General features: G+C 42.6%; 1 protein-coding gene across 2 annotated transcripts; it reads right to left on the minus strand.

The window, feature by feature from the left end:
• Window positions 1-34,153: 34,153 nt before the first annotated feature.
• On the minus strand, window positions 34,154-46,276 carry INSIG2 (insulin induced gene 2). 2 transcript variants are annotated; one of them, XM_058809214.1, is made up of 6 exons: window positions 46,240-46,276; window positions 41,840-42,177; window positions 40,092-40,216; window positions 37,857-38,023; window positions 37,340-37,439; window positions 34,154-36,914 (listed from the first exon to the last, which is right to left on the minus strand). In XM_058809214.1, the coding sequence occupies exons 2-6, from the start codon at window positions 42,081-42,083 to the stop codon at window positions 36,873-36,875; spliced, it is 678 nt and encodes a 225-aa protein (XP_058665197.1). In that variant the 5' UTR covers window positions 42,084-42,177; window positions 46,240-46,276; the 3' UTR covers window positions 34,154-36,872. The 2 variants fall into 2 exon arrangements, with proteins under 2 accessions (XP_058665197.1, XP_058665196.1); XM_058809213.1 differs by lacking the exon at window positions 46,240-46,276 and adding an exon at window positions 45,648-45,848.
• Between the last annotated feature and the right edge of the window lie 23,785 nt (window positions 46,277-70,061).

The following is a 70,061-nucleotide window of genomic DNA, read 5'->3' on the forward strand; positions in this document are numbered from 1 at the left end:
TTGCTTTTGTTGTGTTGAAAAACCTATTACTTAGTTGTTAAGTCTCTGCATTTTCTACTTCCCTGAACAACAGGCTATTTAACTCCACTGAAGTTAATGGCTTTGCACTGCGGTGAAGGTAACCTAGCACCTACAAAGTCATTAAAAGCTTAACCAAAGATTGACCAAAACCTGGACTGATTCTCACTTAGGACTCTGGGCTCCTACTGAAATTGTTAATAAATTATGTATGTCTTAATACTGTCTGCTGACAACAGACCCCAGGATATAATATATAATATTGATTGTAATGCAATCTCTCCTTGTCAAAACAGCAGTTGATAGTATTTCTAAATATGATTCTAAGATTTAAGGCAAAATAACCCACAACACCATAAACAGTTTAATAATAAATTTTCAAGATATATTATAAAAAAAATACAAACCCCCCCTTGATTCTAAAATTAAGAATGCAAAGAGAAAGAAAATGTTGTATATCCATCACCCCAGCCAACTGTGACACTTAAGCTAAGAGTACAATTCTGCTGGAGAGATTTTCTTCACTCTCACATCACTTACAGGGAACTCTGATAACAGGAGGTTGATGTTTGACCAATGTCTATTTAGCCAGCAGTTTTCTACTCATTTCAACATACAGGTCCAAACAGACTAACCCCCAGGAGACACCACACCTGTAGGCTTCCCCCATGGCATGTAGGATATCAGCTCAGTAACAAAAAACCACCCACTGGCTTTTGGAGTAATTCCTCCTTCCTTCACCTCCTTTCTTCCTCACAAAGCATGGATGGATACCTGTACCAGTTTGCCCATGCCAGCAGCTGCTTTCCCCTCATCTGCTTAGCCAGTCTGGCCAAGACAAGTTTTGAGTGTCCTGAATGTGAACCAGGTTATTTTCCTAAGCCCAGGGAACTGAACAGACAATAGATGTTCACATCCTAAAGCATTTTACTTCCTTTTTTGACAGATGTGGCCATAAAGAGTGATCAGAGTTGCAGATGTTACCACTCCTGCCTGTTCCTCAACAGGGCATTTGCACAACACAAACAGGGCACATCCTTCTGACACTTTCAGAAAATGGATTTGCTTAGGCAAAGGTAGCAAACCTACACCAACCTTCCTGGACACCATCCTGTGATTTCCTCATAGAGATGGTCCCCAGAGTTTAATTCCTATTGTTTTTGATGAGTGTGCAAAGGCTGTGTGAAGAACTATGGGTTTGGTTTAGAAATCTAAAGACTTTAAAAAAAACAACTCCAAAGTCTCAATAAAATTTTGTGGGCCAGACTGCTTCCTTTCTGCTGGGCTTAGTGCAGTGGTAAGGCTGTCACTGATGGCTCCCTAACACATCCCCATGGGCTGCTCCAGCTTTCACCAGATGGCAGTGGTGCCTCAGGGACTATCCATCAGATGATGTTAACAGCAGGCTCTCCTCCCCTCTCCTGGCACACCCACCAAATGGGAGACTTTGGGAAAAAAACCTTCTCTATCCTGTTCAATACTCCCCCATTTCTTACAGCATTTGCAGCAGGATGTTATAGAAAATCTCTAAATCCATAGGAGTACCTGAACAATGAGAACAACACTAAAAACAGGTGGTTGTGGCAGTTCCTGTAGCTACATCTACAGACTTCTGTGAAATGCAATAGATTCTTTCTGTTACTAAACTTGAAAAGACATATTTTATAAGCATAAGAACAGTCAGATGGAATCAGAGTTTATAGATTTGGTTGTCCCTCATATACAAGCCCTGTATTTGAGCTAAGTCATCTAACTTTTCCATTTTTCAGTCTGAATGATGAGCACTGTAACCCTCTTTTAATAATTTCTGATGGATTTTAATTCACTTGTCATCTGCAAAGTGCTCATGGTGACGGATATAATGGAAATATCTATGTGAATGTTTGTATAGGTGTACAGTTCTGAAGCATAGGCAATATTTATATTCATAACTGTGGAAACACACTGAAGTTTCCAGCAAAATATTTCCATCCACTTCTCCTCCCAGCCTTTCCATAGCTCTGTCACACTCTGCACTTATTCATAAACTCTTATTTATTTTGGTTACAATGATTAGCCTGTCATTTCTCCTATATAGAAAAGCCATTTTCCTGGTTTGGTTCTCACTTTTCTCCATTGGCTAGAGTTTGGGACAGATTTGTTTAGAGCTACTGGACAGACTTTTCAGGATATGTGGGGAAACCCTAGAGGAAACTACCAGTAAGTGTATGGATTCTGCCAGAAGTGAGAGTCCAGCTGGGAGGTGCAGCTCAGCTCAGTTGTCACAGAGAAGGATGGCTTGGGAAATGGTACCCAACAAAAATACAGAGGGACACACATTTTCCTAAGGAAGTTGCCTCTTATTATCTAGTGGACCAGGAGATCAGGCAGGTGTCATAGAAACCTGATCTGATCAAAGAGTAATGATCTATACATGAATATCTATGTATATACACGTGTATATAACAGTACACATGCAGGCTTTATGTGCCCCCAGCAGAAACACACATGTGATTTGCCCAAGAGTCTTCTTTGAACTACAGCCCTGGTGAATGATGAGGTGTCTCCATGCTTGCATAAAACAATTGTACTGTTGTGAGAAATGATGGCTCTACTGGCATTTCTGGTTCTCTGAGTGGCAGAAGGTGGGCAGAGAATTGCTTGTGGCATGTGGGCTGAAACCTGGCAGAACCTGAACCCTCCTGAGATGTGAGAAACAATGTATTATCTTCTGTGACATGAAATATGTTCTGAGGCACAGAAGTCTTGTCTATTACAGGGAGGCACAAAGAGAAAGGGACTGCCCTGTAGTGGCTGTGTTTTTATGAATTTATATTCTTGCAATGCTGAGTTTGGAGCTGCAGCTCCATCCTCACCTCACCCCAACCCTGCAGCTGTGCAGATGTACAAGCTGCACTGCCCGAGCAAGGAAGAGACACATTTTTAATAAGTTGTTCTGACATTTCTACGCGATGGCATTTGTATTTATTACAGCAGACCATCACTGTGCACATTGCAAATCAATACAGCGAATGTGAAGGCGTTCGTAGCACTCAGAGCCCTGTCCATTACTGCACTATCCAGTTGTTTACAGTGCAGTAATGAGGCACTTGTAGGCCTCACTCAAATATGGCTTTCATTCCCCAGCATGATCAAATGCCAACACGCTGTACAATGCTTCCTTTGTGGATCAGGTAGAGACTGATTTAGCCTTGGATAACACTGCAGCAGTCAACAGGGCTGTAGTTCACTCACATCATCAGGTAAAGATAAAATAAGCCAAAATCTCAGAACCATGCAATTTCCAGAATTGGGGAACTTTTGGCTCTGATCCTTTTCTATCAGGAAGAAGAACTTAAAGAGGGGAAAGGGAACACAAGGAGAGGGGGGTGTGTGGAGACAGGAAAAATATACCATTCCAGCCATGCATTGGCAGCTTCCATATGACAACTCATGAGCACAGCTCAAAAAACCCATTTCACAGCTTCTTTGGCTGAAACAAAGCCTGAGCAAATGTCTGTATTTAATTTTCTAGTATTACAGACTGAGTCTGCACCAGACAAACTGCAGAGACACTCACTGATTCTCTTTGCCTTGTCCCTTGTCCCTTCACATGTCCTAGGTGTTGGCTGTTGAGTGTTCATTTAGTGAATATTCTGGAAATATGTACTTCAACTCTATTGAAACACTTAAATATTAAATTGAGAATGGAATAATAATAATTGTTATTATTACTATTATTATTGGTGGTGGTGGTGGTTTTACATCACAAACATTAACCCTGTGAAAAGGTTTGTTGACTACAAGCAGAATAATTTCATTCCATGTTTCCAGGATGGAGGAGACGCATTCTGAATATGACTTTTTGCTCTTTTCTCACCAGCAAGACAAAGGGTCTGTAAGCAGCTAGGAGGTTTGAGCAGCTACAATCTGGTGTTGCAGTGGGAAACTCAAAGCCCAAGGACCCGGTTTGCTTGCAGATCTGAGAGATTTCAGAGATGCCATGAGGAACACTGACTTACTTAAAACAGGGCTTTGTCCTTTTCTCAAGCGTCTTCAATGACCATATTAAAAGTAAAAACTGAAACTCCTGGTAGGGAAAAAGAATAAATAAAGTACAGGTATTTTGGTGTCTCTCATTTGGTCCCCAAAGGCTCATTTCCTTCTGGCAGTTACAAATTTCTTCAAAATCTCCCACCTGTACTTTCTGTCTTCAAATCTCAGATTTGTTCCTCTTTATTGTTTTTCAATTTTGTTTTTTAGTCTCTCTTTTCCTGCCAAGGATTTCCCTTTCCACATCTCCCTTAGCTCATTTCTGTCACACCCAGCTGCTCCAATGGCCTTTTCCCACTGGACATCTCTCTACTCCCAGCCCTTCTTTATCTCCCTGCAGCAGCAGGTTGATCATCCTGCTGTTCCTGACCCAAACCCTGTTTGCCAGCACCCAGCTCTGGTGCAGGGCCAGTTCAGCTGGAGCAGCCCAGGCAGGCTGCACCTTTAGCTGCTCACAGATGTGGCTCAGGAACCCAGATTGATCTGCCCAAGTGCAGAACAGGAATGGCTACACCTGGGTCAGGGCTCTGGTGTTTGAAGAGGAGCAGCAGCTGGAATTGTGGAATATTGTAAATATTGCTGTCTTGCAGAGCACAGAGGGTGAATATTCACCTGACCACCAACACACTGAGCAGGAGCTACAGCAGCAAGGTTAGAGTGTCAGTACAGCTTTTCCCAATGAATTACATGACTGCCCCCATGTCAGCTCCTTGTCCAAAAACAAAATATTCCTCATAAGCCAATAACTAGGCTGGATGCCTTGCCAAATTGTTATAGGATACTTAAAAGGAATTGTTGCTTTATCTGAAATTACCCTGTTTACTTGCCTTAACACTTTTCAGGATTTATTTGCTGATCTGCAAATTATAGTAAATCATTTAATTTAGCCAATTAAACAAGATGTGGGTTTGGAATCCCTTACATTTTTTAGACAAGAACAATCCATAAAATTTACATTTTATTCAGCAGCTCCTAATGAGCTGATTGTAATTGGTGTCTCAAGCGAAACTTATTTCTGCCACTGCAAAAGCTGATTTCTGAGTGTGACGAGTTGGTGCATCCGATGGGATGCAGCAAATCCTCCAGCTGCTGAGTTCCCCTGCTCCATCCACCCTGACCTGGCATGGTCAGGAGGAGCAGTAGTGCTGTAGAGCTGTTACAAAGATCCACTCTTCTCTAGTGTGTACAAATAACAAACTCCCTTGCTACTGCTCCAAAAATATTTAACAGTAGTGGCTCCAGGGATGATTCACATTATTGAAATGTAATTAGTCCTACAAGAAGTGTAGGAACATTTACTAGTCTATTATATTAGCATAAAGAATAATTACAGTGCAGGCACTTTTTTTTAAACACAGTTTTAGAAGCACATGTTTCACACTGTCAGCACAGGGAAAGGCAGGGAGACTTGGTAAGCCCACGGACAAGTGTTTATTTGAGTCATGAGAAGAAGAAAATATCCAAGGTCTATAAGTAACCTGAAAAGGGGGACAAATGTACTGTGGCGACTCAACAAAGTGCTTATTCTAATCCTTATAAATATGCACCACATGTATCTTTTATAACTGTTATGTTTTGCAGTATTTAGGCAATGGCTGGTGTTGGAGGCTTTGTCAGCTATGCTTCAGTGCCTTCATAAAAGCACCTTCCGTTTAAAGAAAGAGGATTTCATAGTAATGGGCAAAATTGTAAGTGCTGTCAATGGGTACATTTCATCTCATTGATTTACACAGTGTGGGATGATTGCCTGACCTGAATCACATATGCTGGAGATGTGAAGCTGCATTCGGTGCAAAACAACTGGAGCTCACAAAAAGGATGAACAGGCAAAATCTGTGAATGCCTCATGTGGGGACCGTCTGTGAAACACAGGGTTACACTGAGGTGATCTCAACACTGCAACAGTGAGGGGAAACTAGCAAATGATGAGTCTCCAGCAGCCATCTGAAATCTGTCTGGGGCCAAAATACACCTACTGAATTGGTGAGTGCTCAGTTTTGGTGCACAATGTTGTTGAAAAGGGGCCTTGGGCTGGGACACCCACTAACTGAGCTAAGCAGAGGGCATTTCAAGATGGAATATGCAGATTGGGATGGTTGGCACTGTTACTAAAATACTACTAAAACCTGGGTTCGCTGAGGCTTGTTCTTGCTCTGGTCTGTAAGGTGGGGGAAGCCTTGGGTGGGTTATAGCCTGAACTTTGTGAGAGAAGCTGTTGGTGCAGCAAGGTGGCTGTTTGGCACAGAGTGATAAGTTGGGTGTGTCACACACCCTACCTGGACTTTGTTATGGTCTTAATGACAAGAGATAACACCCTGGCAAACTCCACCTACTCTGTGCCAGCAGCAGTAAATCAAAACACAGAGGTTTGGTTTGCTTTGCACTTCACAGCAGAGATCAGATGAGAACACCATCTTTTCTCTTCCAATCAAACACCAACCTTCTCTTCCCCCCTTTTGGGGACTCATATTAGTCCCCAAAAGTTATGTTTCTGTATCTCTCATAGATGAAATAAAGGTATAGTTTGGATATTATAAAAACAGTTTAATTTTTATGTTTTCTCTCTCAAACAGGGATTCAGTCTGTGAACTCAGGTGGAGTAAATGCTCACCTCTTGCCCCAAACTACAACAGTAGGGCATGCACAGAGTGAGATTTTTTATCACCTGTAATAGCTTAAAATTTCAGTTTAGAGATGGGCAGATTATTTGAAGTGTGCACTTCACAACAAACTTTCCTCAAATCAAAAGCATCACAACAATGGAACTCAAAATCCTTTCAGCACAACTAAAACCTTTGTGTAGAAGAGACTTGAAAAGTTTCCTGGATTTAAAATATAGGCTATAAGCCCAGGCAGGCAAAAGGTTAACTCAGAGCACAGCAGAACAGGACAAAGGAGCCTGAGCAAGGTCAGAGGAAGGTAAAACCTCTATGCAGCACAGCAGAGAACCATGCTGAGTTTGAGTCCCAGAGGCAATACAGATGCACCAGTGCACATGTTAATAAGCTTCATCTCAGCAAAAACTATTAGCATGGGCACAGCCTTCTGCTGCACCAATTATTCAGCTTTGAGTGCTAGTTTAGTTTCTTCAAGGTGCTCCACTGCAAACAGCAGCCATGCCCTCTGCTCCCCTGCCCTACACAGCTCCTTTGCAAGCAAATAAATCTGTGGTGTGTAGAATAATAATAAAAAAAAAGGGATGTAGCTTATGTAGCTTAGTTGTGGCTGGGCCGTGCTTCCAGAGTTTCCTTTGAGGAGTTCAGAGCTGTAACATTTTTGGCTGTTTGAGAAGGTCCCCTTGACACACTGAGGAGGATTTGGCATGGATTGGAAATGTTTGCACCTTGAAGCACAGAGCCCAGGCTGGCTGGAGCAGGGGGCTGGCAGCCAGCAGAGACTGCTCACCTTTATCTCACCCTGTCATACATGGTCTGCCCTGGCTGACATTGGGTTTCCTCTGTGTGCTGAGTGTCGTAGAGCCAGGGCCTGCCAGGAGAGGACATCTCTGGCATATCTGGCAGCAGCTCTGTGGCTGTCACTGGTCACTGCCTCAGGAATGAGTTTACCTGGAGGCTGAGGCAGCTGCTTGGGCTCAAACACATCTGGGCTTGCTTTGGGTTGCATCTGCCCCAAAAAACAGTTCTGCTGAACCGGCCATTTCAGTGTGCCTCTCATGTTTCTGGCCTCTCTGTCACATCTTTGATGGTGTCAGCCCAGGGATTTGTTTAAAAATCCTGGAAGTCCCCACAGAGAGGGATGAATTCCAATGGAGAGGGAGCCCCTTGGCCAAGCATGGTGGCTTGGGGTTTGACTGACCCTTTCCAAACCCAAACCGCTCCACTGCTCCATGGAAGTCACTGGGAAGCCAAGAGAAGCAGCTGGGGAAGAAGATGAGTTCTGAAGCCAAAGAAAATAAAGCTTTAATCATAATTATAAAGTTATTTTATGATAGCACAAGAAATCATCAGGAACTTTCTAGTGTCTTTCTCTTCAGACGTTTTCTAACTGAGGAAACTTCAGCTGAGTTTTCTCTGAAATATAAGGCTTGCTTGGGGGACAATTATCTCCCCTTGATGTGTTTTTTATGCCTGTGTGATTGATATATATACCAGCCTTAACTTCTTAACAGGGGTTTTGGCACAGTTCAGGGAGTAATTCTCCCAGCCCCACTCAACTTACATTTAAATGTAATAGCCACTACTAAGGGTTTTTTCTTGCACAAAGGGCCAGATGCAGAAGCAGGTCTTAGATGTCTGAAATTAGATTTTGGTGCTGAAACTTAGATCCTCTTGAAAGTTTTGCAAAGCCTCTGAAGTTTGTGTACTGAGAGGTGTGGGAGCAGCAAGAACAGCAAATTGTTGCTGCATGGAAAGACTGGAGGGCTTAAGGAGCAGGTAAGTACAGCAGTGACATTTCATCAAAAGGTGCTGTGAGCTCATCCTGTCGCTGCCACTACCCATTTCATCGTGCCATAAACAGAAGAGCCTCTGGGCTTCAGAAGGGAAAACAAGCCCAGCTAGCCCTAGAAGGGCACACTGTGGGGTTAGGATCAGCATATAGACTGAACATAAAAAAAGAGATCCAGCTTTTGCTTTTGTGAGGCACTATGACACCCAGCCTGCATCCTTGCCTAGATCTCTATCTGTGACCAAGCCTCACAGGCCTGGACCATTTCCATTACTTGGCATCAGTTGTGCTGCTCTCCTTACCTTCCTTTGTCATTCTGGGTCCATCTGTTTCCTCCAAATAGAATACTCTGTGACAATTTCCTGATTATGTTGTTTGGACTCATATTTTTTAATCCAACTGACTATGAGCTTCCTACCAGTGCTGGCATTTCTCTCCTGCAGGCCAAGCATCGTCACACATTTTTCATTACCTAATAAACTTGATCAGCACCACTTCAGAATCTTAAAAATTGTTGAATCTAATCCTTTCCTGCTTCCTACCACAGTCTGGTGACTCATCATGGCTGGGAGCAGAGTCAGGCTGAAGACCTGTGTGGTGCCACAAGTGAATCCCACACCTGTGCCACAATGTAATCCAGTCTGACTTGGTAAGAGAGTGGAGAAGCCTCACCTCCTCTGGCTGGGCTGGAGGTCATGGAGTCAAAAACTGCTCCTTGAAGAAACTTTGGTCTGGAAGAACAACATGGAAACTGCTAGATGTTGAAAGGAGAAGTGAGGAGACAAGAAAAAAATAATAGGAGAAAATAAAGCTAATCTAATAACTAGAGTACTAATAACCAGGGTACAGCATTCAGGGACTGGGTGACAATTTCTACTATCAGCTACACACTTTATGATGTCCTCAGGGAAGGCATTTTGGGCATTTCATGAACCTCAGTTTCCCTTCTCTAAATGAATAATACCACTTTCTTACCCCTCAAGCAAATTGCAGGAATAAATACTCCCAAGTTTGTCAGGACCATGAGTATGTGTTGATGCACACCAGCAAATATGCCCGGGTTTCCCTTGTTTGAAAAGCCCATGTGCTGTGAATGTCACACAGGCACTGGGTTTGTGGAGCCCAGCTGGGCCTGGGGGGCCCATGCAGACACTGGCAGTGTGTCTGGGGGAGCTGGTGCCGTGACAGGGGAGATTTACACCTCGGCTGCCTCCACAGTAACGTCCTTGTGCACACAAGTCCTCACTGTACCTGCAATGTTCGCTGCGGGGATGTGCTATTAATTCACATCCCAGCCTTGTGTGCAATAATTTTTCCATGGAGACAAGCCCTGAGACAGACATGAGAATGGAAATGTAAGGCAGGGCAAAAATTCAGGCCAGCTGGAGCAACTGCATGGTGGGAAAGGAGGGTTGTGTACCACTTTTCCACTACCACAGGACTAACAAAGACTCCTGTGCTCCCTTCAGTATTCCCTGCTCCCTGTGCCTGGATATGTTGAGAAATCAAATCTTCTAAGAGAAACTTTCATGAGTCAGTGTAGACTACGCAGAAAAAGATGGAAGGATTAGGTTTGTCCTGGTTTTTTAACGCAGACCAAGCTGAAATTCATGCAGAATTGAGCGGTTTGTGCTCACGGACTTGCACAGCAGCGCAAGATTGGAGGGAGAGAAATGAGAGCCTGTGAGGAGGAGATGCAGAGAGCCAAAGCAGGCCAGGAGAAATGAGTACTGGGCAAAAAGAGAAAGTGGGCATGCTTGTTGTGAGTGAGTGTGCAGCTGTGCAGAGGGGCATGTGTGAGACAGAAAGCAGATGAGGGACCGGCCAGTGGCAAGTGTGAAGATGAGCACCCAGTAGTGACAATGATGTTTGGGGCAATCAATGCTTGATGCATGGAGGATGGGATAGATGTCATTATTCTACAAAACTGTACACAAGCAAAAACAAAGCCATCTTTTTAAAATGAAAATGAAAGAGAAATGACAGGGGAAAAGCAAAATATTTGTGAGATGATTTAAACAAAGAGAAGTAAATCCAAAGAATATATTTTTTCCCAACCAATATGATGTACGGTATAGTTTACAGGAGAAGAAAGAAAAAAATCAATCTGTGGCAATATCTGATGTGCCTCTGTGTAATAAACTGCTCTGCAATTATATGAACAAGGTGGTGGTGGTGACGAGAGGTAGGGGATTTTTGTGTCTCCAAATGTGCTGGGTTTGTATCATCCTGTCACCAGTTGTTCAATATTGTGATACTGGACAATCTCCAGTGTTTTTCCCAGTAGGTCAGTGAACTTATTTTCTTATCAAGCCTTAAGGCAGGTGCAGACATGAGGAAGGCATTTGCCTTTGTTTTTCTCCTTCAGCCCAGCCCAGCAGCTCCTTAGTATGCGTGGCCAGTGATTCAACCACACAAGTTTCCTCCTCCCAGTATTTTCTTTATAAGGATTGCAGTGAAAAGCACAATGGGGAGAAGTTTCATCTCTCCCTGCAAATACGAATGAGAGAAGTGTCTAATACCTGTTATAAAAGATGGCATTTTAATTACCACCTGTACTGAAGCAGGCACACACACACATCTGCATCTACACACAGAAACACACACTCACACACACCCTCCACTGCACCTCTCCCCCCTCCCCAGGATGAGGAAGGTCTCCTTCCTCCTCCAATCCCTTCTTTGCCTTGATGCAACCCGGGGAACACGGGCCGATTGGAAAGGTCTCTTTCCTTGATAACAACAATTCAATGCACCTTGACATTTTAATAGCCTGCCGTCCTAGTGAACACAATCGAGCTGAGCAGTGAAGCAAAAATCATTAGGTAAGCAAGATAATCTAAACGAAAAATCAGCCTCAACTGGTTCCCACATCTGGGGCACATCTGGGCAGAGCCTACCCTTTCCTGCCTGCTTCTGAACAGGAATCCTCTCACGGGAAGGCTTGTCAGGGGAAAGAGGGGCGTCCACGGATTTATTGCCAGGGGAAATCCATCCCCTCCTGCCCCCCATCCCTCCCACCTGCAGTCCCCTTCCCTGTGCTCAGCCCCCACCTTTCCACAGGAGTGAGATGCTGACTTTGCAAGCCACTCGCTTTATGAATATGACCCTCAAAGGGAAGAAACCCTCTCACAAGCCCAGAACTATGTTATCATCGTTATTAAGGAGCTTAAAAAGGAGCTGGGAAGAGGAGACACCGGTGGAATTGCAGCCTGATTGTGATTGATGTGTTCCTATTAGCTCCTCACTGTTATCTCTCTGGATGGCAAGAACAGCCAGTGGCTTGTAACACAACAGATTACCTGAGTTTTCAGCCCTAGACGGATGTTTAAATAAAATATAGTCCCTTTTAGCGAGAAGCTCATTTTCTCTCCGAGGCTCCCAGACTATTTCATGTCAGCTGTGATTCGCTGTGACTCTCCTCAGTAAACATGTCTTATCATTAATAATTCTTTACAAGCACAATTTCATGGAGTCTTTTTGTATGCGTGCGTGGGGGAGGAGGGGGCGTGCATGCGCAAATGTTGGCCTCAGCCTCATCTCGATACACTTTGGGTACCCAAGGTGCTTCTCTTCAGAATTTCACCTGCCTTGCCAAAAATGATTGATTACCCCTAGCAGACTGGGTGTCCAGCTATACCCAACAAATGACTTTGGCCCCTAACAACAGGCCTTGGCCAGATAGAAATCAATATTTCACCATTAAAATCTATCAAAGAAGAGTTAAGGCACCATCTGTCCCTGCCGCCTTTCCATGGTGTGTGAACATTAAATCCGACACTTGTAGTACATGAGTAATCAATATATAGTAGTTCACAGATCATTTGTGGTCCCCTTTTAGCAGTGATGGATGCTTGGAATAGTTGTGATTCATTTTGTCACACCATTAAACAAGATTCTGTCCAGTTCCTTCCTGATTTCATTTAGAGGATCATTCTTCACAGTTCATAAGAGAGAAACGGTTTTACCAATCTGCTTCTATTTCAATAAGTCACTTTATAGAGATTTTGTGTCCTGCAGACTGTAAAAATTCTGGAGAGATAGTACAAACATACCTCTAAAACTATTCACTGCATGACATATGCATAAAGTGTGAAAAACTGAATGTAAATATGTTTACCTCTTTATCTACAAATATTGGTTTTAACCCTTCCTTTGCCACAGGGGACTTGAGGCAGAAGTGCTTGGAAACACAGCCTTGCCTAGGGCAGATACAGCCAAGTTTGGGAATGGGCTGTAATTAAAAGCATGAATAAAACAACTGCAAACTCAGTGATAGAGCTCTATTCCTGAAACTGAAATGGTGAGTTCTCAGTAAAATAAACACCTTTCTTAATTGCTTCTGCTGATATGCACCCAGCTTTTTCTGAATTTTTCATTTTATACTGACAATAAAGGTATAATTGCAAAGCATGTTTAAGTGGTTCCAAATAAATGGCCTTCTTTTTTTTTTTTTTTTTAACTTTTCTTATAATTGTATTATTATACAGATTTCCTCCTTTTTGGAGGAGGGGAGAAAATTCCATATTAATGTTCCGTAGATTATGAATCTCGTAAAAGACCTGCTCTCTCACTCTCCAAATCGCTCAATCACATCCTCAGATGATGCTGTAATTGGGCACCATGATGGGGCTTCACAGATTTAAACAGTTCAGGAATTGGCCCTGTCTGGACTTCCCCTGGCTGCAGTAAGAGATCCAAATAATGTAAGCAGCAGGCTTGGATGCAGAGATAAAATCAGAGGGAGCCCTGAGGATCTGTCAGAAGACACCTTCTAAAACCTGCATTGTGCTGCAATTTTCCTAATTAAAGGACATAAATAGCAGTGATTCATGCAACTATCAGTGCTAGCCTGCCCTCCATGGAGTGCTTGATGCAGTAATTTTTAATCAGGTTGGTCATTTATAACCCCTCATTTTTAGGAATCCCATTTGGTTGCTGGAGTGTGCTGACTCACTAAACACAGGGCCGAGGAGGAGGAGGAAGGCAAAAGCCTGTCCTCAACTGGACCAGGTCCCACCAAAGCTTTCCTGGCAGTAGGCCAGACCCCACAAACACTTAGTGAGTGTTCCTGGAGGGAGAACATATTTGTTAGAGTGCAAACCACCTCAAAGTGTGGCTGTGTCCCAACAGTGTCGAGTGGCTCTGGGCAGATGGGAAGGGACAGGAGGAGAAGGGAAGAGCCCTGTTCTCTTCAAGGAGATGACCAGGAGAGGGAAACAGGGCAGGCTGATGGGTTCATGCTCATATGAGTAAAGGAACCAGTATAATAGTGATAAAATGGTACAGATGATTTGTGTTAGTAAGGCTGAGGCACTGGAGCAGAAATCCACAGTGAAGATGGACAGTGCAGGAGGGGCCAGGCCTGGCTTTGTCACAGCTCCTGGGTGGACTCAGATACAGAAACTGGCTCCAGGCAGAAAAACTGCCCTGGCTACACATGGGCTGGTGTTCCAGGAAAGCTGCCCATGGTTCCACACACATCACAGCAAGGGTGAGAATGGGGAGCTGTGCCCAGGAGCCTGGCTCTGACACACAGGCCTTGGCTGCAGCTGTACCTTTAACTTCTTCCTTCACCACTTGCTAATTCCATAAACAGAGCTGTGCTCCTGGGAGATAAAAAATGCAAAGCATCATTGTTAAAAACAAGCCAGTTAAAAAAAAATAGGGCCAGAACTTCAGCACAAATCAAATCTGCACCTAGATTTCAGTGAAGATGTTGTGCTTTGCACACATGGAAAGCCCTGTCCTGTAGGCTTAGGATTACTGTATTTCAGAGAAAAAATGCCAAAATAATTACTGACTTTTTTCCAGAAAAAAAACCCACCAGGAACCACTGAATGGAAGCAGTTCCCAAATTCAGCCCTCCACCTGACACCCTGGAGCTGGAACTTGCTGAAGGTACTGAGGTCCTCCTGTTACCGCTGAGAAACTCCTCAGGTTCAGTGCAGAAACCAAAGAAAGAAAAGAGATTAACAAAAAGAAATCTAGTAAGAAATCTGAGTTATTACCAGTAAAGACATTGCATGGAGAAAAGAATAAAAAATGAAAACATGCATCATCTTTACTCTTCAAATATTTTGCAGAGCACCCCTCTTTGGCTGAACCTCTAATACATGTAAACAGATACAGGTATTGATTTTTTGCTAATAAACTGCATAGCTGTGATTCCCTTATTATAAATCTTTTCCTAAGCACAAAAGTGAGCCAAGGGAGGGGGAAGGGGTTGTAGGGTAACAAGACTAATCAGGACTTCACCATCAAAGTAAATACATCCAATTAACGGCTATTAAAGAAGAATTTTATGGCACTGTGCACAGTGAAGGCCATTACATCCAGTGGAATTAATCTTAATTATTTGTACCTGTGTACATACATGCAAAGGAAAGCAACTCACATTAATCTACATTAAACTTAATACACAGTTGGTGTATTATCTCCTGAGTCAAAATTGACTGCTGGTTTCTGCATATGTATCTGTGGTGCTATCTTCAGTACATATGGGATGTCTAAGGGCAGAATTTACTCCATATAGAAGAACCCAGCAGTTGAAATCTTTTTTTGTGATTTTTAAAAAGAAAAGAAAAAAAACTCAAAAAACCAAACCAAAACCAAACCAAACCCAAACCCCCAAACCTGATATAGGCAGATATTATAATGTCAGAAGCCTTTCTTAAAAAAAAGAAAATAAAAAAGAGACACACATAAAAAAAAAAAAAAAAAAAAAAAAGCCCAGAAGAGGCTGTACAGATTTATTATCCAGCTTAAGGGGAAACCGAACAAATATAAATCTGTGGCTTTCTGAGGTTTAAATAATGGCAATTACTACCCCCAAAATATTGCATTTCATGCACTGTGGACAACGTTGTTAAAACCACCCACGATATTTCGTACTGTGGAGATTTTTTTCCAGGTTTTTACAGAAGCTGACAGTAAATTATGTTGGTTGTTTGTTCACTGGGTTTGCATTATTTGATAGGGCTGGCTGTGGAGGTCTGTGCTGCAGTAACAATAATGAATGGTGTACTTTTTCCTTTAAATCCCTGTCTAATGAATATAGACATAGGCAAACAGCTACTTAGGATTCCAAAATATAACTAACCACAAAGCAGAGCTCCAGCTGGTCTTTCCTCCTAGTGCATTGTTCAAGGGCATTTTCCTTATCAAGATATGGCTTTTGAATCCTAAGAAGGAAAAAGAGAAGTTGATATCCACTGTGCCTAGCAAAAGCACTTGAGACGTGCTGGTGATCGAGCACTGAACTGCTTAATAGTCTTATAAGTGTTTATACTTAACATGGGCTTTATTCAGTTCACAATATGCAGAATCCTGACTGTGCAGAAGTCAGCAGGTCCCAGTTTGATGCTGTGTCTCTGGTCAGGATGCCCAGAGCAGATGTTACCTACTTTAGCTAACACAGATCAGTGCCCTGTCCTGTGTGAAAGCATAAGCACTGCATTTTAGTTATGTTTTTATATTTGTTATTGACTTTCAATAGCTATCAGGAGATTAAAATCTCATTGAGCCACTCTACAAAATATTTCTCTTAGGGCTAATCATGGCCAGCAGCAAGTTAAAGTCTTTCCATGCCAGCATTTGCAGCTGTGTCAAAATATGGATCAAGGTCCTATTATGCACTTCAGTTGCTATTAACAAGCATTTTGGGTTAACAATTGTAACTGTGAACCTCTGGTAGTAAAACTGGCAGATTCATGAAGATTTAAAGAAAAGGGTTGATAATGTCTCATGTTATTTTCACTCCTTCAGCAATGTTTAGTCTGCTCTTGAATGTTTTAGGAGCTGTTACATTTCACTCTATACTATTTAAAAATTGATGCATATTTCTCAGCTATTTAACCATTATGGCTGATTTCTGCTGCCCAGGCTGCTCCTGCGGCTTGCTGCAAGTTACACCTGCACAGGATGCTCTTGAACTGCTGTGCAGTCTGGCTTTTTAGTATGAAATCAAATTCTTATGTCAATCTTCGTTTTCACACTGTCAGGGAATATCAAAAGGGGTGGTGTCACTGCATTTGCTTTAATTCAGATGCTTACTGAAGTCTGAAGTGACCATCCTCTCCTCTGCTTGTACAGCAAACCTGAGGCTTTTCCCCCAAGCCCACATCACTGTCCTGTCTTTGCACATTAGCCATAAATCCAGAGATTATGTTGCCTTTGGGTTTCTCCATCAGGATGACAATATAAGCACCACAAACCAGAAAGTCTCCCAGCCCAGGGGCATCCAAGCAGCAAGGAAACTAAATAGAGAAGCTCCTGCAAAGGTGGGGAGTACAGAAGATTAATGGGGATGAAAGGAAACTAACTTAGGAAAAAAAAAATGGGAGAGTCACCTGCCAAAGACTGATGTGTTCAGAATGACCTCAGTGACTCTTTTTGAGAGGATATTTGAAGATACACAATTTCCCACTGCAAAATGGTAAGATCAGAGCCCTGATGCTCTTCAGAGAAATTCTGCACTGGGATAAGTTTGCAAGTTAAGACAATGCAGGTGGTAGTGAACACTTAAGAAAGCCAATGAGCTCCATGATGAAATGAAGGCTGAAGGCAAAAGTACAAATACCATCATTAGCCACATCCCTGAGATCTGCAAAGAACAACAGCAATGTCTTTGCATGCAAAAAGTTGTTAGCAAGCCTCAAAACCACCAAATAAGTGGCTGTGGATGGAGAAAAGATTTGTATACAAAACTGTGTCTTTGTGAGCAAAAAAAAACCAAGACAAAACCCACAAATGGATGTTTCTGAAAATATCTCAATCCTGAAAGATTAGCCTCAGCAGAAGTGTCACTGCAGAAATCATCTGCATATTGAAGAGGTTGCCTAGCAAGGGTTTTTTTCCCCCTCATTATTATTTTCTACTTAGATTGCTAAGAAAAGATCTCTCAGGAGAAATAACGGTAGGATCTTAAAAATAGTTCTGAACCTGCCATTAAAAATTCAACACAGATATTGTCGAAGCCAATTCAGGGTGTTTTGAAGTCATCACATTAAATATGCTGAGATTCTCTGCTGAGCTTGGTTTTAAATCTAGCACCCACTAAAGTATTTCCCTGAATTAGATGGCAAAGAGCAATTGGTGCTTGGGGAGCAGCTGGTGGGTTTGAGGGTACCTGGGCATCAGGGCACAGGGAGCAGGCTGCTTCCTCCTAATGGAATAAAGCAAGATGAGGAATTGCTCTGAAACCAGGTGAGGAGATCCACAGGAGTTACCATGAGGACAAGGAATTGCACCCTAACTAAAAGAGCTGATACACATCAAGTACCAGCAATGAAAATGAAAAGGAAGTGAACCAAAATGATGTTTTCTATGCTTCTCCCCTGTGCTGTTATATGTATTTCTGTTCCTACAGAAAAGCTACTCTTGTTTGATCCCAGAGTCATCACACTCATGAAGAGTAGGATGCAGCACTCTTCTATGGTGCAGGTGTTTATATTTATATTATTTACCAAAACAGATATTATTTGGATACGTTTAGTGAGTATGAATGTAGCAAGCAGAAACCTATGTTAAATTAGGAATGTCTACACTTGGAGGAAAGTGAGTAAAATATTGGCATTGGTTAAGAATTTTCATAATTCATCTTAATGTGGAGAATGCGAGGGGAAGTGGGTTAAACCTCAGCCCAAGTGAATCTAGTGGAAAACTACTGGACTCTTTAAAATACCCAGCAGAAGCCATAATTTTAGGTGGATGGGAAACACTGTGAGAATTTATTGTGTCCTAAATTCTCCACCACTACAGCCTCGGAGCACATCTCAAGGAATATGAGTCATTGTTTCTCTTGACCTTCCTCTGGGGACAGCAGAGAATGCACCACAAAATGCTTTCTTTTGCCACCAGCTGTATTTTGGGGTGCAGGGGCTGAAGAGGAGGGCAAAGTGGAGATGTCTGCACTGGGAGGGCAGGGAATCCTGCCCTTGGTGTCTGCCCATTCCCAGAGGATTCCTTGTCAGGCTGGTGCTGTGAGCACCCATCCTTGCAAAGGGAGAGCCAGAGGGATGCCTGGGAATGAATTCCAGCGTGCTGGAGGCCTGGGGTGGGCAGCAGTGCCTGTCCCCAGCCCTGAGTGCACCCTGGTCTCAAGGCACTGCACACTTTAAAGCCTCAGACCTGTTCAAGAGCGTCAGTGAGTGCATAAAACCCTCTGTGGTCCCACACAATAATTCAGCTTCCATCAGTGCTGCTCATCTTGCCAGTGCAACAATACCAGCCAACGCATGCCAAAGCAATAAAATAGCTGTTTCCATGAGCAGCCCCATGTAATTCGAGCTCTTCAGTTCTTTCCAGTTATTTACAAGCATTGTATGTCACAAACAGACCTCCTCTTTTGTACCGTTCTTTAGGAAAGCTGTGTATTATATTGGCATAATAGTCTTCTTCAGGGAGAGCATTTTGTTTTAATAAAATGTGTGCCACCATATTTAATCAATCAGATTGATTGACACCAGCACTAGCTGCGTCTCCCAGCAGATGCTGCTGCTACCTCATTCTTATTCCAGTTTCATTTCTCAATCAAATCCATGTGTAAAAAACATAATGTGCTGCCAACATAATGTAATAAAACTTCAACTGAAATGCACGCCACCACGACTGAAACTGATAAGTCAAAGTATGGGGAAAGTTAACTTTAGCAAAATCATTTTTGACATGAAAATATTAAAGTTTTACAGTTCAGATATGCCTTGGCTAACCCTAACATAAATGCAAAAGTTTCTTGGGTGTTTAAAAAAAACCAAAACTATAGAAAGAAATTCTTCTGGAAGTTATTGAGCTTTTAGCTGGCTCCCAGCATTTTCTAACGTTCAGAGTTTGTTGGTGTCATTGCAGTTTGATTTAGGCTGCCCAGGTGAGATGAATGATCACTTTTACCTGGCCAGCTCAGGTGCCTGTGCTAGGTGAGCACGGGGCAGTGGTGATGCAGGGCTCTGTGCCAGAGGTTTGGAAGGCAAAGGATTCCCACAGCTCAGTGGAAACCCTGCCTGGCAGATGTCACTCACAGCATGAAAATACTCCAAACTCTTTCAAAGTTCAATAATCTGCACACTCCACATTACCCACAGGGCATGTTTGGGTCACAGAGCACATTTCTGGGAATTTGCCTTTCCTGGGCCTACAGGAGCTGCATTCAGACCGCTGGAGTTGAGACCCCTCTCAATATAGCTGGTGCCTCACACACCTGAGGAGGCTGCACCTCAGATCCTGAGGTGAAGCTTCAGAGCAAGCCAGATGGGAATTAAAGCCAAGCATCTGATTGCTTGGCACATTTTATACTGTGTGCATGATGTTCTCATGTGTAATTACTGAAGGAGGTATAAAAAGAGCTCCAGAACTGTTTTCTAAGGCCCCAAAATAAATGACTTCTCCTTCACTTATTTTATATTTCTCCCAGTGATTATATGATAGGAAACACATGCCACCAATTTACATCCTTCTGTTATAAAGGAGAACAGAGGTTTTAATCTGAAAAGATCCCTGATGGTTCAGAACACCTTTTTTCCTTCACCACTAATTTTCAAATTAAAAAGTTTCATTAGCTGCAGTCCTGCTGGACAGTGCTTTGAGCTCACACAAAGAAGGAAAGATTGGGAAATTTTAGGCTGCGAGGAACTTGCCACAGCTGAAAGTTTTTCAGCCTCTTCTTTCAGCAAAATGCCCAAGTGGTAATTATGTAATTAAAAATTACACCTGAAGAAATGGCAAGGCTGACATATTATCAACCTGTCCATTTTAATCTCCAGTGAAATCCAGCAATGTTGGAGTCCCTGTCCCACCACTACCATTCCCCTCCTCCTGTGCCTTCCCAGAGAGGAGCTTCCCAGGGATTCCTGCCTGCCAAAAACAGCAAAGACACAGGGGCAGCCTGACACTGATTCCAAAAAAAAGACAAGGAAATGATTCAGCATTTGGAAAAACCTGCTTCACAGTGCAAAGATCAGCCTACGTAATTCAGTGTAATGAAAATTCAGCAATAGTTTTGTTATCACCTACACATAGTATCAGGAGAGGTAATTCTGACAGCAGAGGGCTCTTTAAGCCAACAGGCTGAGGTACAGAAGGATCTGGTAGCTGCAAGCTCAAGCCAAACACATTTGGACTGAAAATAAGCTGAAATTTATTAGTGATGAAAAAACCTCATCCCTAGGACTTCCTTGCTTTAGAAATGAGTTGGATTCCACAGCAGCTGGAACTGTGGATTGTTTGATTGTAAATATCATTTTCATTTAAATTAGATGTATTTTTTTAGAGAAATAAACTTGTTTAAAATTGCAATTTTATTATGACAAGCTATAGTAAAACCTATGCCTATTGTTATCTTGGAAAAATTCAGATACATAAAATAACACACTGCATCAATGAGATAAAAGTGGCTCCCTGGTCATTGCTTTTTAACATGTACTCTGAGGAAGAAACCTGAACTCCTTGAAAGAGCCCAGGCTGCAAAACCTTGCCACAAAAACATGCAAGACACCACCTGCATTTTTTTTTTAAAGTTTAAAAGTCCTCAAAAGTTCATTGTTTGCCCATTTCAGGATTGAGACCCCACTGGAAGGTGTCAGACAGATGTCTTTTTGTTCCCGCAAGAAACACCTGCCCTCTCCTTTTGATGGAGCGTCCTGAAGGGATATTCCCTGTGGACAGATCACAACTTGCTGCCTCTGAGAGCTCAAGCACTGGCTCTGCAGCATTGAAGTGTCCAATGTTGAAAATCTCATCCCTGTTCATCAGATCCAGGTAGATATTTCCACCAGTTTTGTTAAAAACAAGCAAAACTGCCCATTTTTTGAACAAAGCACACTGGAGCAGGTGATGCATTGCATATTTGAGGAAAGGCAGAGCCAGAAAAGCCAGAGCAGAGTTTTCTTGGAGATGGTACAGTGAAAACACTCCCATGTGGAAAAAAAGGAGCTACCTCTCCAAGAGGTTTTCCTCAGCACTGAAAGGAGTGCTGTGCCTCCATATCACAGAGCACAGTGGCTGGGACAGGGTTTTTCATGGCATCTCACATGTGCCTCAAGCAGAATCTGGCTCAGTGTGGCTTCAGCAGACAGAACTGATGGCCAGGTTCCAGGAAAAAGGGCTCTATCAAAACATAGATGAGAAAGAAAACAGGAGCATGATTTTCAAACTTAAAATATTTTGATTGCATTTCATCCACATCTGTACTAAGATTCTTTCTGGCACAGCCCTAGCAATGTCCTTCCAGGTTATAACATTCCATGTTATTACAGATAGTGCCAATGGAGTCCAAGTACATCCAGACCCATTACTGCCATTTTCTGATTAGCAAAACAGCCACTTGTCTCAGAATCTGGGCATGTTGTTTCTCTTAGGAGTGGTAATTTGCACATAAAGCCTTTCCCCTCTGTTCCTGAATTACCTCTCCCAGAAGCTCTTGGAAGGAGGCACAGTTTGACAATGTGTATATGGAGGAATTGAAGCCCAGAGGTGAAGATCAGCAGAAACATCAGTGAAACATCTCCAGTGCCAGGTGGGACTCTCTGGGCAGCTGAGCCATCGGTGTGGGGCTGGCAGGAGGGAGGATGGCCCCTGTGAGCATCCACAGCTCCCTGCAGGGCAGGGCTGGCCCATGGAGGCAGAGAGTCACAGAGGCTGGATCCCCTCCAGGGTGACTGAAACCTGCCCAAGCTCCCCTCCAGCAGGACAAGGATTCACACAGCACGAGGCTGCTCTGCTGCAGCCTCCCAGAGCAGGAGCTGGACATGGGCCCTGCTCACAGCTCAGAGCCCCAAATTGCCTCTGGAATTGACAGACCCTGCACAGAGAGAGGGAGAGTCCCTTTGCAGGAGGGACAGACGGTGCTTGTCTGAGCTGACACCCCACAGGCTCTGCCACCTTCCCACAAGGATGTCTGTTTGACTAATACCTTTTCATGAATGTCTCTGTGACCTTTTCTGGTTTTTGTTTAACACACAGCTCAAGCCTGTCAAAGGCCTGATCACTGAGGTGTATTTTTGTGTGTACCTTTGGCTCTGGACACTCGAGCCCAGCCATTTCAACCTTCTACCACAGCTACCTGTTGCTTCCTGATCTTTCTGTGTGCATATTTTTAATTAAGTTTCCCTTCTCCCTCACTCCCCCACCATAAATTCTTGCTATAAGTTAGTGGAACAGTGTTCCTCCCTTCCATGAACATTTCAGCCCTGAAGCAGAGTGTGCTACCAGTAAGTCACGTTTTCTTGTGGAAGTGAGGAGATGTACAGAGGGACCGAGGATCTGTGCTCTGGATGCTGCCATCAAGGTGGGGAGGACACATTTTCCTGCCATTTAGGTGGGGAGGATACGTTTTCCTGCCTTCTGCTCCCTCTGGCTGCATTATCTGCCATTCCCTAACACAAGGCCAGGAGTGCTGATTCTTTCTCCCCAAGAGCCTGAGAGCTGTGATTTGACTCTGGATGACAGAAAGGAAAAAAAATGAGGCACAGAGGAGGGTGCTGAGGGCAGAGGAAATGGTGCCACTGCTCCGCTCCCCTTGGCCAGCCAGCATCACCTCCCCTGGCAGCTGCAGCACTCCCAGCACACGCTGCTCCCACTGCAATGCTCTGCTACAGGGCTCCTGCCTTCTATTGGGTTTGGCCACCTTCCAGAATTCCCCTCAGGAATGCAACTGGAAGGAGGGAAACAGCAGTTTTTAACACTTCATATTTCAGCCCGAATGGAGTGAAGCTTCAGCAGAGCAAAAACACAGAGGCTGAGCACCTCTGTAACCCGAGGGCTGCCAAGGTCCCAATGCCAGTGCTGTGAAGGGAAAACACAAAGGACAGTTGTGTGAGGGGATGTGTTGCAAAGCCTGGAAAAAATATTTCATTGCACACCCTCCTCTGGTACATGCCAGAGAAATAAAAAAAAAATCTGGGCATTAATGTTTTGGAGAGTTTTGAAAGTTTATACTAATACAAATACCCTCAAATTTTGGAAACTTTTTAATTCCTATTCAGGATCTGTGGTCTGACTCCATTTCTAATCCATTTGTTACTGCATAGACATTAAAAGTCCTGTGCTGTCCCATGTGGGGCTCCCTCCCTGGCACAGTGGGATTTGCAGCAGCATTGCAGTGCTTTCCACCCATGCTGCTCACCCGGAATTTGGCTGTGGGGTTTTTTACAGCCCTTCCCACCAAACGAGGCAGGGGACAGCTGCCAGCTGTGCTGGTGGCTTTTGTGATGAGCAAACTGAATGCTCTGACTTTGGCTGGAAATGTGTAATTCATTGCACTTAAAAAAATGAACATATCAGACGTGAGGCTCGTGTTAAGTGCCTCGCTGCTTGGCTCGGGTTTCTCCTCCTCTGTGTGAAGAAGCTGCAGGACTATGGAAAGCTGGGACAGCAGCTGTGCTGCAGTCATCCTGTTGGAAATTTGCTGGATTTGAGGGTACTTTTACAAAGACTTTGGCAAGGTACGGAGAGGAAGAAACTTCAGGATATGTGGCCAACCCTGGGAATGTCCCACTGAGGAGAAACTCTTCAGATTTAGGTGTTGATGTTGAAATAGGTTGATGTCATGCCAATTTACTCTTTCCCAAATAACTCAAAGAACAGCTGAGTAGTACCAGGAGAGGTCAGGGAACAGGACGTAAGACAGGAGTATCCTCCTCCCTGCCCATGGGCAGATGTGCAGCCATCTCATCCTGAAGATTTTTCACAAAAATCTTTGTTTTCTTTCATTCAAGGCATCTGTCCTGATGTTTTTCTTGTTTCATCAGTTGTTATGGCTCATCATTCTACACTGGTAACCTGTTTGGGACTTACACATCCGGAAGAATGCAACAGTAACAGAGCCACGATTTGGGTAAAATTATCTGTGCTAGGATGGCCTAAACCAGGAGTTTTCCCATCTAGCATGGAAGAATGTTTTGTAGCAAGTATGAGAACTTCCCTGCCATGACATTACAATCTCTAGAATAACCCAAGTGATTTGATTTCTTTGCTCCACAAAAGAAACCATATGGACTGGGACTTGATGAGAGCATTCAAAGGACTGATGTTATCACAAAATTTGAATAACAGCTCCTGGAGAAAGTGAGGCAGAAGGATCAATGCTTAATCAAATCCAGGCTTTCATTTGCTTGGACTAACAGCTAAGGAAACTGGTTTAATTTCTTCTGTGAGAAAAGTGAGATAAATGATGTATGTGTCTCGGGTAAAATATTTGATCACTTACCTTCTTAGTCATCACTGGTCTTTAATCGCACATTATGTAACATTACACCCAGTACAGATTACATCAGGGGGAAAAATCACAACCATGCAGCCTGCAGAAACTAGAAAGTAATTTGTCTCCAGGAGGAAGGATGCTCTTTTCTGCACACTCTGTGTACAGCACCATTTATCATCTGGGAACAGAACAGCGCTCAGCTGTAGTCACATCAGCCCAGCCCTCCCCTTTGAGGCGCCTGTCCCAACAGCAGCCAGACCCTACAACTTTCCCAGGGCAAAGGCCCCTAAAGCAATGCCAAATCACTCAGCCCAAACAGGTTTATAAGACCTTTTAAACTCTCAGGCTCTGCTGTAGTGAGTACAGCCTTTTCCAAGCCACCTCTGTGACAATGCCATATTCAGAGATCCGCTGCACTTGCAGATTGAAGACAGATCTATTTGGTAATGACAAAAAAAAAGGCCTCCCAAAGCCAAACCCTCTAAACAACTTATTTCCTACTGAAGAAACTTCTCTGAGCCTATGAAACCTAACTACTCTTTGGCATGTCTTCCCAAACACAGCATGCAAAAGTAGTAATATTTTATGTTTCAATTACAGGACATTGTGGGCTGCTGCCATCTGCTATGGAAGGGACATTCTGCTCCCTGAACATCCTGGTTGTAATTTTCACAATATTTGAGTTTCTGAGAGATACCAGGAGCTCCAAAATCGTGTGGATACCCATTAGCACTAACAGCACTTAAAAAATGGGAGAGGTGACTTGAGGGTGGCAGCGGATTTTGGCGCCTCAGAATTTTTCCCCAGGCAGTGGAAAATATTCCAGCATGCACTAAACATGTAAGAAACTTTCCCCAAAGCACATGGCAAAGTGAAACATGAAGGACTGCCTCATTCTATAACATCATCTCCCTTTTCCGGAGTTACAGTTGGGTTCAATTTTCTATTATTGCAGATCTTTGGGGTGGGACTTGTTTGAAGGGCTCAGCCTTGGCCCAAAACCTCTCCCACTGGAAAACAATGAGCCCCTCGACCCCCTCGCTGCTTTAATGGCAGGAGAGCACAGCCAGCACGGAGCGCTTGGGGAAATTCCTCTCCTCCACCCGCTCCCTCACAATGGGTCAGACGTTTCATCCCTGTGTGAAGCCTGAACAAACGGGCATTGCACAAGGAACCGCGGCCGCCGTGCCAAGGGCAGCCTCCGAGGCACAGCCCCTCTGCGTTAACCATTGCAGCTCCTGGGGCAGGATCCATCCTGGATGTCCCTCCTGGGGAGCCCCTGTCCCCCAGCTGCCTGCCTGAGTGATGCCTGGGAAGCTCTGCAAGTGGAGGCTGGCAGGGCCAGGCTGGCCATGACGTGGTTCATGCTTCCACATCCTCACACAGATAACAAGGATGGGGATTGCTGATCTTGAGGGCTATTTGCTGTAGGGTCACTTTTGGTTCCCTGGTGGCAAATTTTGATGCAGGTTCATATTTTTGAAAATTGACCCATTTCATTTATTAATGAAAGAATAACGTGCCCATAAATCATTATGTAGGACCTTCAGAAGGAGAAGAATAATTTATTGTTGAAGTGTCTGACCAAACCAAACCACTCAAAGACAAACCAAACCTGGGGACATCTACCTGCCATGCCACACCCTGGCATTTCTTGACAAACCCTGTCTGACTGCCAGCTCAGGCAGCAAAAACAACCTGTGCTGAAAGACCTGCAAAGTTCACCCACATTTTTATTCTTGGGACTATGGATTATGGTACAGTAAGGAATTATGGATGGAGATATACTGTGCATGAGAGCTTTTTCACCCATGGACTGCCTTGCAGGAGAAGGTGGCATGAGGACCAAATATGGGCTCAACAACCTTGAGCCTGTGCCTTACCTGGGCTATTTCTGGTGTGGTTCATCAGTGCTTTTGCCCAAAATCTCAGGATGTGTGTGGCCAAAAGGAATGGTTAGCTTTTTCTTCTGCATTAGGTAAAAAGGCACAATAAATGGTTCCTCTCAGTTTACATTATTTGAAGAGCTGTCTCATCATCTGCAATGCCAAGAGAGCTGAGCATTGCTATGACCCTTCTGTTGATGGCATAAAGCCCTTTCTCAGGCAGCCCTGTGCACAGTGCGCTCATTTGAGGGGTAAATAAAGAAGACATCACGGCTGGATGTGCGTTCTCTGCTAGCAATCAATGCACAGCATACACTTTTGATGAGGTTAGATAACAAGCATCACATGGAGAGAGGAGTACCATGCACATACAACCTTCTGAATATATGTCAGCAATAAAATGATAACTACAAAGGCAAGCAGTAGCTGTCCACTGTAGGATGTCTCATCTAGCTCAAGTTCAGCTCTGCAATACAAGCCCAGCTCTGTGTAGTTTGATAAAAAGCCGCCCTAAAACAACAACAAACCCTCTACACACTGCTCTGAAGGATTAGCACAAGGATATATCTTTGTTCACTGAGCCTTTTTTAATCTTGAAAAAGGAATTTCTTACATCAAAAATAGAGGATTCTTTCATGTCACTGTCAGCTCCGTAGCCCACCTAAACACTGCATTATTACCACTGACAGAAAGACAGGTGTTAACAGCTGGAGAGAAAACAAATGTAGAGTGCTGTGGCAAAATTTGAGGAGAAACAGATGTGTGAGCAATGCTGCCTTTGATATTTATTTTAATAGTGCTTCTCAAACGTGTTCAATATTTATGCAGCCATAGGCTCAGCTTTCAGCGGCACACGAGAGCCTGCATTATTCGCCTCTGCCACCACCTCTTCTTTTCTTTTCCTCCCTTCCAACAGTCATAAAAAGCAGCATCCACAAATCTCCCAGGAAAAGCCAGCCTATTCCTCCTCCCCTCCCCCAGTATGAAATGGATAGAGTTTTTTAGCAGTGGGAGTTCAGTGTGATTAGTATGCTAATACGGGAGAGAGAAAAGGAAATGGAGATGAGAGATACGCTCCTTTAGCGAAGAAAAGCAGGAACAACTGAAAGGAGGATCTCTGCTAATCAATTAACCTACAATGGACCTAATGCCATAAGAAGCTATTGTGCATAAAGGGACAGAATTCTCGGTGACAGATGGCATTTGGGCTCGTGATATTACAGGGCTGCTGCTCCAGAGCTTGTTTACCTCCCATACAGGGGTAAGCAATAAAGCAATAAAATTGCTTATTTATTTTAAAGAGAGAAGTTGAAATGCTTATTTACCAAATCAATCAAGATTTAGTAAGGCAGAACAGCCACAATCCTCATGGCCCTAAAATGCTGGATACTTCACTGATTTCAAATAGCAATTATCTATTGCAGCTTCTTGAACCCGCTCTGACTGCAAAGAGACATTTAATTTGCAAATTTTGATGAAAATTGTCATTTTTTTAATTGCCTATTTCACCGATTTGAATTTTAAAACAAACGATTAACTAGAAGCTCATTTTTACTTGCCTAGGGCAAGCCCAGAAAAATATTTGTCAAGACCCAAGCCTGTCTGCTTAGCATTTGAGTTGAGAAATGCACAACTGCCTTCAAGTCAACATTAGCTGTGACAGAAGCAAGACTATTATTTAACAGTAGCTGAAAATGTCAAAAACAAGCGGCATTTGGCATTTTGACAAGATGGCGTTGAAAAGAAACTTTTTTTTTTTCCTCAACACTCAGATAACCATAAATCAAAAGTGTACAATTACCACTTGGCTCAGAGTACTGCTTTGGTGGGTTTCTCTGAACCAGTGGGGAGAAGGAGAACAGGTCTCCATCTTCTACTTGCAGCCACCTTCAAGGTCCCACCACAGCCCAGACCCTCCAGACTTCAAAAAATCCATGTTCTGCTCCCAGGAACAGGTGTGGCTTCATCCAACAACTCATGTCAGACCTCAGGCACATCAGCAGGATGAAGACATCCCAAAAGCTAAGGATATATGTTAATGCTCCAAGGTATATGTTTTAGGTGTTAAGTGTCTGCCAGAATAAATTCAGATTTTTTTTTAAGTAGGTGTTGTGCCTGGGCATTAATCAGCTTTTTTTTACATTAGAAATTGTAACAAAGGGTCACTTGAATTAATTAAAAACAGTATTGTGTTGAAGAGAAGCCTGATACTGAAGAAGTGCAGGAAAATTAATATCTAAAGCACTTTGTTCTCACAGTGAGATTAAGTTGGAAGTTACTGTTTTAATCAACGCCAAGATGTGACAGTGTTCATGGTAAACAGTATTGTGAACATCTGAGGGAAACAATGACATGGTGATAAGATACTGCCTTCAAGAGCTTTAGATACCAGAATGAACAGGCCTTAATAACTTAAGAGTTGCCAAAGTGATGAAGATATGTTCATTGCATGCAGCAGACACTGCCCCCCGTTCACCTGGGCTCAAGTACAACAGTTTTTCTAGCAAGGTTTCCCACCCATGAAGTTCCTTTAACATCAGTCAGCATTAGGTAGGGTATCAAATCCCATAAAGATTTATCTTTACAAATGTGTCAGTTGCCTGCTTCTGTCCTTCCTCAGTGAAATCTCATCATGCACTTCAGAGCAGCTGTGCAGGAGAGACATCAGGAGTTTGTTGCACAGACCCTTTCCTAGGTCCCATCCCTTAATCTGCCCTGTACCAGCTCCATGACCAACCTCACCACGTCCCTCTGGGTTTCACTAGTTACGGTGACCTTGGGAATCACAAACTTTCTGAATCTCACAGTTTACCAAAGCAAAACTATTCCATGAAAAGCTGATTCAGGTGATGCCAGAAACCACATACTGTCTCCATAGCTTTAAAACTTCCCTGAATTTGGGGGGTTCTGGTAGCAACCTGGGTCCCTTTCCCTTGCAGAGCACCTCTGGTGTCCTGTTTCTAAGGCTAGTGGTGGGCAGGAGAAGGCAACACCACAGACAACAGGCTGACCCTTTGCACTGACCTTGCATTGATGGGGGAACCACTCCAGCTTCAAGAATCTTATTTTATTGCCTGGGAACAAATTCAGAGACCACATTTGTCAAGCCACAGGCTGTGAGAGCAACACAGCCATCCTCATTTACCTGTGACCTGATCCAGAGTGGTGAAACCTAGTGGGTTTCACATCCCAAAACTCACTGCAAATCCAGGGACTTGGGGTGCAAAAAAGCACCTTGAATGGGTGGGTCTGAAAAGACAACTCTACCTCACACCTTCAAGTTTACTCCCACCAAGGCATAGTTGAATGCAGAAGCAACCTGTCACACCTCTCTTTGTTTTTTGGTACTTAAAGGTGATTCTCCTTTGTAAACTTACATTTAAAAACAATCAAAAAGCCCGTGTGTGTACTGTACAAATACCACTGGTATTTGTCTTTGAGCTGGGCATTCTGACCTGACATTGAAACTGAATTCCCTTTTGTATCCAGCCAGCTTTATCAGTGACCCCCCATCTTGCTGCTCTTTGCTGTCCCAAAGTTCATCCCCTGGACCAGTGCAATGATCAAAGTCTGCAGAACTAACCTGAAAAAACCCACATTTCCAGGAACAGGTGCATACCTTCCTTTCCACCAGCTTCATTACTTCTTAACACTGCATCTCTACTCTTACTACCTACATAATACTGTATGTCTAATGCTTCTTATACCACGTATCCCCACAGTGGACACATCACCTCATTGATTCACATCCTTAAACCATCAGTCTTCAGGATCTTCCAATTCATCTTCTTCAAGCCACTGCTCCAGCACCATTTTTTGCTTGATACACTGATTTGAGGAAACTTGGTTGGTAAGAGGAGTCTGAAACCACACAAAGCAGTATTATTTCTCTCTCCTCAGTTTAATCAGAGCAGGCACAGGTCCAACACAAAGCCTAGCTGAATTCCCTACAAACAAAATACTGGACAATAAAAAAAAAAGAAGTAGGATTGTGGCAAGCATCTATGACAACAAGCTCATCAGCGGCCAAGATTTTGTATTTGCATCATTATTAATCTGCTCTGCCAGATCTGATTCTCCTGAAGAGCTGATATCCCATATAAAAAGCACACACTGCAAATCACAGAGGATGATGACAGTTTTCATCAGTGCTGAAAGAGAGGAGGGAAAGGCAGGATCTGTGGTGTGCTGCTCTTACGTGTTGCACAATGTAGGAATTTTTCTGACCTGTATCAGATGAGAAAAGAAGTAAGGTCTAAACAATTTCATCCCCTTCCAACAGAGTGGGCCAAATTCCCAACCAGCATGAAATGTTGCATATGCAGTGAAATTCATGGAGTTATGCCAGTCTGGCTGAGAACATGGCTTTGCATGTCAGTTCATTCAGCAGTGATTGCACTTGATGTGCAGCTCAGAACAAGCATTTGTTTTTAAACAGAAACAGTGGAGTCTTTCAGTGCTATCCCAGCCTATACATAGTCCTGGCTCCAAGTGCAGGATTAACTGTCCTTAGCTCAGGCTGCTATGTCTTTGTGCAAAGGAAGAATAAGGAGGAGGAAGAAAGCACTTTCTTCTCTCTTTGGCACACTGATGGCATGTCTCAGCATTGAAGACAAGAAATGATGCTCTGCAGAGCAGGGCAATTTTGCTCTTTGCTGGAATCTGTAATTAACACATGCACTTGATGTCCTTACAGGGACTGGGCATCCTTTCACCCCACCTGAACACTGTGGAGTCAGCCCACACTTTACCTCAACATTACCAACCAGTGTCCTGGGCCAGACCAGCAGCTTCGCACAGAGTTCAAATGGAATGTGTCAATCTAAGCAGGAAGTTGCTAAAGCCTTATTCCCAGGAAAATTCTCTGGTGGCACAGCTAGGCTTACCCCAGGCATCCCTAGTCACTGAGGAAACAACTGGCACAGCTGGGATAGAGAAAAACAGACGAGCCAAAGCGTGTTCTGGTGATCACTGCCAATGAGGTGATGCCTTTGGAGAGCAGCTGGGACCAGAACAAGTCAATACAAATGCATCTGTAAGACTCCCCTTACCCTTGTTTTGAAACCCAGAGTACAATCAAAATGATCACTTACTGTCCTTTTCCTTCTTGCAACATCATGGAAAATGCTGGAGGCTCTCCTTGCACATTTTCTATATGGTAAATTAAGGTGCAACCCTGTTCCTCACAGCTTTCCTTTTAGTGCAAACATTCTTCCCCAATAATTCCATGAAACACATCTTTCTTTAAGGTTTGATTACCAAAACCATTGGCATTAAATATCTAAATTGGCATTGAATATCTAAATTTAATTTGGCATTAAATATCTAAGTGTTGGTTACAAGATGTACACTGAACTAATCAGAGAACAGAAACAGCCAAACCACATAATGAATTCAGACAGTTACATATTTATAAATACAGATTTTTCCTTCAATAAATATTTTGCCATATTTGTTTTAAAGGCACAATTTCAGGATTTCTACCAAAAAAGTCACAGAAAGCAGATTGTATGGCTACTCTTGTGGACCTTGCCACTGCAAATGTTCTGCAATGTGTACACATATCCCTGCAAAATTACAGTACAGCAGGTCACCTCCTGCAGGGATGTTTGACAAAGACAAGGCAGAACTGCTACCTGTGGAGAAAGTGAATCCTATGAACCTCAGTCTGGAAATGCTGCAGGTTTTGTACCTGACACAGACGTACAGGGCACACCGGACACAGACCTCTCAACCAGCTTGGCCTGAAGAAAATTAGTAGCTGCCCTTTTGCTTTACATTCTATATATTGCCTCCTATCTGCAACAGTGCTGGGCAGGCTAAAACTGTGGATGTGCAACAGAAGCTACTGAACTTCTGTGCTTCAGAACCAAACAAGAAAGGAAAACCTCAAGAAAATGCCAAACTACATTTCAACCTGTATTTCAGCTCTGATCAGATCAAGAAATAACCCCTACTTCTTCCCCAGCACGGCTTTTAAACATTCAAAGCACAAACTCCCAGTATGCTGCCTGAAAAGTCCAGGCATAAAGTTTATCCTTTAATTTGAGGCTTTGTCATTTGACTGGGGAGGAGGTAATCAGGACAAGGCTCTGGACCATGCTGCTCAAAACATGACAACAGACACACCAAAATTCCAAGCTGGCTGCCTGAAGCAATTAAAGGAGTGTTTACTACTCCATGACAGTTAACATGTTGGACTGACCTTTCATTTACTGTTTAGTGCTGAACATTAAGCTGCAAAATTACTCATGCTTTGCATTTAGTACTGGCATCAGAACTAACAGCATTAGATGGCTATTCCCAGGGCGAGGCACGCGTTCCTCTGCCCAGCTGTGCACCTACTTTCAGCAACACTGATCTGATACCCAACAGCACTTCCACAGGTCCTGTTCGCCCACTGCCATCAGGAATTATCAGTAACAGTGCTCCAAAATGTAAAAAGCATATGCAAAATGTCCAGGGTGATGCAGCTGGTGCAATTAGGTTCCTTGCTTACATACCAGGAAAGAAAAAAAGGGAGGACTGGTGTATGCCCACAGGTCCCCACAGCAGCTCCCAGCCAGATGGCAGCAGGGAAGTGCAGAAACTATGGAGGAAAAGTTTCTTTGTTTACTCTCCTCCTAGCTGCTTACAGCAGGCCTGTCGTAATGAGAGGCACAGGATACATTTTTCAAGTGTCTGACAGGTCAGCAGTTGGAATATTCCCTCAAAAACCAAGTAACTTTCCATTCAACACCCTAGGCTAGAAGGACCTGGAATTTCCACTCTTCGAGGCTACAGATGGAAGAGAGAGGCAGTTTCCAGCAAAACACGTTTACTCATATGCTTCTGGCTAATCTTAGTGCTTACTATCCAAAATTATGTTTATTTCCACCCCTGGCTGTAATCTGCCTGATCAGACACATGGCATGCCCAGGATACTACATTTTGACAGCAGAGTTAGGAATTTTGGGCCACAGGTTGCCAACGCAAAGGATTTTTCCACTCACCCCCTACATGCCTTCCAGCTTTCAGCTGTGGTGCTGCCCTGCTGTGGGATTGCATCCCAAACCCTCGTGTACCTCTCTTCTCACCCTTTTCTCACCCCTGCCTGGATGCTTTTCCATTACATTTCCAAACCTCTTTTTAACAGAATTTTTTGACACAGTGATGGGCACGATGAATGGAGTCTGTGAATACCAGAGTAACATTCAGTTCATATCCAGACCAGAACATTAATAAATACAAATACATTATGAATTTCCCTGCAATTTGTGTTTTGGGGTTTTTTCATATCCATATTAGCTATCTATATCTAATACATTTATATCTAAATCTCTATTTTCCGTATTGTGAGTGAAGTTATCTTATTCCCACTGCAGATTCAAAAGAGTAGATTTTCCAAGGCTGCTCAGCATGGTAATTAAGATAGAATCACGGCTGATTTGATCTTCCCTGCTTCTTTTTCACTATTTTTATACAGATATGCAGCCGATATGCCAGCTAAATGGTCAGAATTATTATGAGATTGCTGATAGAAGGCAACTCAGTGTATTTTAAATATCAATACAACTTCTTAAAGAAAGAGGAAACCTATCAATCAAGGTTGCAATTGTGTTTAATGCACATTTTGCTTTTAACAGCAATTTGCCAGTTTAAACAGCATAGACCTTACAGGAGTTAATTAGTGAAGAGGTTAGAGTGCTTTTAAAGTTGTATCTAAATTATACCTTATTAATTCTTTATTTAACAATATTTTTCAGACAGTCTAATGTTATAACTACACGCTATACAGTAGCAGCATGTCCACACCACTGAAGTTAAGGCTGTGTCACCATTGTCACCATGAACCTTTCTCAGGGTTTGAACTCATCAGCCATCAAATCACAGCAGTTTGAAACAACAGGACACCCACAATGTGATCCTGTACTGATGTTAGTCAAGTAAGAATAAAAACAGTAAGACACATATAATAAAGGACTCCACCCAAATTTATTTTGGATGATTGCTGCCTTTGCACAACATGCTCAAAATTTCCAAAATGAAATTTAAAAGTCAGCGGACAGCACAGTCTAACCAGGTTTAGCTGAATCCGAGCGCAAAGTGGGTGCCACAGATGCTCAACAACCACTTCTCACATACTGCACATTTCAACACACACAGGCTGCTTCTGTGTAAGTATCAGGCTAGCAGGTAACAGCAGTTCTACCACCAAGGGAATAACAAAACCAACTCATCTTCAGTTGTACACACTTGTTGGTCATGATGAAACTACACTGTTTACCAAGTAAGCACACAGGCTACTGAGGTACTGTGTTATTCCCTACAGTTAGCATAAGAAACATCTGAACCACTCATGCCCTGGTTACTCAATAGGGACTTCTCACACTGTCCACCAAGCTGAAGCCATTTGTTGAAGTAAAGAAGGTGGATGAGGTGAAATACTGTAAGAGAGAGACCCAACAGCTTCTTCAGCAAATTGCCAGAGCCTGCCTAAAGAAACTCACCCTTCATTCCTGCCCAGCTTCTTAGTTTTGTCAATAAAATGCTTCTTATTACCTTTTGGTTTGATTAAGAGAAAACCTCAGTTCAGGGATCTACCCAGACATGTTCTGCCTCTGCTTAAAGCAAAGTGCCTCTGCAGGTGCTTTCCTGAAACAGTGAGCTGCAGGTGATGACACTTTCTGGAGCTGCAGAACCAAGCTCTTCATACATCACTTGCGTATTTATTATTTTTACAATTTCCCATTCAAGAAATTTTTCTTTTGTTACAATGCTTTTGGAAGTGCTCATTCCACACTTTTCAGACTTGGAGGTAAGCAGGTAAGACTGAAAAGTTGCCTAGTTACAGCTTCGTGTACAACACATTCACACATTTATTAATAAAAACTTGTCTAAACATCTACTTGTTCTTTGGACCAACTTCAGCCTCCCCAGGTGACTGTAACATGTCTTATAAACCTTTCATGGAAGACTTATAAAATAGTACTTAAAGACAAAAAAGGAAAACAAATACATTTAAATATCATCAACAAAGACAGAATGGGAAAACAGAGCGGCGACATCCCATGCCAAACTCACTGCAGGCACAGGTTAGTGGTGTCCTCTTGAAATCTGCTTTCTGCCTTCTTGCACTTCTTCCAGCTCATGGTCTTAAAAGCCAGCTGCAAAGCCAAGAGAGAATTCCATGTATGCCCCCAGATATGGGTCACACACTGAAATCCTTCTTAAGAAGGGAAGTGCTCAGCACACAGCCCATTTCAGCTCACTGTGCACAGGCTGGCTGTGCACAGGCACCTGTCAAACAGGCTAACAGCATTTCCCTGCCTCACACAACTGCTGCAAGAACAAATGCATTTATGGTTGCCTGGACACAGCAACGAGGGCTTCATCAGTACCTAAAATACAGCACTGCTGATCCCTGCCAACGGAGCAGGGGGTGGGCAAGGACCACCAAAAGTGACATTGGTAATGGAGGGGCTTATGACACTTTATGGTAGTGGCTGATTTATTTCAGAATTGAATTTTGCAATAAAAACTCCCTAAGCTGTTTTCCTATCAACACAAATCAGCTTAAAGGATTGTACAAGAATGACCTGAACTGTATCCTGTTTTGCACACAAGCAGTTTCAGAATCTGTCCATGGTTCACATAAATTCAAAAACAAACATGGATGCTGGGTGTACCAGGGGAAAAATAGTGAATAGTTTCCAGACTCAGTTTCCATTTCTGTGATGCTGGGCACACACCACAGACAAATGAAATGCTATGGTAATAACCCATGAAACCTGCAGTGAGCATCCTCAACAGTAATGTGGGTCACAAGAATTATATACTGTGTTAATAGGCATAAATGAGTTACTTATTGCATCAAAGTCCACCTGTAATCCATAAATTTCACAGAGATAGTATGAGCTATCATGGAAAGAGATCTTCATTGCTAAATGTGAACCCTCTCTGTCTTTTACTAGCTGTTAAGAGCAAATTCCTCAAAACTTTCAAGATAAAGTTAATCAAGAAGTTTCAGCTACAGAAACATAGTGCAAAGGTTCAGTTTGGCACTGCAACATTACAGACAGACAGGAATTTATGGTAAACTGTTTAGATTTGGAAAAAAGAATCCTATAATTGAACCAATATTGTCAAATGTATTGCATACTATTGTAACTTCACAGTAATCAAAATCAGACATCAAGGTTTCTATAGAAGCAGCAATCACAGATTGCAGTAAAGTATACCACTCAAGGGAAAAAAATTGCATTTTGGCAATTTCATAGTCAAGTGTTCCTTATGCTCCTCCAACAGTCATTTGTCAGACATTTTCCTGTTTAAAAGGTGCATTTTATTTCTTCTCAGTCCTCGTGAGACTTCTCTGCGATAACTTTGCATTCATACTGAAAAACAGAAATTGACAAAATAATATTAATTTACATAACTAGTGAAAAAGACTTAAGACATTTTTCTACAAAATGGGTGATAAAATAGCTCTTGTTAAACTCCACTCAGATAAGTTTGATCTCCTTAAGTTCTGTGCACATACTGGTGACTGCCATTTCTGTCCCCTGAGCAGGTCAGACTTTGGGGATGGCCTGATTTCTCCCCAGACACAAATGTAACAGAGTGTACAAAGCAAAGCATGGCTGTATTCTGATTTACAGACTGATCAGCTCACTAAGTACATCAACAAGAAATGATTGCTGGTTTCTACCTCACTGCACACCCCCGAGCCAAACAGCTGGCTGGCATACATGGAGGAAGAAATGGTATGTACATTTAAACTTTTACTGGAAAGCAACCAATCCCCCTCCTCCAGACTCACCATTGCCAGCTGCCTGCCAATATTGCCCATTGTTATTCCACCAGCAAAAAATATACATGGCAACCAGGAACGGACGTAGAGGAAGTCTGGGGATGTGTATCTGGAAAAGAACACACATTTTTGAGCTCAGTGTTGCAATACAGACTCCTCCAAACACAAGGCAAATCCACAAGTAGGAGGATATTTTAACTCAAAAAGATCCACATTACAGAAATTTAATTTCTTGCAGCAAACAACAAAGGAGGTTTCTTATTGATTATAGCTGCATTTATTCAACCAAACAAAGCATGTTACATTGTTGGCAAGGTAGCAATTTTACTTCATTTAGCATTTCCAACTACATTTCTCACTCACACTCACATAAGACCTTTCATAAACAGTCCAATTTATGCTGTGCTCAAAATTAGGCGCTGACAGCTTTGAAAATCATGTCAAATTGTACTACCCCTTCAGTTATTCTGATTAATGTTACAGCTTCAGAACATTATCATTTCACCTCAGGGGAGCAGATACTTACTGATAAACTCCATTGTACACCAGAAGCTGTGACACCAACGTGGCCAGGAAAGCAATTCCTACTCCAAGACCAAAGCCACTTCGTGACCTGTCAAAGGTCCACCAGAGCCCAATGGACAGGGCTGCCAACGTGAGAGACAGCTGGATATTGTTGGCAAAATCCACCTTCTGTGCTGCCTGTTAAGGATCAGCTTGGAAACACCATGGACAAGGATAAAGCAATATTTTTTTGTCATTCTGTTTCTATTTTGGCACAACAGAAAAAAATAATTCCATTAAGACAAGTACAGGGTTACCTGTATCATCTCTCACACAGCTATCAGATGTGAGAAATTAAGGCTTGTAATTATCAATATTTCAGGAAACTAAAAACTTATGACACTTCTTCCAATTTTAGGGTCTCTTCATTGTACAAGACTGAAGAGACTGAAGAGCCTCTTCCCCTACCAAACAATCAGGCATTTTGTACAGACACACAATGTACATGTTACATCTCACCCTCACCTGGCCCTTTATTGCACTCAATATGAAATCTTAAATCTAGCATTCTTAAACTGACAGGGATTTACCAAAAAAGGTATTTACCACTATTAATTACATTTTTAAATCACATAATGCTTTACATTCAGCTCAACATTAAAATGTTAATCTGTTCAATAAATCAGAATGAAAATCTTACTGGGAAGTGTTCATGTAAATCAACAATGAAAGTCAGTTTGTCACCTTGTGAAAGAATTGTGAAGTCACTTCAGATATCTTTGTGTGTTTCACATCCTTCAAAATGTTTTGGAAACACTAACTCATTCTCATTACTCCTGTCCAAAACAGATAATTAAAAAGGGACTTGTCATGTTGCTTTTGCCTGAAAGCAAATTTATGGGATGACAGTATAAAAACCACTGTCCTATTTCCTCACAAAAATCTGGAAGGAGATCTAGTGGAAATGAGAAACAAGCTTGACTAACTGAAATAAATAATTACAGGATAAAAATCAATAGCTTCAGGAAAAGTATCAAAGACGATAGAACCCTCACCAAATCTGGCAATGTGCAGAACTGGCAACAGCTGAAGAGAAAGCAGTCTGGAGAGCTGTCAAGCAGGAAATACAGACAGTACATTACTGATGTCCTGGGATATGGGGAACAGCTGCTAGAGAACTGCAGAAAATTTGCTGTAAATAATCAGACCCGTGTAAAAAGGAGCTGTCAACTCTTATTTCCAAAAAGCAGCAAAGCTGCCATGGGCTCACCCAACAGGTACAGGTAGAGAGAACCACAGCAGAGCATCTCTGGAAGGACAGTGAGGTTTGTGAGGGACAGAGGGAAGGACTCAGAACCTTGGCAGCTCCAGCTCATCCAGCCACACTGGAGAGCAGAGGGTGGGGAAAAACCAGACAGCAACAAAACCAGCAGTGGCCAAGCAAGCCCAGTGAGAATCCAGCCAGCTCCCCACCTTTCCCTTAATGTGCCCTCTCTTCCTGGGAATGAGGAGATCCAGCAGCACAAGAAGAGAACTTTTAGCACCATTTTTGTGAACTGTGCTGGAGCTGATATGGGTGGAGATGAGCATTGCAGAGATGATCAACTTTCTTTCCAAAACCCAGCAGACCCTGGTTTTAGCTGACAGAGGAGGCACTAGGCATAACTGCAGAAAGCCTCTCAGACCCACAGCACTGCCAGTAAGGTGCCCAGTCCATGAGAAATGCATCCTGTCACCCAGAGTGCTCTCTTGGCATCAAGGAAGGCATCCTTTGCAGAAGGGGGTAGCAACATTTCCTGGCATTGTATAGCCCTGGGTATTCCTGGTCCTGAGCTTTCCCCACTCTTTGCAAAGTGCATGTGCTTCACTCATGACCTCAGACAGGGCCTCAAGCTCCTACTGTGGTATTAATAGGACATCAGCTTCCAACAACCTAAAGCACTTTTCTGTAATACCTACTGCATTAATATCTTCCTGCACTAACCTTAATTATTCAAAGAAAATAAAGACTCTAAGTAAGACAAAGCCTAGTATTGAGACATTCCTAATGAAAATATTTTTCAGAACAAAAAGATGTGAGACTCTTTAGCTCCAATCCTGCTACAAGTTTGACAATAACATGTAATCTGCCTTTTCCTTGCAAAAATGCTGCATGTTACACCTTTAACACCAATTCAAATTCACCACAACTGACTGTGTGAGCTTTTTTTAAGAGGAAACCCATTTGTTACCAGCAATGTCATTGGTTATAGGATACAGCACTGGCATGATTTATTCCCACAAAGACTGCCACACATCGCATGACACTGGACCATTCTCTCTTGAACTTATGTGGCTCTCCCAGATGTCTGTCCATGCAGGGGTACAATAACCCAATCACAGCTGTGGAGACAGGAGAGAAAAAAGGCCCTCAAGTGAAAGCACTGGCAACATTTAACAGCCTAAAATAAAGCCTAGAATAAAGGCTATCTAGACTTTGACAACTACAGTCACTACTACAACACATATTTTAAGGATAAACAGCACAAAAATAGGATAAACAACACATACATTGTAAAAGAAGAGGAATTTCCAAGAGTTTCATTATTTTAAAAAACTCCATAAAGTTCAGCAGTATCTTCAGCCACTGCAGCAGAAGTAGCAACACAGAGACAATTTGAACCAGGGGCAGAGGATGACGGAGCTCTCCCCCCACACCAACATCTGCACGGTAGTTCAGAAAGAGCACTAATAGCTTACAGGTTGGCACTTCCAAAAATCCCACACATCAAACATGTTTAAAGTAACTGCAAAACCAACACACCACAGTACTGGTGTGGTTTGTAACATCAATTTTTGTGTTTTCTTCTGTTCTTGTTACAAGCAGGCTTTGTTTGGATAACATTTTGCTCTTCTTCAATGCTACTCTCAAGCTCATCCAGAAGAGAGAAAGCCAAGAGCCTACAGTAGCTGTTGAATACAGAAAGCAAACAGGCATTCCAGCCCCAGGGAACTGAGATGCTCTTTCAATATTGCTTCACAAATGTGTTCTCCACTGCAACTGCAGCTAAAAAAATTTTTACCAAGCACACCAAGGATCTATAATGGTGCCTTAATATTAGACTGTAGTGGTGTGAGCACAGCAGAGCCTGAGCCATGAGTACAGACTGCAGTGCCTTCAGTCCAGCACACTGCTGGGGGTAACACTGCAAATGCTCTTTCCTCTGCCACAGAGGAAACTCATCCCCAGGATTCAGGAAAATAAATCATCAGTAAAGCTGGAGTGGAAAAAAACCTCCCTGAGCAATTTTCTTGCCAAAGGCCTTGGGCCAAACTCATGACTAATAATGGTGATGGATGAAAGGACTTCTCTGAATGCAGCCTCGATCACCCCTGATTATAAATATGCAAAATACCTTTATTCTGCTCATAATAATAAACCATACTGCAGAGAAATGTTACAGCAATTCCATGAAGGCAGTGCAAGTACAAATGGTACGAAAATGGGTGAATTATCAGCATTTACCACAGAGGTTCCCTGTGTGCATGCCAGGAGAGAAGATAAGGAAAAAAATGGAGAAGACTAATAATGAAAAAAGAAAACCCTGAACACCTCAACAGAGTGACTCCTGCTGGGAAAAGCTAATTAAGGCTGTAGTATCTTTAAATCAGATGACTTAAAAATCAAGTACTAAAATCAAAGAGTGCACTTTAAAAGCCATATCCAGTCTTTCCATCAAAACTACCAACCCATCAGGCCCAGAAAGACCCACAAGTTTCTTGATGGCAAGATGTAGCCTTCCTGAGTTCCCACTGGCAGCTGCAGTGTTCTTAGGTGACCCAGGAGAGCACAAAAACTAATTCCTGGACACGTGTATTTGTGTATGCAAAAAGATCAGAAGGATACCAACAGCTCAATGAGGACAGTGATGCTGAAAGGGAATTTTTTATCTTCCCCACCTCTCACACAGGTTTTTGCAACTATCTATCTCAGCACACCAGGCATAGACACACGACTGAACTTACCTGATGCTGTGCCACAGCAAGGTGGAACCCACCAAGCTGAGGAGAAGATGCTTGTGATCACGTCAGGGGGGAAGAGAGTAACATTTCTCTGGATCTGAAGCAAGTTTAATACTAATGCAAGGAATACACCAATAAAAAACAGCACTACACCACGAATTACCAAATTCATGCCACGACTGGTTACAGATGAAATGTATGGGCCACACTTTTTTGGTACGGTTGGTGTTGCATCATTTTCTGCCATGGCTTCTTAAGTTATCACAGGCATCCAAGAGGCTGACTGAGGATTCACTTGCAATCAATATTTCAATTCTCTTCAATTAGGAAACACCCAAACCCTGAAAAATAATAAAAAAGAGTGAAAATTCAGATATAAGAAACATTACACATATTTCCCTCAACTTATTTGGAGATTGGGTTAAAAAATTGCCTATTATATTTTTTCTGAATTTTCTGAAGAGGCAATTAGTCCTTTGATAGCAGAATCAACCACAGCTGCAAAAATGCCTTACAAAGGGAATAGGTTTCACAAATAGTTTTTTCTACTAGGAGACAGAGGAGGAAATATATGGGATGGGACAAGTAGGAATGTGAAAGTACATTCCAGGAGGTGAAGAAATGACACAGGTATCAGATGGAAGAAAGGCTTGCTTTGCAGTAAGAATAAATTGGTTTACTCCCTTCCTTGAAGCAACAACTGGAGAGGTTATATAATTCAGCAGCAAGTACACACAGCCCTCAATTCCACGTCAGCCACAGAGGTTCAGAGATCTCTTTTCTTGAAGAGACACTAAAAAAACATTTCTCAACTGGAAAGTGACAACTCTGAGGCTGAAGTCAGAATTTCAGCAATCCTGCAGCACACATGTTTTGTAACCTCCAGTAAGAGCAAACAGCTTAGCAAACCACAGAAGTAACTTCAACAGAGAGAAATATTTACCCAAAATAACACACATCTGGTGAAAACATCACGACAAACCCTCACTGTAATCAGGCACAGAAGCACCTGAGGGCAAAGGAAAAGGAGCTCCACCTGCCTTCCCACTAGGAAGCCTCTGACATGAGTAACTGCCGGCACTACAGGAATGGCAGAGTTCCCACCCCGATCCCTTCCTCAAAAACAAAAAAAACCTGTCCATCATGAGTCTTGTTATACATGGATTCAGTGCCACACTCATGTACAACAGCGATTTTGATGGACAGCTTAGCCACCTGGAACTTCAGAAAAAAAGCCCTGACATTGTTTTTAAATCTGAAACTGCCAGCTGGTAGCGGCTTCTGTTAACTCTTATTTATGGCACATGGGGAGCCAAACCAGAACATCCATTCCCTTTCCTCTCAGCTCCAGCCAACCCCGAGGAAGCTCTCTGCAGACACAGCAGCAGAGCAGAGGACTCAGCATTCATTCACTTCTGCTGACTGAAAGCCAAAAGGAAAGTTAAATACATCCAGGCTAGTTAAGATACTCCAGCCAACTGCACACCATGGCATACTCCATCACATGATAAAGTTCTGACAGAGAGAGAAAAAAAAAAAAAAAAAAGAGGATAAAAAAGAGAAAAGTTCTCTTCATACAAAACTTCCCAGTGGCAGTTTGGGGAGGCAACAGTGTCTTCCTAAGAACATGGGCTCTCTTCCACACAGCCAATTCTCCACGTTCCTTGTAATCATGAACACACCTTGGGGGGAAAGGGAACCACCAAGGTGTCAGGCTTCTTGTCTGCATCCTGAGTCAGACTGCCAGCCCTGATGTCTGTATCAAGGCTGGCACTGGCACTGCAACACTTCCTTCGAGCAAAAAGGAGGTGCTCCAGATTTTTTTTTCCTGCTCTGGATGGCACGGCACTGGAGCTTAGCATACTTGGATCATACTTCTAGCCTCCAGCAAAGAAACCATGGAGTCACAAAAACATTACAATTTCTACTGAGAGTCTCCCTCGTGTCCCCTGGGGCTTTGGGATTACCTGAGATTACACCAGGTAATCATTGGAATTCTCTGAATTTACAGGAGGCTTTCTAACACAGGGCATTGGAGGCTGTAGCTCCCAAGTACAAACTCTGCAGGAATACTGTGCCTAACATGGGTTTTCAAACTGCTATGTCCCTTCTCAGCTTTGGCTTGCTTAAGGAAATAAACTAAGCTCTTAACTCTCCACTTCACCCTCCCAAGAGCTTTTGGCACTTCCTGAAGTCTGCATATCCCTTTTTTTAAATGCATGACCCAAGCTGATATATAAGGAAGCTCACACTTTTAGTTCTCCCTCTAATGAGCAGCACACAGGATAACAGATTCTTTTTTCAGTCATAAAGTGAAATGTCCTTTGATCCTTTACTTATTCAGGTCTCCCCTCCTTCCTGTTCCTGCAGTCCTTGTTCCCTGGCACCAGCTCCAGACCTTGCACACTGCATTTCAGCCCGTAGGTGTCATTTACGTCTGACAGCCAACTTCAACCCACTTTTCCTGCAGGATCTCTCAGTCCTCTTTGGCCCTGAAAATCTTTCCAACTTTGGTCATTAGCAAGCATCTTACTGCATCCTATTTTGTGCACCAAGCTTATCAATTAAAATAAAATCATAGGATGTTTTGGATTGGAAGACACCTTAGAGATCATATAGTCCCACGCCCCAAATATTGAGAGAGATCAGCCCAAGTCCCTGTCTTTGATGAAATCTAGAAATAATTTCCCTGCATTGATTATTTCCCCATTTTACACTCTCTCTTGGTATCTCCCTCTAACAAGACTCTGCTTCTTGTAATTCTTCATCTACAGGAATCTTCAGCCTAATTAAGAATCATCAACTATCCTACAGGGCCATACTAATGTAAACACTTGGCTCTTACTGGTTTTTCTCCTAGAAGTGCTGATGATCAAGTAAAAGTGCAATTTTATTCTGGTATAAATCACTTTCAAATCATAAAGTCTGCATTTGTATAATTTTCACTTTTTTAATATGCCATTCAGCAAATACATGTTTAATTCTGAATGCTTATCTAAATGCAACAGGAAGGAAATCACTCACTGCTTCTTCACAACCACTGCAGGTGCAAGTTATTCAAGACACCAGAACAGATTTTTATTAGCAGGTAAACAGCCTGACCACAGCAAGGGCACCTGGGTAGGAACATACTGACAGATGTTTATGAAAGTAATTCAAAGTCTGAAACTAGCGTGATGTAGTCGTTTGCACCTGGTGAGAAACCACCACCTACACATACAATATAGTTGTTTTATCAGTTTCCAGATTTTCTACTGACCCTGAGACCTTCTGGCACGCCACAGAGCAACTGGGGAGCACAGCAAAGGGATCAGTGCTCAGGAAACATTCTTCATTGTCCCAGACAGCTGAGGTTCACAATGCCCTGGCACAGCACAGATATATACTATCATCACCTCTCATGGAAATTAAATTACTATCTCTAAAGACTCCAATTCCTCCTGACTAGGAGGCCACTGTTCCTGCAGACAGCAGAGACTCTGTCTCTTTCAAGCCTTATGTTTTACTGCAGGTTTCCTCTCACACAGGAACAGATCACAACATATTGAACCAACACGACTTCTGAGCCTTCATTTCCTGGGGAATGCACATTCCCAGCTGTAGCACGGCACCGAAAGCCGCGGGCTTGGCACTGCCGGAGCCTCAGCCGCACTTCCCTGCTCGCTGGCACACGCGGACCGCAGCCCGAGCTTTTCAACACACGGCGCACCGTGCACGGCTCGCAAGGCAGCCACACGGTGTCTGGCATTGCGCAAAAAGTTAACAAGTAAATTATCACCCTGGACATTTTTAAAACACTTAGTCACTTAACTGTCTCCTAAGGAGAAGATCCCTCCTGCTCCCCTGTGCTCTCCCTGCGCACCGAGAGCGATTCACAACTTCTGGCACCGCACAGACACACCGGGCACGGCGCGCTGAGGCCGACAACGAGAGGGTTTATTTGGGCAACAGCACGCAGGAGATGGCAAGAACCCATCCGTCTGCAGCGAGGCAACGCCAAAAGCAAACAAAACCATCGCCTCTCAGCCATCGGGCGGCGGTTCTGCCCCGGACCCCGGGCCGAGGGAGCGCAGCCCGCCTGGGCAACGCCGGCACCTCCAGCCCAGCCCAGCCCAGCCCGGCCCGGCACGGCCCGGCCCAGCACGGCACGGCCGGCGGAGGGGCCGCGGGCCCGGGCAGCCCCGCCAGGCACGGGTTGTCCCGGGTGCCGCGGAACGGCCCCGCCGGCCTCTCCCTCCCTCCGTCTCCCCCGGCCCTAACGCGAAGCACCGCCCCGGCCCGCGGGCAGCACGGGGCCGAGGGGCGCCGCTCCCCGCCCGGCTCGGCCCGTCCCCCCGGCCCGCGGCTCCGCAGCCCCGGCCCAGCCCGGCCCGGCCCGGCCCCTCCGCAGCGCCGGGACTCACTCGGCCTCCGCCATGTTCCGCAGTCCCCGCCCCGCGCAGCCTCCGCAGCGCCCGCCGGGCCTCGGCCGTGCCGGGCACGGACAGCGCGGGGGGGCAGAGCGGGATGCGCGGCCCGGAGCCGCCCGCTCCGCCTCGGACAGCGCTCCGTGTGCGGCTGCGGCTCCGCAGCGAGCCCGGTGCAGTGCACGGTGTTTATAAGAACAGCACTTCACTTGGAGTGCTGTGTGCGGGAGTAATGGGTGCAAACTGAAAAACAGGAAATTTGAGATTAGGAAGAAATTATTTACTGTGATGGTGGTGAGACCCTGGAACAGTTTCCCCGGAGGGCTGTGGGTGCCCCAAACCCGGCAGTGTTCAAGGCCAGGTTGGATAAGGCCTTGGTCAGTGTGAGGTGTCCCTGCCAATGGCAGGGGGTATCGGGACTGGATGATCCTTAAAGTTCCTTCCAACCCTTAACATTATATGACCCAATATTTAAAAGAAAAGCTGGATGTGTTGGGCTGTTTGCCCCATGACCACGCTCCCAGCTGGGCTGGGGGCAGTGCCACAGCCTGTTCCACCTTCAGGCTCACACGTGGGAATGAAACCCTTGTCCCCAGCTGAAGCTGCCAGCCCAGCTCCGGCCCTCCTGAACGCCTGGTTCCACAAGGACTCTCCCATGCACTTGACTTTATTGATGGAGGACAAATTTACACATCTCCGTATTCCAGACGCCACATTTTCACCTCCAGTTTGGGCCTTTTGGGGAAAATGTACAACATGAAGCAGAAATCAATTTGCTTTAGCCTCTTTTAGGGATTGTAAAGGCATCACAAGAAAAAACAGCATTTATGTATGTGAGATGGAATATGTGAATATTACATTCATTTATATATCATATATTCATATTATTGTACTAATGAACTCTTCTCTTTCTCACACTGATATTGAATACTGTGATTAAAAAGACTTGGACATTGAAATACCCAAGCTTGGTATTTCACTGCAAAGACTTTGACAGAGCTTTCCATATTACAAGGTCTGCAGCAATTCAGTGCCTATCCCCTTACAGTTCTCAGAATAATGACTGGGTAGGATGAAATTTGTAGCTGATCATTGTAGTGGTATCTTTAGTGGTAACTGTGGTTCCTTTGTGCTGGTATGTTGTGATCAGCAGTGTCACCAAACATGCAGACTCAGAGAGAAGGATATGGGTCTATAACAGAGATATTAAGAATAGAAAAGGGAGACATTTGCAGCAGCAGAAACCCATTGCGGTTTAGATGAGCAATAAATGAATTTTCAAATCGTTCAACTTTGGCTTTTGTCACACAGAAACAGTCTTTTTATTCTCAGTAATTCTGCTGAGGTGCCTGCCCTGTCTGTGGTTTAGATGGTTATTTTATTGTACTTGAATGCCAAATTCTGGATCAAGAAAGACAAAAGGTTTTTTTAAATCAAATAAAATATCTTTCCTTAATGTTAGATAAATGCCTTTGGCCAGCAATATGCCTGAAGCAGAACAAAGTGCCTTATTTATTTGTGCCTTAAAAACCAGGACCACCAGAAAGCCTGAAATCAGAAACTTTGGAAACACAGAGTGTGTGCTGTGGTGAGGAATGTATGGCATAAGTAGATGGAGACTGCCAGTGATTGCTGGATCTTTCCTTCTCCAGACACTTGTAAATACAGCCAGGTAATGACATTATATCAATTTATGTCAATAAATTTGGATTAGTTGCAGTCAGGTCTACTGCTGTGTTTAGTGCTATAGAATCACAAGGTCTTCCTACCAAAAAAAAGTGACCATATGACAAATATTACCCATATTAATAGAGGCATATTAAAACTAATATGTGAGAAAATAAATAACCAGTGTTGGTGTAAACCACTGCAACTCCAAGGACTTTATGGCATTGCCAACTCACAGCAGCTGAAGTCTCAGTCCCTACACCCATCTGATTATCTCAGAGGACACAATATCCCATTGCATGAAAATGGGAGAAGCATGAGGGAAAATCATACAAAAATGTATCTAAATTGGAAATTGCCAAAATAAATGCATTGCCAAATATTTTTACAGAGAAAGGAGGCAGAGATATGACCTGAAGAGAAATAGCACTTGCTCTGAATTGACTGGAATTGCTATGAAACATCATGGGAGAATCCTCTCTTGGAAGGCAGCACAGAGTTTGATTGCACTGGCTGCAGAACAAGATAATACAGAATGTTCTGAATTCAGTTTTGGGACGTTGGTGTTGCTCTGGATATAACAAACCTGACAGTGAAAAACTCGGGGAAGTTCATACAAAGCAGAGGAGCCTAAAGCCGCCACATACCTATAGAAAAAGTGGAATTGCAGCCACATACCTATAGAAAAAGTGGAATTGCACCACTTACCTGTAGAAAAAGTGGAATTGCTTTCCTGTCCCTAACAGTGGCTTTTTAAAAGCTGTACTTTGTAAAGGCCTTCAGAGCTGCCTGAGACACTCATTGAGTGAACCAAAGCCAGTTGGCTTGACTGGAAATGTGTCTACAGCAGGACTATAAAGGGATAGTAAGACAATAGATTCATGGATATATGGATGAGTGGGTGAGAAAGTGAAAAAGAAAATAAGAGAGGAGGTAGAAAAAAACTTAACCCGAGTCTTTGTGTGGTGATCCATGATAAAACATCAGGTGTTTCTGAACCTATATCAAGAGTAACTTGGGAAAAGCCTATGTGTATGGCAAGAGAAAGCTTTCTGTAGAAGTCTGAGCTGATTCCTGGTAGGGCTTCCAGAATTTATATAAATAAAGAACAACATCATGTCAAAGTTTTTGTTCTTTCCCAAGGCCTTTGCTGTCCAGTAGCGGGGCAATCACAGTGCACTTTTTGTAAGAAAACCATCTGTGTGGAGCCTTGTTCCCAGGGATTAGGCCAGGTTTGCATCCTGTCAGGTGCATGAATGAATGTCCATAGAGCTCTTCAAGCACAGTCTGCAGATCCTAAATATCTATGACAGCCCTTCTGCAGAAGGCTGTGTGTGAGCTGTGCTGAAGCATGGCCAGTGACCAGCAGCAGTTTTGCAACAAAGAATTCCTGTCCCTCCCTCATTCCACTTTGCAGACAACTATATCAAGTACTGCTGTTATCTGGGGCCTTTAGCTAGGATTGTAAAAAGAAAAAACAAAATCATGCTGTAAGTTCTAAATACTCTTCAGGAATATAAATCTCTTCCAAAGCCTTTTTGGAAGTTCTCCATCCATACAGAAGCCTTCTGGAGGGCCTTCATAAGTAAAGAATAATAGAACTGAGCATGTTTTCCAGAAATGCCTTTTATCTCACTAGCTGGGGATGCTGTTTTGTGGTTTTTTATCTGCAGCAGGAGGTGCAGCAGCCACCCAGGTTAGCACACAGCTGGGTCACAGGCAGAGAGCAGCAGGGCAGACAAGTCCTGCAGCACAGGAGCTTGTTAGGCACAAAGAGCAGCGTGCTGTGAACTACTCTGGGTCTTGGCAGCAGCGCAGCGAGCAGTGCACAAGTTCTATAAAATTGATTTTCCAGTAGTGTTGGCATTTTGGAGAGGAAAGGGAGAAGAGACAGCAGCAGTGTGAAGCCATCGGATCACATGCATTCTCACGTATGAAAAGGGCTTGTGCTTATCTCAGGTCAGCCACAGGATATGCGATTTTAGGGCAGCTATCAAAGGCATTTTTGTTTATTTATTTAGCCACTTGCAAAAGACTCTAGGTTGTCAGCTCCAGGGGCTAAAGTCCTTTATTTGTGTGCTGAAAGGTGCTGTGTGGGGGTTTCCCTGTGTCACTCTGCCAGCGTGGCTCAGCCCTGATCTGGTTTCCACACTCGTTCAGCACTTGCTGAAATTGTCACCTAGGGAGTAAACACTGCCAGCCACAGCCGTGGTTTCTGAGATATGGAGTCCAGCCCAGGCAGAAATTTGCCAAGATAACCTCATTGCAACGCGTGCCAAAGAGCCACAAACAGCTGGAGCACTGAAGGATTGTGACATTTAAACAAGATACTGAAAATGCAAGGTAATCATCATCATGTTAGAATGCATCCAAATGTGGAATTTAGAAATTAAAGACTTCATACCACAGTTTTATATATGCACCAGGCAACATCTAAGTTCAGGGTACAGACTAATTAGCTGGGACACTGATCTTCAGTGTATTTTTTTCAGTGGTAATTTTTTTGGGTGGTGGCTTCTGGTGAGAAGCAAGGACAGTGTAGAGCCTCAAGGTACACAGGGAATGTACATGAATTCGTTCTAGTCCTGTGAGTGTGTGCATCTGTCATAAGTGTGTCACTTGCTAAGAGTCAAAATAAGGTCAATGCAGTTGAGTAAGTTTGTATAAAAAAGGGCAGGGAGGAAATTCATGTTAAATCAAGCTAAAAATAGATGGCTGAGTGGATGAGGAAAATGGCCTAAGAAATGCAAACAGAAAAACTGCAGTCTAGAACAAAAGCAGACTTGCACAAGAAGTTAATTCTTTTTCTGGGCTTGGTTGAAAGTATTTTAAATATGTGTCATTGAAGTTAGAATGAAAATTAATTTAAATAAGTTTGGAGGTTCACAGTTTCTCTACCCATTAATCTCTCGCAGATTCTCTTCCTTCCTGCCTTCCTCCCTCCCTTCTTTTTCCTCTCCTCCTTTATTCCCTTTGTGGCATCTCAGATCCACAAGGAAGGAGAAGATTCTAGGAACTGCACTTGAAAGCTTCTGCCCAGGATCCCAAGGCTTTCATTGTAGTCATTAGCAGGCAGTCACAACTGCATTGGGCAATACTGTTGACAGAATTCATTTCAACTGGCACTATATTTGTAGAAATACAGACTTTCTACCTAGGCCTACAAAAAATACCAACATTTTAAATTATGGTGAGATAGGGCAATAGCCCACCCTGTTTTGCCCTTCAGTGTATGAAGGCAGAGTGTGAATCTCTCGGGCACACATCTTGGGGTGCTGCTGTGCAGGCTCAGGAGTTGGACTTGATGATCCTTGTGGGTCCCTTCCAACTCCGGATATCCTGTGAATCTATGAACAATTTCTACTCCTGCAGATTTACAGTCCAGAGAGTGCAACAAATTCCTCTGCAGGTGGTAGAAAGAAACAGCACACACAGAGTGTAATCATTGTGCTCATTTAATGCATCTATTTTAAGTTTAAAAATTTTGTTCTGGAGAGGCCTGTTTCTTTCCTTCACCTGTTGCAGATGGAAAAGGTGCCAAACTTCATAGACATCCAACTTTTAGGCCTCAGAATAAGGAGATAATGATGTTATCCTGTGTAATTTGCTCAATAGCCCAGGTTATCTGGGTCAGTGTTGAGGAATGTTTGTGTTGCAGCAGTCTCAGGCACTTCTGTCAGACAGCAATCACTGCTGGCATTGACAGTGCTGGGAAGGACACATTACAGAGCAGTTTGAAAAATGTCTATTCCTCTTAGCCAACAGAAATCTGCAAATATACAGTGACAATTCAAATATCACAAGTTCTCGTTTGCAACAAATATTTCCATTTTGCAGCATTCAGCTTCCTCACAAATTTGACCTTTCCCTCAGAAAGCACAAGATGCAAATGCAAAAGTGAAGGAACCAAGAGCTCACTTGGAAACACAATTTTCCATTAAAAGCAGTTTTAATGAAATATATTCCATCAGCTGGAGTTGCTTTTGACAGTCAGTAAGAGAGGCAGGTGCCTAAACACAGAATTCATGGTCTGTCGTAGAAATACTTTAAGGCATCCAGGACACCTGCAAGGAGCTGGGGATGTGACATCCACCTGCAAGAGCCTTGCTGAGGCTGGGCTGGGGATGGGGAGGGACACTCCAGGGCATCTGGAACAGCACTGCACAGCCTGTGGCTGCACAATTAGTCCCAGAATCTCTCCAATTTCAGACAATAAAACATCCCATCTGATGGCATTACTAGTGGGCTGTCAGAGCCTGATAAAGGAGAGGGGGCAGCAGCACAGTGCCCTGGAATCTCACCCTAAATCCATGACACTCTTTTGCCCCCTCCTGATTATTTTGCACCAGAACAGCCAGAAATTTCTGTGCTGTGACCTCCAGCAAGTGCAGCACACTGGGAGCTGGCTCAGCCTGTGCCTCCATCCCGCCAGGGCAGGAGGCAGGGTGCAGGACAGGCACTCTCAGCAGGAGCCCAGGCTGTCCTGGGAACACTTGGAGCACACGGCGTGCAGCCACAGCCAGCTTGGCAAGAAAAAAGGGAAGTCTGGTGTTGGGCAACTGGATTGTGCAAGGAACACCGGGATAAACGGAGCAGTAACCAGTAATCAACTCTGTGAGTCTCCCTGAAGCTATACAAAGACAAGGAGGATTAATAATTGTCTGAGTCAGTATTATATATATATATATTTATTTTTAGTTTTTTTAAGTCTCAAGGTCACAGAGGCAACACTGGAGAGCCATGTGGTGGAGAAGGAAGATGAGAACAACTGGTCCAGGCTGGCTGCAGCTCTGAGCAAGCTGGTCCAGTGGCAGGGGGATTGGAACAGGATGATCTTTAAGGTCCTTTCCAACCCAAACCATTCTGTGACTCTATGGGAGTATAATATAAGTGGAATTGGAATTGTAGAGTTCTCAGGCCTTTTCCTATTTCATAATTATATTACCACTTCTGCTATAATCGCTGTGAAAAGCTAAAGGATTGTCTCTTTATTCTATAATGACCTACTAGTTGGTGTCAGCAAAGAATTGTTGGGCTGCCCTGGATTTCTGAGCTACTGCTTAAACTTGACCTTTTCTGATGAAAGCAGGGGCTTTGCCATGTTGTGTAAGATTTGATGTTACTACCAGAACACAGGGTATGAACCTTCTGAACTTATATTTTAATGTGATGGCAAATGGATCTGTTAACAGCATCAGTTATATTCTCTTCCACATATTTTTAAGCTTTAATGAGGAAGGCCTAAGAAGGTTTAATGGGAAAGATATTTTTTTAATTCTTACCCCTTTTAGTAGAATTATCACACACAAGTTGAACTAAAGTACACAGGGCTTCAGAGGTAATGAAAAATACGTTCCCAGCTGTGCTGCTGATGTGGAAGACTGAACTATGACCAGCTTAAAGTGGCTCCTGGGTTTTCTCTTAGCCCTTTACTCTAACACTACACATTTTGAATGTGAATTTCTGCTGGCATTGTAAATTTACCCCAGTGAAGAATTTGGCCTTCATGTTGCAGAGACAAAAATCTCAGTATTGCGTTTGTGTTTGGATTGTTCTTAGTGGGTTTTTTTGGTAAGTTGTTTTCTTCTTTTTGCTCGAGTGATTCATTTATGAAACAAGATGATGAGATTCAGGTTTCTGATGGTCTTTCCATTACCCAGGAGCTGAAGTACTCTGAGCAGGCCAGGACTTGCATAAAGATAAACACACATGCTCAAAGGGAACACAAACACTTTAAATACAGCTTGTGCCCTGTGCTATTTACCCTGCTGATTTTCTGCTGGGGATTTATGGCTGTTGTCACAGTGCTTTCTTTTCTGGCCTTTCTTGGAAAAAAGCTTTCTCAAGAACTAAATTAATTAAATTCACAGAGTGGTAAACTAAAAATATTGTCCATGCAGATGCACATATATACATGCATATACCTACAATTAGAAATCAGTTCTTCTGGAGATTTGATCTAAACCTGGCAGATTAGAATATCTGATAATTTTAGTTTATTTTGAGTTTAGATTCGCAGGGCAGATGCTGGACTCCAGATAACATAATTATTTTGGGAAAGAGCACCAGCTTTTCCTATATGCATCCTTAGAGTCTTATGAAGATCCATTCCAAATAAATTCAAAGCCATGTGTCAGTTGCCAAATGTATTATTTTTAAAAGGGGAATTTCATGCACCAGTCTTTTTGAGACTAAGCTGCTTATACAATTTCTGGACTCTTACCTCATTTTCCATCATTTCTGGTGCAGCAGAATAAAGATCATGTTTTATTCCAGTTATGAGATTTTAGCTATATATTATTAGAGGCTTTAAAAGTAGTTTTACATGCTTGTAACCAGAACACGGGCCAAAATAAGTTATGTTTTGCCATTTCTGCTGCTTCAGAAAAAGTGGTCTTAACTTCAGAACCAGCAGTGCTGTTACATCTTATATCTTCAAATGGAACTTGGTCTCATGTGGCTGTGCTGGAAAACTGATACATTTTCTGTTTGCTCTGTAGGCAGCATTTCAGTCATCCTGGCTTTCTCTTTTTCTGCATAATAAATAATGCCTGTCATTCAAGGTTTTTTTTCCTTATTCATAAATAAGAAATCTCATCTTCATTTGAGCCACTTCAGATGCTTTACTAACATTTTATTGTCTGCCTCACTAACAAATGCATTGTCTGCCCAGAAACACTGTGGCTTCCTTTAGATTGTTCTATTTATTTGGTTCAGGTGGACAATAAAACATGCTGAATGACAGAGTGTCACTGATGACTAGAGAGCTTTAAAGGAAAACCATTCTGCCTCCTGCCTTTTCATCAGTTTTCATGTATCTGAATGTACCTTGCACACACACATTGTATTTTAATGACCTTGTGGAAAAATTTCTGTGCATTTTTAGTGATTTAAAAAAGGTACCCAGATGTTGAAGATTATAAACAACCTGCTACTGAGAAATGTTGGTTACATGTATTTTTGGTAAATTATTCTGCAGTAATTGGAGAAATTGGAAAACTGAGGGAGGCCCTTTAAAAGCACAAAAGGATATATATATGTCCATCTGCTCTGGGCATATGAAAGAGATGACTGAGAAATTCCAGTCTGTGACTTGTGTCAGGGGTGTGAGTTGGTGGAATACCTGGATTGGTGACAAAAGACATTTCTTCCTCTCAGGTTGGAGTTTGCCACGTTGCAGAGCCTGGTACAAAGCCAGCACCTCTTGTGTTCCCTTTTGGCTCAGACGGTGCACAGGTCTCATGTGCTGCACAGGGATAAGGTGTTATTTACATTTCTTTTTCTTTTTTCACTCTTCCTAGTCAAGCAGAGGTGTAAGTGACTGTAATCCCTCTCTCCATTTACTAGATGTGACACTTCAGCAACTTTTGCCTGGCATACATCTGGTTTTCTGGAGCCCCTTATCCTGGGGGATCTCTTGGACCTTCAGATGCCCTTCAGGTGTTAGATACCCACTGTGTGTGATTTTCAAGGTAACCAGGAGATATTTCTTTATTTCTGAAATGCAGGTAGGGTTTTTTTTTCCTGTTTGTCATATATTCAGGCACTATGAGATGGATATGGTGTAAAATAGAGATGCATTGGGAAGCAGCAATGATGGCAGCACAGGCGAGGTAATTAAATGAACCATCTTGGACAGAGCTGAGACTGGATGCTCAGGATGTTACAGCTCTTAAAATTCCATACACTCTTCACAAGACCTCTTGGTTGAGTTATGTATTTATTTAGATTTTATTTAGTTATTTATTTATTTATGTGGCTGCATGTGCAGCTGAATGTGAACTCTGACATCCTGCAGTGCTGCTCTGTCTCTGGGTGAAGGTGTGAGTGCAGAGATGAACAGAACTTCCTTCTGTGACATTCCCATCTACAGATACACATGAGCTGATAGAAATAACCTCTCGTAATGCCCACAATTTTCTGTGCTTCTAATTTTTATTGTGCCTGCTGCCTGAAAGATGATAAGACTTATTCATAAATTCACACTCCAGTGGTTTGATAAATATATAACAGTCTGAAAAGGAGTTTCTTGGTGCAGTGCATGTTATTTATCAGGTCTCAGTTTTCCTTGGGTTTGGCCCTAAGGTTTGTTGTTGGTTTTTTGTGTGGTTTCTTTTTTTTGTTTTATTTTGACATTTTTGGCTGACTTCTCTGATCCTCTTCCTATAAGAGCCACAAGGAAAAATAGCACTTGGGACAACTAAAACTAAATTCATCGTGACAAAAAATATGTTTATATACCTTTATTATATTATCTCTTCCTCTCTATCTGATAAATGAGGAGGCCAGAATATTGTAAAGTGATATTCTATAGCAGGCACAACGCTTATCAGTTACTTTCCTTTGACCTTCTGCCTTAGAAAATTAATTCACTTGAGCTGTTCCTACACTAGAACATTAGGAAAAAAATAATGTTAGCACTGGTGAATATAATCTCTGCAGGAAATCTGGGCAATTATTCAATGGTCTAATCTTATCTCTTGTTTCATTTTTATATGGCAAGCCTACATTTAAAGTATTAGATATACTGTGCTTCTGCTCAGTACCATCAAACCCCAGTAAATAAACGCTGCTAAGTGCCACCATGAGTGAAGGAGCTTATAATGAGAAGTGTGAGCAGCCCTGTGCACCATTCATCATCCTGTTCAGGCCCATATTGGGGCTCTTTTTATCAGCACTATTCGAGCAGTGTCATCACCTCTGGAATAAATCTTCTGTCAGTGTCTGTCGTCCCCGTGCCCTATTAAACTCATGCTCTCACATAATCACCAAATGTCCTTTGGATGTCTTTCATTAACCTCTGACCTGAACCCTGCTGCCTTCCTGTTGGTAGGTAAATCTCTAACATGACATTTGCTTATGACTCAACCTTTATCCTTGCTTAATAGTTGTGCCTTTCAATTTTTATTTATTTATTTTTTTTTTGGTCTGGAGCAAAAAGATAGTTACAATCTTAAGGCACAGCTTGGATTTTAAAGGTTGGAACACAATATTCACCTAAGTGTCTCCTAATAGATTTTCTAATATTTTTCCACAACTGCATATTGAATGTTATCAGTTGTAAACTGTGGCATTCACATTCTCTGAAAAATCCCTTTGCCCATGTTTTTTCTCTGAGGCTTCTCAGCTTCCCAGGAGAAAAATCCTGGGCAAAGGGATTTTTCAGACAATGTGAATGCCACAGTAAACTGATGCAGGATGTTGGCCTCTCAAGTAATGATTTCATTCCTGATAGAAATTTTCTTTCCCTCAGATATATTCTTGCTGTGTTTACCCAATCAGAGATTAAAGATTAATTAATTCAAATTTGATTGTGTAGCTGTGTCACAGCTTAGCCTAAAATTTCTGATGCTGGCTACTACACAGGGATAATGATAATAAAAATAAAGCAAGATTTTGTTCCCATGAGGACCAAGTGGGCTGGAAAGTAGTTCCTGCAGTGCTCTCCCTGTGTTGCCAATATCTTACTGCAAGGCCTTGGTCAAGCTACTTGCTTTTCCTATGACTCATTTACCTCACTTGTAAAAGGGGCCATGGTGAAACTGTGCCTGCAGAATAAAACATGAAAAATGGCTTCTATTTACCTCTTGTGTGCTCAGGAACCAGGCTGATGCTCTTATTAACCCTGCTCAGCTAAGTGTGTGTACAGAGTTGAAAGCATACTGAATTATATTTCTCTCCCTTCAGCCCTCCCTCCCCCCTGTGAATGAGCCTTAGTTACTCTTAACTGTAATTAGTACCAATTAACTAAAATCCTTAGCAATTGTAGTGCTGCAAACCCATTGATGGAAGGGATTCCTGGCAGTGAAGAGGAAAGGAAGCAATGGGCTTTGTGCAGGCACTGGAATGAGGGGTTTGTGGAAAAGGCAGGAGTGGCTGCTGTTCCTGGAGAGGCTTGGAGGATTGGGCTCAGCCTCTGATGGGAAATGGGAGACAGGGAATGGGTGTGGCACCAGAGGAGCTCAGGGACACAAAATTCAGTTTGAAGGGTGAGGGAGGCTGTGGGGAGAGAGGTGGTGGGGTAGGTGTGGTGGGGGTCTGTCTGCAAGGTGCTGTGGTGCTGGTTCAGTCTTTGGAGTGACCACAGAAAAGAGCATGCAGGAAAATCAGGGTAAAAATATGACTGAATGTACATGGATGGTTTTTGTAATTCTCTGCTAAACTGCTGTAAATCACCCTGAAGCAGTGGTTAAGTAAGAAGAGATTAGATGGCTTTACATTCTCCTGAATTTTACATGCACCTTTAATAAGAATATTTTAGCAGAATTGTGTTCATATAAAAAATTCAGCTAATTTATATAATGATGACAGTGCTTGCTGCACCATATAATGCACACACACTCATTAAATCTGTCTTGATTTTGCTGTGCAGGAAGCTAAAGCAAAATGCCAGCAGTTTGTTCCTGAAATTGTCTTTTACTGTATTCAGGAATGGCAAGTAGGTTATGCTTCTCTTTCCTGTTCTGGTGTGAGGCTGTCTCCTCACAGCTGGAAGGCCCGTCTCCTCTCAGCTTGTGATCAAGCACCATCAAAATGGAGACAATTTCAGGGAATTGGGAATGAACAGATAAGCCATTTGTCTCTTTTTAAACCTACAGTGTTTCGATCTAGCATTTCTCCCTGGTTTTATCAGTGTTGCCCTCATTTCTCCTTTTTCTCTCTCATTTTCTTCTATGCTTGGGTTTGTGTTTTTTGATATCAAAGGCAAAAAACCCCAGTGTTGATATTTTTCACTTCATAAAATACCTGGGAGAGGTTGCAGGGGTGGCAAAGGAAGCTGTAACAAAGCCCAGCTGTCAGCAGATACCCATCCCTGGTGTTGGCTGCCAGCTGTAAATCCTCTGCCTCTCTGGAGAGGTTGTTGGCAAATAAAACCAAGAGCTGGTGAGATGGCAGCTCCAAAACAGGGGCACACAAAAGTCTGGCAAGAGGCTGTTGCCAGGTCAATCTGCTCTCAAAGGGAAAAAAAAACTGGGCAACACATTGTGTGACACCATCCCTGGGCCATCAGGGCCTATTAATTTGGACGCTGACCCAGAGCCCTGCAGTGGCAGGGAGGCAGGGACAGGAGCAGGGAGCTACAGAAAATGTGATGGGAAGCTCATTTCCCTCATATGAGCCTAGTGCCAGCCTTCAGTTGGGCCCAGCATCCCTGGTGGTGCCCAAGATGTGACCTGGTACCGGGGCACAGGTTCCCTGGACAGGGATCTGTTGTGTCAGGTGTCATTGGAGCTGTTATAATTCCAAATAATGGCAACACTAGTGACAATAGCCATAAGGTACAACAGTGCTCTGGAGCTCTAGCTCTGGATCAGAATTATATTGTGCCAGGCCCAGCAAAGCCCTTTCCGTCACCACTGGAGAGTGGGATTGATAAAATCACAAAAGCATGGGAATAGAATTAGAAAATGAAGGACTGTCTCTCTCTACTTTTTATTTGGATTTACAAATACATTTGGAAATGGTTGTCAGGGTTGAATTTGGCAAAATGCAGTTGAGAACCTCTGGAAAAAGAATCTGTTTTGAGGAGAAATGTATAAAGCAAGTCTCTTAGATGGCTCCAGTCCCACAAACCTGAGTGTGCTTTTGATCTGGCCATGGCAAAGCAGAAGATTTTCAACGGATGACAACAACTAAGAGGATTTTGGATGATGGCAGCAAAGAAACACAAAGGGGTGGTTAATTGTGTGACCCACAGGGAGCACTGGAAGACATTAATGGGTATAAAGAGGCCATATTTCCATAAGTGACCATTAGTCTTCTGCAAATGTTCCTTGAAATATAAAGGGATGATTTTCTCTCTCCAATTAATCATCCTAGAAATCCTCCTTCGTGTAATCTTGAAAACACGGGAGAGGACTTAGTATCAGTAAATGTTGCCAGACGTACAAAATGGCAGAGTAATGTGTTGTATAAAATGATTTTGGGTGGCAGAAACTGGATAGAAAGCCAAGAATACTGCACCAACATTTGAGCTTTTCAGCGAGAGGTGTTGCCAGCCTCGGGAGGGAGCACTGGATAATTTATAGGTTAACATTTTCTTTTTATGTGAATAGCATTTTTTCTCATTTATAGTTAATTAGGTTAAGCATGCATGGGGAGTGAGGGAGGAAAGACTTTCAGAGAGAATCTAAAAGATTAGTAATTTGACTGAAGTAAAAGAATCTGCTAAAGGATGTAGCTCTGGAATTAAATATGTTGCTATAACAAGTGTAAGTATCAGATAGGAATTTTAAAGGTTCTTACATTAATTATAGCTGCAGCATAAAACGAGGTAGAGCATATTTACAGATTTGGCACATGGATTCTTTTCCCAAGTAGCTGGTGTTTCATTTTAGTAGAGGAGGAGAAACTATTTGTCCCACCATTTCACAGGTTTATATCTTTTGCACACATTTCTTGTCTCAGGAGTTTTGGTTCACATACAGGATCAGTTAAGGTGAATTACAAAGTAAAATGAACATTTCCTTAACCACTGAATTTCTTCAAATCTTTTTTCCTGTATAAAATCCTCTTGACACTTTCTGGTTGGATGAATATTTTTTTGGCAGATTCTGTGTGTCCGTCTCTGCTCAGGGACTGGAACAGTTTCATGTAGGTCCCTCTAAAAACTTGGCACCATATCTAGTCTGGGACAGACTTAAGCAGACACTCAAAGGCTCAGGGTACTGAAATCACCTGGGCTGCAGGTTGTTTACTGGTGCACAGACCTGTCAAACCCAGCATGGCGATGGTGAGGGTCACACTGTGGGCTGGCATCTCCCACCACGAGGGTGGTGCAGTTCTCCTTTGCAGGGCTGCATCACAGGCTCTGTCCCATCCTGATCTCCCATTTCCCTGGAACAACTGGCTGGTGTCAACCCCAAGCCTGGCTTTTTCACTCTCTGCCTCTGCTGAGTGATCCAGAGCATAGATGCTATGGCCAGAGACAGGATTTTGTGTCCAGGATATCTGTGATGAGCATTTTTACCTGCAACGCCTTCCACTGTGTAATTTTTGAAAATGGTCAAAACAGCTTTTAACTAATTTTCAGTACTCTTAAATGTTGGCTGGAGTTTTTAAATGTAAGCATGTAAGTTCAGATTTAAGCACTTTTATCCAAAGGATGTGATGTACAGATTCTCCCTGCTGAAGAGCGTGCAGCACTTCAGACGACCTGGCAGGACTTGGAGTTAGATACTAAATATAGATTTAACAGTTTATCCCTTGACACCCAAATGATTCTAAACGTGAATGATTTATGATTTCAAGATATGAGTGATTATTTGTACTGGAAAACACTGCCATTTTTATTGCACATGAGCAGTTCCACATGGAGAGTTATTCAAAGTAGTTTAATATTTGTGCTGTGCCCATAAATGCCAGTTTCTTTTTCTAGACAAGGATCTTTAAAATATCCTAAAGGAATTGAATGCTGAGCCCAGTGAAAGTCAGGGAGAGATAAGCACTGAATTCCCTAATTTTAAAAGATCCCAGTGTTTATTGGCTTAGCCCCAGCTGAGACAACAACATTTTAGGATAAATTTGGGGGTTTTCTAACGTGACAAATGTGGTGCAATGAGTTTAAATGCCCTGCCTTGGGTCACCCAGGGAAGCAGAAGCAGAGGCAATAGAACAGAGGCACCTGACTCAGAGCCCATTCACCTCCTGAAGCACAGCCCTTCTCTCAAAGCCAAGGGGATTCTTTCACAGTGGTAAAAATGGCAATATCCAAGGAGAGGGATCAAGGAGGGATAAAAGAAGGACTGGTGTGGCATCTCTTCAAGACCTGGATCACACCACTGGCAGGTGAAATGCTTCTCCTTGGACCAGTTGGTTTTCCCATCTTTGGGAATGGCTCCTTCCCTTGCACCTGGGCTTTGCCTCTTCTCCACTTCCACGCTTGATCATCAGGGCAGTGGGAGGTGCTGGATGCACTAACAGTGCCTGGAGAGCTCATAGCTCTGAATGGCTCTTGCTGTTTCCTTGTGGAATCTATCCTGGAGCCTGTGCCAGTGGATGTTCCAAGGCCTGGCTCATAGTAACATTCCTTTGAGAAATAATGGTTTCACTGGGAGAAGTTGCCAGGACATTAAAAATGTAAGAGGGACAGCATTTTTCACACAAACCCTTGCTGTCAATATAGATAATGAGGTATGTGCTGCTGGTTTCCTTCTTGGGGTGGGAGACAAAGGAGAACTGGACTGTGTGCTGAATGGATGCTTGTGAGAAGCTGGTGCTGTTCAGTGATTCATGAGCAGCTTGCAGACATCAGGAGTAAAGGTTCGTTACATCTCTAATTTTTTTCTTCCTTTGGGCAGGTGGCCTAACAGCCCAACAGCTGATCCTACGTTTTAAATTTAATTTTAATTGAATGCACTGTTAGAGATGCCTTAAATTGACTCTTTTTGTTTGAATTTCCTAAGGGAATTTGCCCCAAGACCTCTATCCTAGTGATAACTTATTCTGGCCAATGGAGCCAGTGTGTATTTATTGTACAGCTCTCTGTCCCCTCTCTGGCTCCTGCTCCCATGAACACTGCAGTTGCTGATGACTAGAAAATTACTCAAGTGTGAACTGTTTCACTGTCTGTCACTTTGCTCATTAGGCTAGTGAGAAAATGTATCTATGGCTCTGTCACACACAGCCCTCATTAGGTTAGCAGCACATTGAGATCATTGCCTGTTTTAAAGATGGCTGCAGGAAAATGGCTGGGTACTTTGATGCTCCTCAGTAATCAGTGGAAGTAGCAAAACCAGGGCTTGCCCCATTCCCTTCTGAGATAATTGCATTGTTTGCAGAGCCTGATCAATGGAATGAAGGGATACTGGGCAAGGCAGCATAATCCCACTTCTTACTCTGAGTGGAAAGGGCAGAAGGTGCTCAAGATAATTCAGTGTTGAGGACAAGGACACTCCACTTTTTGCATGGGCTTCTCCTCCTTGTGCCTGTTAAACTGGAGCCCCACCGAGGGTGGTGTGCTATTGTTTGTGTCAGCATGAGCAGAGTTTAGGTCTGTCACCTGTGGCTCTAACTGGCAATGAGAACCACCAGGGGTTTCTAGTTCCTACCTCCCGCAGTTGGCCAAAGTTGCACTAGTCAATACAGAACCATTTTAGCCATCCTAGAAGGCTGCATTTACACACTCTCACTGGCAAATGTCTGTGCTGTGCTTCTGCTAGAAAACATGTGCTAAATGACCACATGCCTTCTCTCTAATTAGTGCTGTCTTTCTAGTTTTCTTCTTTTCCTAGGCAAAGAGTGCCACTGCCTTCCACACTGGCATTTCCCCTGAAGTGGATCCATTAACTGTTATGTGGTCTGGAAAGACAGGTTGTTGTTTATTCCAACCACCAGAGCAGTGGGGCTTGCAGTAGGACCAGAGTGTAGGATGGGACCATTGCATTGATGGGAAGTGCTGCTTGCTTTGCTGCCAAGGGTGATTCTGGGAGCTGCAGCACAGCCCTTTCTGCCAGGGCTTTGGTGTGGACAAAGTCTAGCTCAGCATCTCTCTAGATGCTGTTAGCTTTGGTAGGTGATGGTTTGCACGTCACTACAATTGCTCAGAAAAGTAATTTTACATGAGGAATTTCTTCCGTGCTTTCATTGTAAAGTATTTCTACTGGTGATTTGTTTCTGTGTGGTGATCCCCAAGACCTGAAAACAGTTTGCACACAAATTTTGCACCAAGTGAATCTTTGTAGAAGTGTGTGGGGCAGTGTCTGGTCGCCCCACTGGACCTGCAGTGCTGATGATCCATCTCTATTCCACCACAGGATGTTCATTAGAGGATCTGTGGTGTTCTGTAGCTGATTAGGTTCATAGCAGATATGTATCCCCAAGGGATAAGATGATGAAAAAAACTTAAGGCCTTTTTGCTTATTTAAACTTGATATCCAACTCCAAGTTAAATTGGATATCAAGTACTTGACTTGATCTGCATATATTCTTTTCAATTCCATATACATAGGATTCTTCTCATTATCTGCATTTACAAATTCAAAGGCAATTAGCCCTGAAATAGCTAAAAATGTAGAGAAAGAAATGTTTGAATTTTTATTTCTCATAAAGTTCACATTTTCTTTTTCATTTAAGTGGAACTTTAATTTCTTTTGAAGCACATAAGACAAGTGTAAAAAAAAAAAAAAAAGAAAGTCCCTCATGGGACAGGAGGCTGAAAAGGACAATTATCATGAAATAGAATATTTGCTTCCTGGGCTGGTGATTCAAACACTCTTTGAGAGGCTGAGTCTATATCCACATGTTGAGAGTTCTGGGAGCAATGCTGGGTGTTTCTAGGGTGTGTGTGCTCAGTCCCAGCCTACAAGGTCACCACAAAGCACAGCCAAAGCTGCAGCACCACACCATCTGCTGTGTCCAGCCTGTCCCTGCCGTGGGCTGGTGTTCAGCTGGCTCCACAGTCCCCAGCAGGAACTCAAATTTTTATCCAGGCCAAGCTTTGGAGATACCTGTGCAGGAATACCTGTGTCCAGCCAGAGGCTGGGTGGGTACTAAGGAATGTGGAGCAGAAGAAAGGGCTCAAACTCTCATTTGAGACATAATCCTGGTGTATCCTGTGTGAAATAGCCACCCCAGTTCCAAAGGCATTGGTGTCTCCATATGAGCAGACAGAGAGAGCTTGGCTCTCATGGACCCAGGCCCTGAGCAGCCACAGGACAGGAGCCAATTTCTTGGATTTTCCCTCTGTGTCAGAACGGAAGCAGTCTGGAACAGGAAAGCTGAGCTGTGGCTGCAGTGGGGGCAGATCAGGGACCTGTCCCCAGCTCTGTGCCATCACTACATCCCTGCAGAGCAGGCACTCCATCCCTGGGCTTGTCCCACCTGGCCACTGGGAATGACAGGTTCATGCCCTGTGTGGATTTTGCACTTGGCTGCAGTTTTATATTAGTATTTATATACTTTTAATACTTTTATATTTAATACTGTTATATTAGTATTTAAGTTTCCTTCTCATACATAACTTGTCTTCAGACACAGCAGCTTTTCATGGAAGTAATTAATTTACAGCAATATCACTTAGTTCATCCAGCTGGCTGGTTGTGCCTTATTAGTGCTTAGGAACAAGACTGGGTTTTTTCTTCTTTCTGACAGGGATTCTTGGAGCCTCAATGAGCAATTAGTTTAAAAAATTAGTTTGAGATGTCTGCAATTTTGTTATTATTTTATTTATCAAAGGATCCATTATTAACTAACAATCTTCCTCAAGGACATATCACCTATTTAAAAACCAGCTTTTTTAAGGTGTACAAGTTAATTTTAATAATTTTAATTTTAATAAAAAATACAACATCATATTCCCAGAGATGAATGAGTGTCCTTCTGAAGAGGTGATGCATCAAGTGTTGTTTGGCGTTTTTTTAAGAATTACATTTTTATAAAGAAACTTCCCAAAGCAGAATTACTTCAAGAGTTGACTTTCAAAGGACAGTTGGTGGCATCAATTTCTTCTTTTTATTGGAGCTGGTGGGACCCAAGACTAGACCATAGACTTTTTAATTTCTGTAAACTCTGCAATATCTGCTGCAGTAGGAGAACAAATAACCAACAGCAATACATGAAGACATTACAGGTAACATGGCCTGAACTAGTACCTCACTAATGTGTACATAACCTGCTTTATAAAACCATATCTTATCCAGGCTAAGCACTTAATTATTATTGATTAGTTCTGCCCACTCTTCCAATATCAGTCATTATTGAAATAATCTCCGTATCCCTCATTAAACATGCATCTGTTTCCATGGGAATGCATTTTTAAATAAGAAGTGCTATTTGAATATTATGGGTTTCACTGGTTGTTCAGGCACTTGGTACTGTGGTTGCCCAATCTGTCATAGTTAATCAACTCTCATCTCTTAACACTGGCTGCAGTTATCAATGAGTTGAGGATTAATATTCTGGGCGAAGCAGATGATAAATCATTTGTATATAATTAGTGTACAGCAAGGTTACAGCTGACATGAATTTTTATCTTAATTATGAGAGAAATTTGTTCCATTAATTTAATTTAGTTTGCATGAGTGGCTAGACACCTAACAAAGTTAATCTTACACCTGTCATTACAGCAGTAAGGAGAGGCTCATTTTCAAGCTGTAGACACAGAAACTCTGGTATATAAGGATAATGTTGCTCATTCTGATGTGAAAATAGATGATCGTAGACAGAAGATACAGAACCTGCTCTCTTTAAAGGCTTCCCAAAGGATTTATGTGTGAATATTACAGGGACTCAAATCTGGTTGCTTCTGTACCAAGCAGACTAATTTTCCTTCATTCTCCTTCTGTACTTCTTCACGAGAGAAGCATGCAGTGCCTACAAACAAAGGCAAAGATTTTCCCTTTATTTTCATTTTAATTACTTGGACTGTGTACATATAGTTAACATGTGACAATACCATAGCCCTTGTGTGACATAATATCTGCATTAATAGCTATGGGTGAGGAAATTGTGCTGCCTGCAATCCAGCCTTCACATTTATGTGAAAAAGAATTATTCATAACTTCATCTACTACACAAATGGCAATTATGCAGGCATTCCTGAGGTTTCAGCAGACTGAATAAACCTAAATTCTGTGTTAATTATCCAAGCAATTATCAAGTCTGATAAATCATACATGATTGATAGATAAGGTGGGGCTGTTTGGGTAAGAGGATATGGTGTTAGTTATTTTGCTGATAATTAACCAAGCACCGAAATGAAAGAAGACTATTTGTGGCATCTCTTATAAAAATGTTTATCTTTATAGATTTGTTGATTATAGTTATTTTATTCCAGTAGGATGACATGGAAAAAGAAAAGCCAATACCTGAGTCTTTTTACAGCTAATGAGATGAGACTGAATACAGTGGAGAGAGAAATATAAGTGAAAATTGCATTCTGCACTAGCTCAAGTCCAAATACATATTTGTAATACAAGCCAGTCTCCTTCACATTTGCAGCATAAAAATAACCCTCAAACAGAAACATTAATTGAACAGTAACTCAGATTAATGTTTTGTAATATTAGTTCACAATTATTACTCTCAGCTAAGGTCAAGAAGTATATAGTTGGATATTCACAAAGAAATGACTGATTTAAAAACAAAGAGCTCTAATGGAATTCAATAGTGCTTTTCAGTCATTCCAGTTGGCATCTCTATTACCTGAAATGATTCACAGTCCATTATGGGAGCTTCCATGCTAATAGAATGTCTATCTTCTGTAATACAGACACATCAGGGCACTAACTGAGAATCTGTCACAATGAATTTCATCTAGATTTCACTTCATCTCTTCATGGACTGTAAAATTTGCTCTTGTACAATGCCTAAATTTACTGTGGGTAATTGAGAGAGATCTATAGATGCAGCACACAGTAAAAAGCAGTTTTCCAAGATCTATTGTAAATTGTGCAGATTTGGTTCAGCTGGGAAAAGATTATGAAATGCTGGACACCACTGGCTGCTAATTAAATGTTTTTGGTGAGCTCTGAAAATATTTTTAATGGATCATGATGAATAGAAAAGTGAAAACAGCAGCCTGGGTAAAATATCTCTCTTGCAGCTAGAAAGGCAATGAAAAAGCTTTTGAAATCTAAGAAACCCAAAAAAAGAGATAGGCAAATGAGTAAAAGCAAGCTCCATTACCCCTTGTAAGACTTATGGATCATATCAAGTAGACCTATGATATTTTTTATCTCTCTTGTGTTTACACAGTGCAAAGTGGGATATTATCCACTTAATCTGACTTCTTCTAGTTCTTCAGAAAATCCTTCTTACATAGGCAGGCAACTCCATTTTATTTTAGCAACTGAGAATATCCATCCTATCTGAAAATGTTGATGTTAAGTTCTATGCATGGATTCTTGATAAAAAATTAAAATAACGTTTAATGCGTGGTTCATTTTTTTTTCCCAGATGAATTCTTGCTCCTCTGCTCATGAAACAGATATTCTGAGCATTTTCAACCATTTTTGTCTATTTCTTTTTAATTTTACTTGTTTCCATTAATAGCTAAACAAAGTTATTGGTATCCTTACTGATCACAGGCTTTAATATTTGTTAGCCAATTGCAATTGTGATATATTCTATAGCTTTTTTCCTAAGCCACAAACAGAATAATAGCATCACGCTTCACTGCAAGTGAAGTGATCTCAGCCTTTACATTAGGAGAAAATCAGAATGGTATGACTGCAGTTCATTACTGAAATAGGTAACTGATGAACTGAAAAGACAAAGGGCATTGTTAAATGAAATGTCATTATTAGAGCTGCTCATGTTTAACAAATGTACTGTAAGTTAATTCAGTGGTGTTTTCTCCAAAGTTCTCTGTAGGACATTCACCATTCATGCTTATGTCTTCACATGTTCAAAGTATTTTTATTTTCTTTATGTAAATAAGCATAAACTAAATCTTAAGTAAACACCAGTTAAACTGTTGTAAAAAATGCTGCATCAATTTTTGTCCAAGGTTTGCTTCCAGAGCTATGGCTCACCCAGTGAGCTCTGAAAGATGAGCATTTTTGATTTTTGAATGTTTATGTATATTACGTTTGAATAAATGCCTTGTTTTCCTTGAAGGAAAACAGAAGGTAAATCCAGAATTTCATGGGAAATAGGTTTAGTCTTTAGGCTTCCATTCAGCAATTTGTGACTATGCAACAAAGCACTTTGGCACGTGTTTAATGTCAGGACCTGAAGCATCTGTTTTAATATGTTGCTGAATTGGGGCCTTAAAGCATAAGCAGAATCTTGGACCTTGTATTTTAAGAGCTGTGTAAAAGTGGTGTTCTGATATCAAATAAAAAACATATCATACTTTCAGCATCTGTGGGAAGCTGTTTGCATTGCCCCAGAGGTGATAAAAATAATTTATGGACTCGGTATTTTTCACAACAAGGAAATGACCTCAGCTTTGGCAATCTGAGGTAGTTAGTGAAGCTTTTCTGCTACATTTATAGATTTACTTGAGCTACATATTCTTTGACCTGTATTTGAGATTTATTGGCAGATACAGAAGTCACAGTGAATAACCTAAAAAGAAATTGATGCTCTGTGCATTTTGTGCATGGATTGACTGACAGATTATGAAGGGCTGCTTCTTCACAAGTGATTGAGGCCTGTGCCCTTGCTTGTTATAAATATGTCTGCTGGGGTGTCATGTGAATTTTTTAACTAGAAGTTTTAATACAACAGGAAGATTAAAAGCATATTGAGACTTTTGGATGTGTGAATATGAGCTTGAAAAGAGAATATATGCTATGGATGCCACAATAAGGCATCAAACCATCCAACTCCTGGGAGCAGCCCTCTCTTCTCTGAGCAGTCCCACTGGCCTGGCACCTCTTTAAGAACAGGACGGCACAATCCAAGTCTGTGTGGCAGAGCATTAGTGATCCAAAAGAGCAGGGCAAGAAGGGTTCCTCTGGTTCCTCTGCTCCTGCTGTCCCAGTGGTGACACTCAGGTCAGCACTGAGAACAGCCAAGGCTTCACCCAGAGCTGGCTTGGTCTTGAAGGGGTTTGGAAATGAATTCTGGGCCTTTGAGGTACATATTCATGGCTCTCCTCATGCACTGCATGATCCTACAGGACTGAGTGGTTACCTTGGTCTGTGAGGGAGGGAGAGTCCTCCTGGGTTTCCTCAGGTGGATTGAGCACTGAGCAGTAAATAAGGGAAGTAGATGCTCTATTTATTTGGTGGTCTAGCATCTGACTGGAAATCACAGACCACACAAGCACCTTTTTTCATGACACTGCCATGGAACTAAGCTATTAATGACATTATGTAGATATCCATAATATCTTTTCATCCTTTTTTCACTTTAGGCAAGGAACTTGAAGCTGCAATCGAATATCTGGACTGGCAGTTCCATCACTTGCCTGATGGAGATTGGAAAACAAACAGCCCCCTCTCCCATCCTGCCACCAGAAGTGAGACTAATTTAAGTCAAGACTAATTTAAGGCAAGACTGTAAAAGTTTGCTCTCAATTTCTGTTCTTGTGGCCTTAATAACCCTTTCACACAGTTTTTTAGCAGCAAAAAATAATTGGCAATATAAAAGTTTTAAAGCAGCCCATGGTGCTGTATCTTCCTTGTGTCAAAGGAAGCACAAGACATAATAAAGAGTAGAAATTCACTCACTTGAAGCTGAGCTTCATCCTCATAAGTTCA

The sequence above is a fragment of the Ammospiza caudacuta genome, chromosome 8 (assembly GCF_027887145.1).
Source record: "Ammospiza caudacuta isolate bAmmCau1 chromosome 8, bAmmCau1.pri, whole genome shotgun sequence".
NCBI lineage: Eukaryota > Metazoa > Chordata > Aves > Passeriformes > Passerellidae > Ammospiza > Ammospiza caudacuta.

What these genes read in the sequence shown, in the direction of transcription:
- INSIG2 (XM_058809214.1), bottom strand. Translation starts at nt 42,083, where the DNA reads ATGGCAGAAAATGATGCAACACCAACCGTACCAAAAAAGTGTGGCCCA. An exon ending in GAATAAATCATGCCAGTGCT is followed by an intron (nt 38,024 to 40,091) that starts GTATCCTATAAC and finishes CAGGCAGCACAG; the next exon opens with AAGGTGGATTTTGCCAACAA. An exon ending in TTGGCAGGCAGCTGGCAATG is followed by an intron (nt 36,915 to 37,339) that starts GTGAGTCTGGAG and finishes TCTGTTTTTCAG; the next exon opens with TATGAATGCAAAGTTATCGC.